The following is a 72,089-nucleotide window of genomic DNA, read 5'->3' on the forward strand; positions in this document are numbered from 1 at the left end:
GTGTCCACATTTGGAGCTTGTCAGCAGACTCGTCAGTTCTCAACAACCGTGGACCAAGAAGACGCAGAAGGATCGATGGGTGATGTTTTTGTCAGATCGTTCACTCATTCAGGGGGAGATCGTGGTTGTGTGTGCTTTGGTTATGTGTTTATGCTTTTCGAAACTTTTTCATTCTCGGATGCATGGTTCATATTTTCACATGTTGGACCATTGTGAACAATCTCGGCTTGTAATGTTTAAGACTGTGTCGAATGTTTAATTAATGCCTCTTGCTAATCTGTGAGAAATATATATATTGTGCGTGTGGTACTTGTGTATGATGATTTTGCAGGTTCATGAATGAGTTGATCGATGCAGACAAAAAGGAGGAGATTGTAAGCTCGAGTGTTTTAAGGAAACAATAGAAGCTGGTGAGATATGCAAAAGATATAGAGGAAAAAATAAAGGAAGTGAAGAATCAATGAGTTGAGAGATATATAAGGAAGTCAGTCCGTAGTGGTTAAGGTTAGGGCTTTAGAAAGAAAAACAGCTAGCCGCAAAAGCACAAGGACGAGAGTTCTGTGATAGCTTGGAGATCAAGAAATGTGTGTGTTGTCTTGATTGCGTTGTAGAAATTGATCAGTCGAGATACACGTGTGTGTGATCTCATAATCCTGATTGAACAAGACTTGTAAAGTTTGTTCAAGCGATTTTTAATAAAGTATATGTTGAAAGTGTTCTAACTTCGAGCTTATCTAAGATCTTGATTCAACAACTACATCGGGTTTCTTTGCTTACTAGAAAAAGAGAGAAACATGAGAGAAATTTTTGTTCTAATAGCAAAGATGAGATGATTCTGATTCGTAAGGTGTTAAAGACTTGTTTTTTTCATTGCGATCGATACAGAAAATTCGGTACTCTTTTAAGTTTTTAATACAATTTTTATTAGTTAACGATGGGGAATTGTGAACTTCAAAACTTCAATTGTAGTTTTTAAAATACTATTGATTTAGAATCATGGTATATTAGAAAATGCAAAAAGGTAATTAAGTCAACAAGTCAATGAGTTTAAAAAGGAAATTGTTGAGAAAAGGAAAACCTAAATTGGCTAATACATTACTAAGGTAACGTCCTATATCCTTATAAATAATAATCGTCCAAGTTCTTCACTTCATACAATTTGTTCTTTGTTTAATAAATTTGAGAGAGAAATATGTCAAACACCAAAACGAGAGAGATCTTCACAAATATGGAAGAAGAGATGAAACTGATTAAGGAAGTTCTAAAAACGTGTGGGTTCATAGCCGTGGATACGGAGTTCCCGGGTTGTTTGAAGGAGACTCCTATAGGCGCTACGGACGAGACTCGATACAAGAATTTGAAGTTCAGTGTCGAACGGACAAAACCTATTCAACTAGGTTTCACTCTGTTTGAACGCGACGGAAGTATCGGGGGTACGTGGGAGGTTAATTTCAAGGATTTTGATGCGAGAACCGATGCTTGTAACGAGAAGTCGATAGAGTTTCTGAAACACCCGTCCCACCCCATTCTCCAACCGGGGTTCCAGGGCGCGGGGTTTAGGACACACATGTCTACTTTTCCGACATCTCCGTGTGTCCCGTTTCTGGTCCCATGAGTTTCAGGTGCATTTCCTTCCTTACCGTCGGCATTTCCACTTATAGTTCTGCAAGAATGGAAGAGGGAAAAGAGGGGTGAGTATTAATACTCAGTGAAGCGATTCTAGACCAGTCTCCCCCATGAGCTTTTATACTGCTCAATGTGAAACGAGAACCGACTAGTCGCTACACACATTTCTTAACCAACTATTAAAGTTCATTTCACAAAAACAAGCAGTGCAATGAACTCAGTCATCGCTCAATTCACACAATTCGGTTTATTATTTAAGACTCCATTCATCCTATAACTCTAGGACCTACACAGCTCAAGCGGACCAACCCTCCCCTTTCTTGCTGCGTTCCTGTGAGGTCGCCTGCCCTGGTACACCCGGCATCCGGTTCCCTTGGATGTAGTCCATACCCCTTGCAGTGTCTTACGACCCCTTCCCGCCAAGACTCGGCGTGACTCAATCTTACCGGCGCCTCTATTCTTACTTGCCGTTTTTGAACGCTACGGCCGCCGCGTTTTCCCATACTCCCCACCAGTCCCTCGGTGGTTCGTATTCCATTTCTATTCATTTCCCATACTCCCCACCAGTCCCTCGGCGGTTCGTATCCATTTCATAACTTTTCCTTTTTCTTATCATTTCCTTTTTTCTTAAACCCTTAGACTCTTTCTTACTTTCCTTTTCTAGACGCCACCCGTTCTCGGTGTCACACTCAATCCATTCAGCAATCATTCATAGGCATCCTATCATTCATCTAACCAGACCGGTTAACAGTTCTCTTATTATCCTACGTTCATTTCTTTCTAACCATCCTAGCTCTCAATCACAACCACGGATCTTCCATCAATCAAACAATCAAACAATCAATCAGTTTATTTAGAATCTTAAATCAGTACGAGAGTTCTAATGCAACATGGTCTATCAACCTAACAACAACCAGGATCTACTCAATCCTAGATCCACATTCAACAATATAAAAGAACATGAAAGAGATCTGGGTAGAACACCTCACCTTAGCCTAGATCTGGATCTGGATCTGAGAATAGAGAGTAAGAGAAACGGGATCTGAAGTCGCTGACACCACGCGGCCACCACCACCACTCGCGGCTGTTCACAGCGAGGAGAGAGAGACGCGGCCGAGAGAAAGAGAAGGAGGCGCGGCGAAGAGAGAGAGAGAGAGGAGAGACGCGGCGAAGAGAGAGAAGGAGGAGAGGCGGCGCAGGGAGAGAAAAGGAAGGAGACGACGGCTAGGGTTTCTGATCTCCGGGACTTCTCTGCAGGGCTTCGCTTCTAAATTTGTGATGGAAGGCTAAGGGTGGAGGCTTGCTTTTATAGGGGAAGCAAGGAACCCTAGGGTTTTTAATCCAAATGGGCCGCAAAGCGGGCCTGTCCACAAAAAGTTTTTGGACTTGGGTTTTGGGGTGTTACAATTCTCCCCCTCTTAATCGGAATTCGCCCCGAATTCCAATCTTCAGGCTTTAAACCTTAACATCCAAAACCCGAGGGGAGTTTTCAAACACAATCAAGGGAAGCACGAAATGACATCCTACTTGCTCAAGATCATTTAAAACCAACAATGAATTTAATAAATGAAATGGAGTAGGACTACAATAAAAAGATAGGTCTCAAGGTATCGCCAAAATCCGCGAATACCCTTATAACAAGAAAGGAAAAAGCTAAAACCAAAGAAGAAAAACCATGTCCTACTCCTACTAGCTGACTCTGGAATCACAGCTAGCCACTTCGAACTGGAGACTTCTGCTCCCCGTCCGGCTTAGGACCAGCCACACGGCCACTCCCCGTCGACGACGCCGGCTCCTCTTCCCATGCTGAGTCCTCCGATGGATCCTCCTCCACCTCTACGTCCTCCTCAGAGCTCGAGATGGCGACGACCCGACGAGCAAGTGTCCGTTCCGCCTCCATTGCCTGACCGGCCATCCGGTTCACCAAGGCGAATTCCCATGGTTCCAACACACCAATCAGCTTGCCCCGAATCTCCTCGCGGAGTCCTGCCGTATACCACCGGCACCAATCCTCCGCTGACTTGGGCTTGCATCTTTTGGCTGACTCCAGGAATTCCTCTGTGTACTCCCGGACTGAGCGCGGTCCTTGCCTGGCCTGCGTCAATGTTCCACACTGACATATTCCGGGTATTCTCCTCAGACTCTCTGCATCAATGCTCGGAATCTTCCTTGGGCGTCCACGCTTCCTCGTTGGTACACTGTCCTCCATCCGGATCGGTCCCGGACCTTCCCTGGTCGGCCCCGTCTTCCTGGGGCGCCCTCGGCCCCTTGTGGGCGGCGTCATGTCCACTTCCGGTGCAAACTGGAAAGTACCCTGACCCTGGTACAATCGCCTGTACTCGGCTGCCCGCTGGAAATGGGGCATCAGAATCCGACGCCTCACGGTCGTCTCCTGGATGGGGGCGTTCGGCGGCTCCACGAACTCCACTTCCTCTTCGTCTGGGAAGAATGCAGGTACCACATCGCCCCAAGCGTCACGGTAGGGCTTGCGGGCGTAAGCCCTTGTCCCCTTTGGTCCATAGCGCATGCGTCTTTCTCCGAGCTCGTGATGCACTGGTGAAGACATCCTGCAGCGTAAAAACAAAGACCTGATCAGAACATAGTAGTAGTCATGCATAGATGGCAGTTTTCAGTCAATTCTCAAACTAGCGCTGCTTAAACAGATAATATTCCCGGTGTGGTTCTTATCATCCCTTTTTCCCTAAGAAGATCTCATATCCTTATTAGCATTCCGCATTCTGTTCCATGATGACTCTCCATCATTCTTTTTACCCCAAGATGATCCTCCATCATCCTTTTTACCCCAGGATGATCCTCCATCGTCCTTTTTACCCCAAGATGATCCTCAACCTAGTCCCCATAATCTGAAATCGGTTTTCTCCCACTGTCTCGTCCGTCCGCCCTTGGTCGCCCTGGTTTGCTCCTTCCGCGTCGGCGGGCCCACGCCCTGGTGGTGGGACCCACGCCCATGTTTCTTTTTTTTTTTTTTTTCTACTGGGAACAAGCTTCACTGTGATATCTGAATGCCAGAAGTCCATTTCTTTGCAGGGTTTAATCCTTCCATGAAGCTGCGCACGCCTCGGCCTTGCATCCGTCTCTCCTTCCCCGGCCTCCCCGGCCCGGTGTGGGGCGGTGTCGTCCGCGAGACGCTTCCCTCCAGCTCGAATGTCCGGCTTTCCATTACCCCTTTGACTTGACGTGCTAGGCGACTAATCCCTCTGTATACTTGCCTTACAACTCCTTGTTACCCATTCTTGAACCTCTAAAACTCCACTACCCGCAGTACGAAGACTTTTTGTTAACCCGATCTCGGCCGGAAACTCGGAGCTGTTCGAAATCTCCTTCCACATTAGCTATGACGATTGAACAGAACCATAAGGAAAATGGGCAACGGTGAGAAATGCTGATCCCTTAAGTTAGTATTAAGGGACCTTAACCTGGCTCTGATACCAATTGAAACACCCGTCCCACCCCATTCTCCAACCGGGGTTCCAGGGCGCGGGGTTTAGGACACACATGTCTACTTTTCCGACATCTCCGTGTGTCCCGTTTCTGGTCCCATGAGTTTCAGGTGCATTTCCTTCCTTACCGTCGGCATTTCCACTTATAGTTCTGCAAGAATGGAAGAGGGAAAAGAGGGGTGAGTATTAATACTCAGTGAAGCGATTCTAGACCAGTCTCCCCCATGAGCTTTTATACTGCTCAATGTGAAACGAGAACCGACTAGTCGCTACACACATTTCTTAACCAACTATTAAAGTTCATTTCACAAAAACAAGCAGTGCAATGAACTCAGTCATCGCTCAATTCACACAATTCGGTTTATTATTTAAGACTCCATTCATCCTATAACTCTAGGACCTACACAGCTCAAGCGGACCAACCCTCCCCTTTCTTGCTGCGTTCCTGTGAGGTCGCCTGCCCTGGTACACCCGGCATCCGGTTCCCTTGGATGTAGTCCATACCCCTTGCAGTGTCTTACGACCCCTTCCCGCCAAGACTCGGCGTGACTCAATCTTACCGGCGCCTCTATTCTTACTTGCCGTTTTTGAACGCTACGGCCGCCGCGTTTTCCCATACTCCCCACCAGTCCCTCGGTGGTTCGTATTCCATTTCTATTCATTTCCCATACTCCCCACCAGTCCCTCGGCGGTTCGTATCCATTTCATAACTTTTCCTTTTTCTTATCATTTCCTTTTTTCTTAAACCCTTAGACTCTTTCTTACTTTCCTTTTCTAGACGCCACCCGTTCTCGGTGTCACACTCAATCCATTCAGCAATCATTCATAGGCATCCTATCATTCATCTAACCAGACCGGTTAACAGTTCTCTTATTATCCTACGTTCATTTCTTTCTAACCATCCTAGCTCTCAATCACAACCACGGATCTTCCATCAATCAAACAATCAAACAATCAATCAGTTTATTTAGAATCTTAAATCAGTACGAGAGTTCTAATGCAACATGGTCTATCAACCTAACAACAACCAGGATCTACTCAATCCTAGATCCACATTCAACAATATAAAAGAACATGAAAGAGATCTGGGTAGAACACCTCACCTTAGCCTAGATCTGGATCTGGATCTGAGAATAGAGAGTAAGAGAAACGGGATCTGAAGTCGCTGACACCACGCGGCCACCACCACCACTCGCGGCTGTTCACGGCGAGGAGAGAGAGACGCGGCCGAGAGAAAGAGAAGGAGGCGCGGCGAAGAGAGAGAGAGAGAGGAGAGACGCGGCGAAGAGAGAGAAGGAGGAGAGGCGGCGCAGGGAGAGAAAAGGAAGGAGACGACGGCTAGGGTTTCTGATCTCCGGGACTTCTCTGCAGGGCTTCGCTTCTAAATTTGTGATGGAAGGCTAAGGGTGGAGGCTTGCTTTTATAGGGGAAGCAAGGAACCCTAGGGTTTTTAATCCAAATGGGCCGCAGAGCGGGCCTGTCCACAAAAAGTTTTTGGACTTGGGTTTTGGGGTGTTACAGTTTCTTAGACGCAACGGTCTCAATTTCAAGAAAATCAGACAAGAGGGAGTGGGGATGGAAGAGTTTTTCAAAGAGTTCGGTCAGATTCTCAAAGACGTGGACAACAAGTTGAAGTGGGTTTCGTTCGACGGTTCGTACGACTTAGCGTATCTGGTTCAAGGCCTGACCGGAAGAAAACCACTGCCCGAGACTTTAGAAGCTTTTAACAAAACCGTTGAGGAAACTCTAGGGCTTACTTTTGATGTCAAGAAGATTGCGGTTGATTGCAAAGGTGTGTCTGCCCGTTACGGTTTGCAGAGAATAGCAGACGATCTTCACATCAAACGTGTGGGTGATGCGCACCATGCCGGTTCCGACAGCGAGCTCACTGCCCGAGTGTTTACTGACTTGATATTCAGCATATCGAAGGAGCAAAAGAGAGAGCTTGAAGAGGAGAAACAGAATGAAGAGCGTGTGAGACGTGCTATGCATATTATGCACGAATCGGAACAAAAGAGAAAGCGTGAAGAGGAGGAAGAGACTGAAGAGCGTATGAAACGCGCTATGCATATTATGCACGAAGCTGAAGAAGCTTTTGTGATGGAAAGACGTGGTTATGTGACGGTACAGCCAAGATGTGGTTACTTACCGGTACTGCATCCACCACCAAGACCGGTTGTGTTCCATCCTTACCCACCACAGTTTGCTGGCTACTTTGTACAGCCACAGCGACACATTCATCCATTGTTTTTACATTAAAGCAACTATGTATATATATTAACATCGTTCCTTAAATACAAATTTTAATTTTCATCTCATCTATGCATTTTGTGTTTTCTCAATTGCGTTATTTCAACTTCGGATACAACCATACTCTTTTAAAAACCACAACTAAGAGTTGAACAACTTGGCTTGCTTTGCTGTTACAATTGGTCTTGTCAGTGTGCTTATGCGATCGAGATTCGGTTTGTCTATCTGGAAATCTGACTACTTTTCAGATTAACTACTATTCAGTAAACTTTATTGGTTTGTGATTGATCAGATAATATACCTTGAAAGTTGGAACACCTGATGGGCCTACTTGTCACACATGCTCAAAGACTTGTTACTACACCTCAGTGTTCAATCAACTAAACAATGATGAGGTGTGCTATACTTTTTTCATCTTTTCTGTGGCAAGAGATGAACTGAAAATTGAAAGGTTCGTTTAAAAGTGAAGTCCCACGCGACAACTTTAGTAAGGCCTTCGGTCACACCCCATTCCTTGCTCTATAAAATAACTTGAAACTTAAGTGAAGGGTTAGTGTTTCCAGAAAGCATTCAGAGAAAGTACAACAAAAGGCAAATAGAGTGGCGGTGAAGAAACTCAGGTTGCTTATCAAGTTGTGTTGCTTGGTCGTTGTTCATTTATCATCTAACTTGGTCAGCTAGTGTGATTAGCTCAGAGTCTCTTTAATTCTCCTCAAAGAAGAAGAGATCATACGTTAGCTTAGAATTACAATGTAAGCTTAGCATATTGTACACTCTTGTTCTTCATACTATTGGATCATTGGGAGGACGGACTCTCCCAGAAGTACCGTTTACAAGTGTTGAATAAGGGCCGTTGAATAATGTATTTGCGATAAATTATTTTTGAAGTTACTCGGAAGTTAGTACCGTTCTACTTTGTATATCATGGAATTTTGTATTGTATCAGATGTTCTATCAGATAATAAGGGTAATAATTTTTTTTTTTTTGAAAACCGTGGGGATCCGAATAGTTTTCTACGCCCAAAAATTATTTTCACGAGGCATTGCATCCAGATATGCAACTAATCCATCTATATGGTAAGGCTAGGTGGCCAAGGTGAATCGAACCTATGGCAGAAATTCCGGCTGGAGCTCTTTTACCATTAGATTAAAGATAATAAATTTATCTTCTGCTAATCGTATTTTCTACCAATAAAAATTCAGTAAATGAAGATTTTATTATTGTTAAACCAGTTATTTTATGGGGGAAAGTGTATTATAAAAAATGTGGTTAATAAAGATGATTTGATTCTAAACCAATCGGTTTATCATGAAAGGTTTCGATAAAAAGATGTGGTCAATCAAAATTAATGTCGTAAACCAACCAGTTGGTCCCAAACGTATTTTATATAAAAAATGATTAACCAACATTAATAATTGTAAACAAGTAGGTAAACAAAATTATAAATAATAAACCAATTGGTTAACTAGATGTTTGGTCCGCACATGCGGGCGTAATCGTTTTACAAATATATATTAGTTTATATTTTATTAATTCAAAAATCAGCATGATAACTTATTATTTATGTTTTCAAAAAAATTAAATCAAACATCAAATTATATATATATTTATATATATATATAAATATATGACGTAAATTTAATTAAAATATATATGTTTATTATTGTGCTGAAATTTTAAAAGAAAACATTCACATATCAAAAATATTTTAGTAAATATATTTATACAAATTTAGTTGATTAATATTTTAATGAATTTTAAAATGTAAATTTATTTTAAATTTTATAACTGAAAAATATGTTTTAAGATAACAACACGATGTAAAAATTATATTTTTGAAAAAAAAAATTATAAATAAAAATTCATTTTTGATTATATAGTTAATCATATATATATATATCTCTATACTATTATTTGCGAAGTAAATTTTTTGAATCGAGCTCTCACGTTAAAAGTTAGAGTGGTTAATAACGTTTATACCCTTAATAAATAAAATGTATAACTAAATTAAAAAAATAAAAACGAAATTTTGATTTATTTGATTAGATAATTGATTAAAATTAATAATAGTAAGAATTATCCAAAATCTGAAAATATAATTTTAAAAATAGATAATTTATGTATATATTGTATTGTTATCTGAAAAAGTCTTTTAGTAAAAAGTTTAAAACATGAATTATATAACTAAATATTAATCAAATAAAATGTATAACTAAATTGAAAAAAAAATTATTTGATTAGGTAATTGATTAAAATTAATAATAGTAAGAATTATCCAAAATCTGAAAATACAATTTAAAAAAGAGATAATTTTTGTATATATTGTATTGTTATCTGAAAAAGTATTTTAGTAAAAACTTTAAAAACTTAAAAAACATGAATTATATAACTAAATATTAATCAAATAAAATTCTTAATTATATAATGAAAAATTAAAAATAGAATATTGAATTATCAAAATCTAAAAATATAATTTTTTAAAAAGATTTCTATATATATATATATATTGTTATCTGAAAAAGTATTTTAGTAAAAAGTTAAAAACATAAATCACATAATTAAATATTAATCAAATAATTTTTTAATTATATATTTAAAATATAATATTAAGTTATTTTAAGATTTATTTAGTGTAATGAATATAGTGTACAAATAACTTTTCAAAAATTATAAAAAATGTTTAAGCCCGCATTGCGGGCAAAACACCTAGTATATATATATTCATTAAGGGTATTATATATATTAACCGCTCTAACTTTTAATGTAAGAGCTCCGTTGCTAAAATTTACTTCGCAAATAATAGTATAGATCTGTAAATAATTCTTTGTTTTTTTAAAAACTATTATTCTTTGTGTTAAGAAAAAAAACTAAACCTAATAAAAAGGACAACCTTCTCCGCCACACACATCGTCTCTTCTCTATCATGGTTTGGCAACATCCTTCATGTAACTAACCATCACCACCGGGGAGCAGAAACGAGCTTCCGAAACTTCAGAGGAGGCGACATCTCGTACATTTTTGGAGCTTGAGATGAGGTGAGCTTTTGGACTTGAGCAGAGGTGGCGAGCTTGAGCCGGAAAACAATGTTGAGACCAGTGAAGAAAAGACAGGTTCAAGCTTGCACCACCAGAAAACAGGAGATGAAGGCTTTCTTTCGGTACTTATGAATCTAAACAACACAAAAAAATTTGAAAATTAATTGAGCTATTTAGCTGTATATACATAGAAAATAAGTTAATTAGGTGACAATACATTATTTTATTGGCTTTGCATACCTTGTAAGGAAACAGAAAGAAAGATGATGTGAATTACAGTCGAGTCCCTTTCGTGTATGTCCAAACATGAGTTACACATTTATATTCTCTTTTTATTATTTGACGAACATTTTAATATTTAACCTTTATTTGATGTGTGATTAACAGAAATGTCATATACTGATGTGACAGCTTCAGCCCTTCTCAAACTACTTATTTAAATGGTCATATAACTTACAAAGGTATTTACTATAGAATGTCATTATACATATTTGTTACAAAACTTGTCGTAGCATATTTAACAAGACATGCGCACTAGTAAAAAACATCGCTACAGCCACGTTAATTTTCGTGGCTATGACCAAGATTTCGTGGCTATACGGAGCAGAAACCACGAAATGCTACGAAACGTAAAACGTACGTATACGAGCGTAGCAAAAAGAGCGCGTATCAAAAATCGTAGCAAAGTGCCACGTTTTGCTATGAAAGTTTTCGTGGCAACGCTTGCCACGATTTCAGTAACTTGCTACGATTTGATACGAAATATAATGTAGCAACAGGCACGGTTTTGCCACGGTTTCTTTCGTAACATATGCTACGTTTTACTGACGAAACATTTCGTGGCTAGTTTAACCAATTATATAAAAAAAATTAAAATCAATTATAAAAAACAAATTTGAAATTTATATAAAAAGCTATATGCGAATAGAAAGTCATAATATCATTGAAACCGAAATATATTACATAAGAGTTGAAGTTTCAAACATTCAAACATTCAAAAGATCCATGAATTTGAACCAAAGTACACAAAATATTATAGCTTAATACATGAACTGATCAAACCTTACATATCAAGTTCTTGGCACCACCTATCTAAATCAGAATGGGTATTGGTCGAGAGATGTTGTGGTGGAGCCGTAGACTGAGCTTGAGGTTGTGGCTGATGATGAGATTGAACTGGAGCTTGGGGCTGAGCTTGAGGCTGAAATGGTTGTGCAGTTGAGGCAGGAGTGGAAGCTTGAGATTGGAGAGTTTGCAGAATAATGTTGAGAGTTGCTTGGCTTGCAGACATCCCCCCTGTGACTTCAGTCTTGAAAGCATTGATCTCTGTCTTCAAAGCAGTGAAATCTTCCTTGACTCCAGCAATGTCTTCCTTGACTTCAGAAATGGTGGTCTCGAAGCCAGACATGCGCATATCCACGTCAAGGTTGTGCTTGAGTGAGACAGGAATTGGCACAGAAGGACTGCTGTTCTTGTACTGAGCACTGCCAAGGCCATAGATTGTGCCCTTCTTTGTCTTTCCTCTCTGCAAAAGGAAAGGAAAAATAATCATAATCAAGCATTTCCAATAACTAAGTAAGACAGTCACAAGCAACATAACTAACTAGGACAGTCACAAGCATTTCCAATAACTAAGTAAGACAGTCACAAGCATTTCCAATAACTAACTAAGACAGTCACAAGCATTTCCAATAATTAAATTAAACAACACAAGCATTTCCTGTAAGCTGAAATAAATAAAATGAGGATGAGAGAAGAGATGACCTTGATGTATTCTTGGTTGAGAAGGTAGCGCTTTGCATTTGAAGCAGCAGTGGAGTCGGTTTGACTGTCGCCATGTGGAGATCCATCTTGTAACATCTCTTCAACGGCTTCCTCAACCTCCAGCACCAGCTCCTCTGTACGTTCGTCTAAGAAGGAGCCGTCTTTACCCGTGTGAGTCTTCCTCGCAAGGGCTGTGTATGAAGGTGGTTCATCCAAACCTTCATCAACCATCTATAAGAAAGGAAACAGATGGAAGTTAGACAACAGTTAAGGCAAAAAAAATTAAGAAAATAAACTCAAGGCAAAACTTACCATATTATACTGAATGTTAAGGAAACAGCGTGGGCCTGCACCGTGCTTGTGCATCTTCTTCCCAACTGGAGCAGACTTACGAGATTTTGCAGCTTTTGCACTCTTCTTTTTCGCTTGCTCAGTGTTGTACTTCTCAACCATTGTTGCCCAGTGAGCGTCTGACATGTAGGAAGGTTGCCGGTTATCTCTCCTTTTCTGGCTGATGCGGCCACAGACGGTAACCTGAGTTTGTTTCTTCCATTTCAAGTAGATTTCATCATGGAATTGGTCCTCCCAGTAGTAGTGTTGCTGCAAAAAAACATAATATAAGTCATTAGAGTTAAACACTGATTGTTACTTATAGCTGAGAAAGGGAAAAAGAGAGGGAAAGAAGCACTTACAATGAACGCATGCCACCACTGATCCTTCTTCTCAGGTGGAACGAAGTTCCAGCTTGCCCACGACCCCCAATAGTTTCCTTGCCATGTTGCTCGGATAAAAGCATGGACTTCAGGATCAATACCAAACCTGAGACAAGACAATGGCAAACATCAAAAAAAAAAATCATATATTAAACTCTACACTTAATCTACTTATACACGGTTCATCATACAATTTTTTTTAACCTGGTCTAATGCTTTTACAAATACCTACAATCTATCAGTAGTAGTTTGCTACCTGTAATGTATAATAAAATCTAAATCATTACTAAGCCTAAGTCTTACTAAGTCTAAGTCTTACCACAATGCTCTAAATCTAAATCAGGATGATTGAAAAAGAACAATAATGTATGTGTTCATTGTTAAATGGCAAACACAATAGTTTAAATTTTAAAATCTAAATGCAAGATAGTCTTACCACAATGCTCCATTGATCTTGTCAGGATGGAGGTGTGGCTGGTTACGTCTAGATGGCGCACGTAGCAGAGCATCTTCTCTTCTCCTGACATAAGGGGCAGGAGCCGCAGGCGCTGCACTTGAAGAGCCGGCAGATGCGTGAGGAACAGCTCCAGGAGGTACAGACATGGGAGGAGAAAAAGATGGGGCCATGGCAGAAGGCTCCGATAATGTCAACTGAGGTCTCCCTTGCCGCATATCTGTTGACAGAAGAAAAAACATGTAAATCGAAACTGGAAAAAATCAAAACTTGAAATCAAAACTTCAAATGGAGACAAAACCGAAAACAAAAATCGAAACATGAAATCAAAACCCACAGTTTTAGATGTAAACCCTAAATAAACATGTAAATCGAAACTGAAAAAAAAAACACACTTTTAGATGTAAAACCTAACTAAATATGTAAATCGAAACTCAAAAAAAAAAAAAAAACTAGATCGAAACCCTAGGAAGTATAATCGAAACCCAATGAACCAAATGAACCAAGAGGAATCGAGACAGAGATGAGGGGCTCACTAACCTGGGAGCTGTAATCCGGTAGAGCGCGGGCGACGACGGGATTCGTTTGGGATTCCGGTCGAAGGAGCCATCGTTGAGAGAGAGGGAGAGGAATCTGTGAGAGAGGGTCGAGAGAGAATGAGAGAGGCGGCGAAGGGTTTGAGAGCGTTTCAGAAGGAGAGACAATCCGTGAGAGAGAGAGAGAGGGAGAGGAATCTGTGAGAGAGGGTCGAGAGAGAATGTGAGAGGCGGCGAAGGGTTTGAGAGAGTTTCAGAAGGAGAGACTCCGTGAGAGAGAGAGACACGTGATAAAATTGTGGAGGGGAAAAAATTTCTTAAGTATAGAAATTGGGCTTTAGTTTAGGAGGGAAATGGGTTTTGGGTTTAGGAGGGAAAATTTTTGGGTTTATTATGTGGTGGGAAATAGATTTAGGGTATAGATAGGGTTTAGGGTTTAGTAAGGTTTTAAAATTTTTTTTTTTGAAATCTCAAAACTATTAATTAGAAATTAAGAATATATTAACATTTTAAAACTAAGAAATCTAGTTATCTTCATATTTCCAAATTTTAAACTTCATAAATTAAAAATTTATTATATATTACAAATTTAAAAAATTCATAAATTTAAAACTTCATAAATTTTAAAACTTCAAAAATTACTTATTTATATTACAAAAATTTTAAACTTCATAAACTACAAATTACCAAGTGATTACTTATTTATATTACAATTTTTAAAAACTTCATAAACAACAAACTTACTAAGAACTTGAATCAGATTCAGAATCCGAATCAGTACAAGCCTCGTCTAATTCATCTTCTGAAATGTATTCGTCATTAGCAGGAACATTTGGCGTGGATTCATAATCTGAATCATCTTCGACAACATACGTCTCAATGCGCACCATCACGCTCCGTGCAACAACTTGGTTGTGTGTATCATCTTGTAACGCAACAAGAGCATCCTCAGACGTTTCTCGAACCCCTCTAGGCATAACTTTTGTACATGCCCACCAATCGTTGGCTGATGTATGTCGTACCCGCGGATAAGGAATAAAACAAACTTGATCACAATTACCAGATAAGATAAATGGATCATATTTCTCATACTGCCAGCGCGGAGACACATCAACGATTCCTGAATTATGTTTTCGAATTCCCCGACCTTCAGTTGTATCAAACCACTTACATTTAAAAACCATGGCCTTCAGTCCAACAGAACCAAAATACTCAACCATCATTATCTCCTCGATCAAACCGTAATAGTCAGTATCTGTGGTTCCACGAACTTGGACACCGTAATGTTGGGTTTTCTTATCTTGTCCATGGCTATGTGTGTGGAAGCAGTAGCCACGTGAATGGTAAATCGGCCAAGATTTATACTTACGTTGCGGACCTTGTACAAAATCCAACATCCACATCGGAAACTCATATGTGTTACTCGCTTGCACAACCTGTTAATTTAATTTATATCTATAATTGATAAGTTTCATTCAAATTATAAATCAAATAATCTCGGAAACTCACATAGTTTTTCACCCATTCGGCAAATTGTTGGTCTTTCAGTATTTGTAGGTCATTACCAGACATATACGGGTTTCTCTCCATCACAAACTCCTCGAACATCCTGTGAATTTTTTTAAGAGATTATAACTTCAGATATTCTAAAACAATAACCAAGAAAAAAAATCAAAGTACCTTTCGTAGGGTTCGAATGTATCACAATTGAGCATCAGAAAAGTCTGGAGGACGGTGTAGTCATCATCGGTTAGCCATTTCTCTTCAGATTTTCCACTAACCCGACCTTCGTGATAAAACAAGTTAGGCACATCTGGATATTGATATGTAAACCGAACTTCTCCGGGAAGTGGAACCTCAGGTACCACTTGTGGATTACCAAAGAAGTTAGCAGAAGCGGTAGATATTTCCTCATTCACATATTGTGCAACGATGGAACCTCCAATGTGTGCCTTATTTTTAACTTTCTTTTTCAGATGGTACATGTATCGCTCAAAAGGATACATCCATCTATATTGCACTGGACCACCTAAAGCAGCTTCGTCTGCTAAATGTACGGTCAGATGTTCCATAACATCGAAGAACGAAGGTGGAAAAATCTTCTCCAAATTGCAAAGCTTCACCGCAATGTTTTCTTTCAAAATGGCAACATCTTCGTGCTTAAGTATCTTCGCAGATATATCACGAAAGAAGAGTGCTATCTCTACAAAAAAATAATAGGAGTTAGAAATCATAACACATATCAAACTAATTATTAAGATTATGTACCTGAAATGGCAATGTGAACACTTTTGGGAAGTAATTCCTTAAACGCGAATGGGAGAAGTCGCTGCATAATGACGTGACAATCATGACTTTTCAGACCTGAAATCTTGCTATTCGTCTCGTCTATACACCTACTAAACTTTGAAGCGTATCCATCTGGAAATTTTATATCATTTTTCAACCATCGCAGAAATTCTTTTTTATCCTCCTTCGACAACCGGAATATCGGGACTGGCATCGTTCCATCATCCTTCATATGTAACTCAGACCGTCTGCATAAATCAGGTAGATCCATCCTCGACTTTGCATTATCTTTTGTCTTCCCGGGAACATTAAGCACCGTGTTGATAAGATTATCGAAGAAATTTTTCTCAACGTGCATGAAGTCCAGGTTATGGCGAAGAAGCAGGTTTTCCCAATACGGCAACTCCCAAAAGATACTTTTCTTCACCCAATTGTGGTCTTTGCCGTAGCCGTTTATAGTGCTTGCAGGTTTCTCGTGTCCATTTCCTCCACAATCGACCGTTTCCTTCAGTCCTTCGATGTTGTTGATTCTTTCGCGAAGAATTTCTTCTCCCGTCAACCATGGTGGAGGATCATCAGTTACCGTCTGCCCCTTTCGAAAAGCTTGGACATTTCTTCTGTAAGGATGCTCCCTAGGCAAGAACATTCTATGGCAGTCAAACCAGCTATGCTTCCTTCCATGTTGCAACCAAAAAGACTTTGTATCATCAAGACAATATGGACAAGCTAAACGGCCATGAGTCATCCATCCGGACATCATGCCGTAAGCGGGAAAGTCATTAATTGTCCACATTAGTGCGGCTCGCATCGTAAAATTTTGCTTCTTCGAGACATCATAGGCTTCGACTCCATCGCTCCACAAACTTTTTAGTTCTTCAATTAACGGCTGCAGATAGATATCAATGCTCTTCTTTGGATGCCTTGGCCCAGGAACTAGTACTGATAAAAAGAAATATTCTCTTTTCATACACATACCAGGAGGTAGGTTATATGGGGTTACGATGACGGGCCAGACCGAGTGGGATTCACCGCTCATACCCACTGGATTAAATCCATCTGTTGCTAATCCTAGATAAACATTTCGACTTTCCGCAGCGAAATCAGGATATACCTTGTTAAAATGCTTCCACGCTGCTGCATCAGAAGGGTGGTGCATTTCTCCTTCTGGCGACTCATGTTCTGCGTGCCATCGCATTTGTGATGCAGTAGCCTCTTGTTGGTAAAGACGCTTCAACCTCTCCGTAATAGGCAAATAGAACATTCTCTGTTTTGGACGCCTTTTCCCTTTTCCATGGTTCTTCTGGTGATATCTATCTTTTCCACAAAACCGACACGCCATCAACTCGCGATCTTCTTTCCAAAATAACATGCAATTATCTTCACAAATATCGATCTTCACGACAGGGAGGCCAAGCGACTTCGTCAGCTTCTTCATCTCATAATATGACTCAGGAGCTATATTTGGTTGTGGCAAAACATCTCTAAAAGTTTGTGATAACTCATCCATACATGACTCCGCCAAATTATGATCAGTTTTTACTTTCATTAAACGAGATGCCAAGTATAGTTGAGAAATACCTTCAACACATCCATCATATAGTGGTTGATTAGCGGCTTCAAAAGCTTCAAACACTCCTTCTTCATATTGCTCTTCGTTGGGTTCCTCCATCAAATTCTCCGGTATTTCAGTTGACCCAAAGTCTCCTCCAGGAATGTTCTCTTCATATGGTCCGCCTACATATCTTGCTTCATCTCCCATAAATTGACCTCCCGTCGAAGATTCTCCAGCGTCATAGTAGGTTTCTCCATGGCTTGACCATACATAATAATTACTTTTGAAGCCGACTCGGTAAAGATGGCGGGATACGGTTCTTACATCACGTTGCTTTCGGTTTCCACAACTTACACAAGGACATAGCATGGTTTTTCGCTCCATAAAAGAATTTTGACTCGAGGCAAATGCGATAAAAACTTCAACACCTTCGCTAAATTCTCTCGAAACATTATTATCAACTGGATCAATGTGTCGATCCATCCACTCTCGATTTTGAAAATAATAAGACATTGAAATTTCTCTCTATTTTTTTTATTTTGGGAAAATGGTTTTTTTTTTAACACAAGGGAAAAATGGTTTGATTTCACGATTGTTGTTATGGTTTGCAATGTGATAGAACTCTCGTAGGTTTGCTTGCTTATATAGAAAATACCTTGCCACGTTTTTGCCATGATTTGCCACGATATTTGCTACATTTTTTGCTACGAATTACCACTAAAATTGCTACGGTTTTGCTACGATTAGTTTCGTGGCAAATATTAGAATCTTTTCTGCACACAACCAGACGGATGTGATTGCACTGAGAAAACTAGTCACGAAATTTACCATGAAACATTTTCGTGGCTTAGTTTTTTGTATTTATCACTGCCTTAAGTGCAGGATTGGATTGATGGGATTTTTTTTCGGTGGGCTAGCCACGGCTTGCTACGAATCTGTTCGTGGCAAGCTTATTTTTTTGTTTTTTTCTGGCCGACTAAGATAAAATATTAATATATAGCGATACCCACGTCAAAGACGTAGCAAAACGTAGGAGAACATTGCCACGAATATATTCGTAGCAATTTCGTAGCAAGCTTTGCTATGTTTTGCAAGAAAAGGGCTACGTTTTCTTTTTCGTAGCATATCGTAACTACATCGTAGCTCTTACGTTTTTGCTACGAAAATCGTGTGGCATGTTCGTGGCTGTAGCGATGTATTTTACTAGTGGCGGAATGACCGAATTATACTCAAACGAATAAATGTATTGACTTTCAGTTTACCAAACGAATTTCCTATATAAACCAGAACATTACGTTATGGTTTAGTATAGATATATCATATATCATTTGATATACCCTTTTATCAATGTTTTTAAACCCGACCCGGACACTGAACCGGACGACTTACCGGGTCGATGGGTCACTGGGTCAACTGCGGATCAACTTTTTTTTTGGTCAGTAACTAACTTCTTAATTAAAAACTTAAAATATAAAACATAATCTAAAAACTAAAAAATGACGTAAAAGTTATTTATTGGGTTAACCGGTGGTTCAACCGGTATTGGATTCCGGGTTTTAGTGGATTTTTTCGGGTTTTTGTGAGTTTTTAAATATTGAATTATTAACAAAACCCAAACCGGATTTTTTCTGGGTCACCGGGTTTACCGGTTCAACCGCGGGTCCGGGTCGGGTTTCAAAACACTGCCTTTTATACAGTGTTCTGAAACCCGACCCGGATCCGTGGTTGAACCGGTAAACCCCGCAATCCAGAAAAAAATTGGTTTGGGTTTTGTGAAAACCAAATATTTAGAAACCCGCAAAACCCACAAAAACCCAATAAAACTCGGAACCCGGTACCGGTTGAACCACTGGTTGAACCAATAAATAACTTTTACTTCTTTTTTTAATTTTTAATTATGTTTTATATTCTAAATTTCTAATTAAGAAGTTATATATTGACAAAAAAAGTTAGATTTTTCATTTTCAGTTTTATATTTGTGTTTTTTAGATTTTAATGAAGATTTCACTATGCCACTTGAAGAAAATAAAGTGAACGATGGTAGAGAGAACCAAAACTAGTTGATGTGATTTGGTGTTAGTTTATTTCCGTTATTGATAATTTATTATAATGATTTTTTACTTTTAGTTTATTTTTGTATTTGAAATTTAATTTATTATTCACATTAAATATTTATAAATTTTATGTCTTGATTTTTTTAGATGTCATAACTCTTACCTTGTTAAACAAAATTATAAATAGTCTAAACGTTTTTTGATATTTTGTATATCAAATGAAAATAAAAATATAGAAATTAAAGTTAAGTATTTTCTAAATGTTATTAAACATAAAAATATACATATCCAAACTATTATATTATGTTTATAAAAACATTTAGAAAATATTAAATTTTAGTTTCTATATTTTTATTTACATAGCTGATATATTATTAAACAATAAAATTAATTCATTTATTAATCCGCGGTTCGTCTGCGGTCGACCCAGTGACCCAGCGATCCGGTAAGTCGTCCGGTTTAGTGTTCGGGTCGGGTTTAAAAACATTGCTTTTATAAGTTTGATATATTTTTTATAAGAACAGAAAATATATTTTAATATTTTAAACGTAATATTTTTTTTGTCAGATTAAAACATGTAGTGAAAATATATGTCTTATATAAAAACCCCGTATACATTTGTATTTTAGTGTAGATATATCATATATCATTTGATATACTCTTTATCTTACCACATTATATATATTTTAATATTTGATCTGACACTAAATAAATATACTAAATGATATACATTTTTATGTTTGGCTTTACCTACCCTTTATATATTTTACATGTTTAATCTGCACAAAATGAGTATATCAAATGGTTCTATTTTAGCTACGCTTAATATATTTTGCATGTTTTAAGCTTAGCACATAATAAACATATGAATTGATATACTTTTAACATTGGTCATGAATCCATATCAATAAAAGAGTTTATTTGTCGCATGGGTAATTGACATACTCTTAGCCATTATAACGATTCCAGTATTGTCAATTTAAATTTAGAATATTCAGAATTAAAAGTAATTTATCTTCCTTCCATCAAGCAAAAGTGATTGGTCTTCTTTCCATATACTAATTGATATACTCTCAGCAATTTGTAATATTTTGTATTATACAGCTAATGTTGTATATCAAGTCAATTTTATGCATACACTTAAATGAAGTGCATTTCTTATATAATATGTATAATATGTACATTTTTAAAATTTTGATTGTGCTTATTCGTTATATTTTGGGTTAAGAAAGAGTTTTAATTTAAATGGAGCGCAAGTTTAAAGAAACATTAATTTTAGTGACTATTTTCTATAATTATTTTGTTACAATTTAATCAGTATCACCCTAAACCCACATAATTTGGTAGAGGAGTTGAAGTCAATTTTATGCATACAATTTAATCAGTATTTTAGCACTATAATTGTAGAGGAGTTGAAGTCAATTTTATGCATACACTTAAAGGAAGTGCATTTATTATATAATATGTATAATATATACATTTTTTTAATTTTATTGTGTTTCTTTGTTATATTTTGTGTTGAGAAAAGGTTTTAATTTAAATTGGAGCGTAAGTTCAAAAGAAACATTAATTTTAGTGACTATTTTCTATAATTACTTCGATACAATGTAATCAGTATCACCCTAAACCCACATAATTTTGTATATATAGGTATGTTTGACCACGTACATCTACTCACCACAACCTTCTTCATAATAAAACTTCATTACAAACTCAAACATAAAATCAAAACACTAATGGCAGGCTTCAACTCCATAGTCGAATTGAAACCATTTAAGATAACGTAGAGAGTAAGGGTGAATATCATCCGATTGTAGAAACAATATTATGCTGCTTGTGACCTAACCATTGAAATGGTTTTAATTAATGCTAACGTAAGTTCCATCATCTCTAAAATGGTTTACTACGTCTTAATATTTATTTTGGGCTTTATTCAATATTTTCGAACATTTAAGAAGATCCCATTTAGGAACGAGAGAACAGAAGTTATCACATTTTCCATTTTATGTTATGTTCTATAAATATATACTAATATTTCCAATATATCTAACACGACGCATAATAATTAAATAATACATTGATATATAATGTAAACAATTTATTAAATAAAATATTGGAAACTATGTGGTAATTTTTTTTGAACTAATATTCCTATAAAAACATGAATATTATAATGTATAATTTTACCCAAAATATAATATATAGTTTCTAATTGTAATCTCACTCCGTGCAGAGCGCGGATTATTACCTAGTTTATATGTTGTTATCATGGTATATCTACTTTATATTTATATGATTTGAAAGCTCTTTCTTAGGGTTATACACGAACAAAGGAGATTTTGCATGTTAGTGACTTTTTCTTTTAGCAACGCATGTTAGTGACTATAGGATTCAGTCATTATTAAAATTCTAAATCCTAACCTTAAATTCTAAACTTTAAAACCTAAATTTTGAACTCTAAATCCACTTATTAAATTCATCAATCTAATATTCGATTCATAACATAATAAATTAACCGGTTACAAAAATTTGTGAACATTATAATATATGATGGTCGTATATGTTCCTAGCAAATTATTCAATCAATTTTGGACTTATAAATTATTTGATTGATTCTTAAGCTGACAAGTAAGGTAAATTGACAATCTAATTAAGTGACATGTCATCAAGTCTCTTTTGTAATTAGTACAAACTATAGGTTATAACTTTTAAATGATTCTCAATTAATATATAGTGAATACTATTGATTTAGAATCAATGGAATATTAGAAAATGCAAAAAAGATAATTAAGTCAACAAGTCACGTCTATTTTAATATGTGGACTGAAAAAGACTACGAAACCGCCACATCAGCAATGATATTTTTGCTAATCACACATCAAGACAATGTTAATTATTAAAAGTGTTTCTCAAATAATAAAAAGGGGATAAGCTTAAGAATCCCTTTTTTATTTACCCCTTTTTATTATTTGAGGAGCATTATAGATAATTAACCTTCAGCTCATGTGTTATTATCAAAATTGTCATTTCCTATGTGGCATCACCACAAGCTCTCTCACATCCTATATTTAAAAATCCTTTGTTCACTAGACTAATTACAAAAATTGTCATTGATCAATCATTAGATTATAACTTGACATAATATACTATAAGCTTTGACTAACAAAACAAAAGAATACGTCAACATTTAATGCGGAGTGCTACGGTTGCGCAAATTAGGCAAATAAGTTAATGCGTAGTAATTATTAGTTCCCTATATTTATCAAAAATATTGACCCATGATATATTTTCGTAATTATTATTAGTATCCTTGCCGCATTTTATATTAACAAGGTTGAAGGATTCATATACTTCCCTTCTACACGAAAGATTCATAAACCCTTATACTCGATGGTCCTTACGTTTTGTGAGTTTTTTCTACATAGCGCAATTTATGAAGACGTTGACCAAGTCATGTAACTATATTCTTATAGTTAAATAGATTGAGACAAAAATATTGTTTTGTTTTTTACAAGTATTCATCATATAACATTTTATATATAGTTAGACATTATATATATATATATATATAAACACAATTTAAGTTGCAACAAATTATGTCAAAAAAAAGTTGCAACAAATTAAATGTCGATTTATAATTTGAGTTTTACAACACAATTTATAGTTAGAAATATCCATGAACCGCATACAGTAAAAATATTCCAGGGCACACATTGCTACAAATTAAATGTCTAACTATAATGTGATAACGATGGTCTTATTAATTTCTAAATCATAACGATGGTCCATCAAATATACTTCAATGGACAATGTATAGTTTAACCATTTAAGATAGATAGATAAATAAAAAATCAGTTATAGCATAACACTAATGTTTATAATCAACAATTATATATATATTAGAGACAACCAATATTTTTCTTGTTTTTTTTTTGACTATACACAATACGCCTATTTAATAATAACAATGTTACATGATTCATTGTTGTGTATGAGACTCCATTTTACTCAATGTTAGCAAAGTTTTATGCAAAACACATTCCATCATATATATTCATATGAGTTAAGGAAACTTTACTTTAAAAATTTAAGAACTTCATTTAAAAATTTATAGACATCTAAGAGCCCATATGAATATTACACTCAGCTTTATCAAATTTGCGGTCATGTACACAACGATTTAGAAATACGGTTCAGACATGCAACTTGCCGGTTTAGACATGCAACTGAATGTTTCGTACTAACCGAAAATTAGGTAAGTGAATGTTTTAGAAATATGTCTAGGTTTGAAATTCTCGATCCTATGAAATTTAAACTGATTGTAATCAGTAATCAAATACAAATTTAATTCTGAGGTAATATTTAATAAACGTGATTGGCAGTGTTTTGAAACCCGACCCGGACCCGTGGTTGAACCGGTAAACCCCGCAATCCAGAAAAAATTTGGTTTGGGTTTTGTGAAAAACCCAATATTTAGAAACCCGCAAAAACCCAGTAAAACCCGGAACCCGGTACCGGTTGAGCCACTGGTTAAACCAATAAATAACTTTTACTTCTTTTTTTAATTTTTAATTATGTTTTTAGATTATGTTTTATATTCTAAATTTCTAATTAAGAAGTTATATATTGACAAAAAAAAGTTAGGTTTTTCATTTTCAGTTTTATATTTGTGTTTTTTAGATTTTAATGAAGATTTCACTATGTCACTTGAAGAAAATAAAGTGAACGATGGTAGAGAAAACCAAAACTAGTTTATGTGATTTGGTGTTAGTTTATTTCCGTTATTGATAATTTATTATAATGATTTTTTACTTTTAGTTTATTTTTGCATTTGAAATTTAATTTATTATTCACATTAAACATTTAAATATTTATAAATTTTATGTCTTGATTTTTTTAGATGTCATAACTCTTACCTTGTTAAACAAAATTATAAATAGTCTAAACGTTTTTTGATATTTTTTATATCAAATGAAAATAAAAATATAGAAATTAAAGTTAAGTATTTTCTAAATGTTATTAAACATAAAAATATACATATCCAAATTATTATATTATGTTTATAAAAACATTTAGAAAATATTAAATTCTAGTTTCTATATTTTTATTTACATAGCTGATATATTATTAAATAATAAAATTAATTCATTTATTAATCCGCGGTTCGTCCGCGGTCGACCCAGTGACCCAGCGATCCGGTAAGTCTTCGGGTCGGGTTTAAAAACATTGGTGATTGGCAAGGACAATTGTACATGGTTGTTAAAAGGAAACTTGTAATAAATTTGACATATTTTTAATTCAAGATTTTGGTAACATTTAATTATTATGTGTTTCCTAAATGAAAATTATTATACAATACCTTAATTATTGGTCAATAATATGCTCAGCCAATAATTTTGATAAATTTTTGGTAATAATAGGGAGTCGATTATGATTTCAAAATTTTATAAATTAGGAACTGATGTATATAAGGAAGTTATATTATGGATTCAGATTGTTTAAATAAATTAATAATCTTACTTTTATTGATTTTTTTCTCAATTTTGTCATATAAAAGGAATTTTGATGATGTTTTCAAATTTAAGGTAAGTTTTAATAAGGGGATTAGAGCGCAAGTTATGTGAAATGAAATAGGTAGTATTTTCTTTAATTACGGTGATTTGATTTTGTGTCATTAATCCTACACCGGTTTGAGTTCTTAATATAAATATATGTTGTCTACAATGCATAAAATCACCACACCCTTCTTCTCGAGATTAATTATGAAAACATTCTCGCAAGCATACTCATGGCTGGATTTAACTCTGTTTCCGATTTGAAACCTTTCAAGACAATGTAGAGAGTGATAGTGAATATTGAACCCAGTGATCCAGAAATTGATGCTTTCAGAAAGAGGTATATCATTTTATTTAGTGAATTTGGTAAGTAAGTACATATGTTTAGTTTGGTAAACTAATCCCCTTATTCTCTTTAAAATTGGAGAAAGCTCTTTTTTTAATATTCAAATGTTATTATGATCATTTGTATTTACAGGTACAAACAAAATGATTTAATTTCAAAATGATTTCCGTAGCCATTTCAAAAATTAGTCAGCGTGTTATTTTTGTGGACACCCTTTATTATGCAACTTGAATTTTTTTTAAAGAAAACTAATTTTTCTTTTTGATTTTAGACAACTATGAAATAAGGCCCAACAAAATTAAATTATTCTATACATTAAAATTCACCAAATATAAACAAACAATTTTAAGAATTAATGTCTATTACATAAAGTCCACTATATTTCATTTCTATAAAATATATGCTTTTAAGTTCTATATAGTTCACTTTATATTATACCAACCATTCAAAATACAGTTTCATAATTTTAATACATCATAAACAAATATATGAACAGTTTAAGTTGAGATGTTTTTCTCAATTATGATTATAAATATTCTCTTTAAAATTGGAAAAAGCTCTTTTTTTAATATTCAAATGTTATTATGATCATTTGTATTTACAGGTACAAACAAAATGATTTAATTTCAAAATGATTTCCGTAGCCATTTCAAAAATTAGTCAGCGTGTTATTTTTGTGGACACCCTTTATTATGCAACTTGAATTTTTTTTAAAGAAAACTAATTTTTCTTTTTGATTTTAGACAACTATGAAATAAGGCCCAACAAAATTAAATTATTCTATACATTAAAATTCACCAAATATAAACAAACAATTTTAAGAATTAATGTCTATTACATAAAGTCCACTATATTTCATTTCTATAAAATATATGCTTTTAAGTTCTATATAGTTCACTTTATATTATACCAACCATTCAAAATACAGTTTCATAATTTTAATACATCATTTTTATAGATCATTTTAATATCAACCTCACTCCGCGCAGGGCGCGGATCCAATCCTAGTTCTTTATTATTTCTCTCTATAGGATTGAAACCAAGAGTTCTAAAGATCCTTTTCGTATCATTTTAGTTTTATCAGTTTTTTATTTGTTTCCTTATAATTTGTTTCTTTCGTATTTTATTTTTCTATTACTTATGTTTCTTTTGATATTATAATGATAATTTTTATTATGAAATCAGTAATTCTAATTCCTATGTTTTGTTTTTTTAATTCATAATAAATTATTATAAATTTTTGCATACTATTATATATTTTTTCATAAAATATATCAAATTTACACCTAATCAACCACACAAGCATTTAAAAAAAAAAAACAAATAAGCTTACATTATATATACATGCACAATTTCGTTTGATATGTACCATTAGATCTAATATTTGTGCATATAACAAGATTTTTAATATGTATAGATTTAAAAGTAATAACTTTAAAACCAATCACACTATTGATAACCAATCACATGCACAAATTCAAATTGATAATATCTTTAAATCTATTCACTCTGCGCAGGGCGCGAGTTATCACCTAGTTCATAGTATTTTTATAACCTTAGCAAATTATTTTACACATGTTTTCTATCTTCATCATTTATTGTTGATAGTTAATTCTCTTGAAAACATGTGTAAAATAATTTGTAAATCATCAATATGATATTTCGAAGAAGTACATGAAAAAGAACAAAAGATTTATATGTTTACGTTAATATTACAGGTCAACTTACTTTGGTTGCCAACGGTCCACCATTTGTTTTGCAAATCAGAAAAAGGAAACTTCCAGAACCAAACAGAAAAAAGGAAATTAGGTCAGCATGTCAACATATTAAAAAAAAAAAGGAAATTGTGAGAAAAAAAAGGAAAACATCAGTTACATTAAGTATATAACACATCAATCATCATCATCACTTACAAAATACAATCTGTTTTGCATAAAGAAATATTACCTAGAGAGAAACAATGAGAGAAATTTTTGGTTCTAAGAATGAAGAAGAGATGGAACTGATTAAGAAAGTTCTAAAAACGTGTGAGTTCATAGCCGTGGATACGGAGTTCCCGGGTTGTTTGAAGGAGACTCCTATAGGCGCTACGGACGAGACTCGATACAAGAATTTGAAGTTCAATGTCGAACGGACAAAACCTATTCAACTAGGTTTCACTCTGTTTGAACGCGACGGAAGTATCGGGGGTACGTGGGAGGTTAATTTCAAGGATTTTGATGCGAGAACCGATGCTTGTAACGAGAAGTCGATAGAGTTTCTTAGACGCAACGGTCTCAATTTCAAGAAAATCAGACAAGAGGGAGTGGGGATGGAAGAGTTTTTCAAAGAGTTCGGTCAGATTCTCAAAGACGTGGACAACAAGTTGAAGTGGGTTTCGTTCGACGGTTCGTACGACTTAGCGTATCTGGTTCAAGGCCTGACCGGAAGAAAACCACTGCCCGAGACTTTAGAAGCTTTTAACAAAACCGTTGAGGAAACTCTAGGGCTTACTTTTGATGTCAAGAAGATTGCGGTTGATTGCAAAGGTGTGTCTGCCCGTTACGGTTTGCAGAGAATAGCAGACGATCTTCACATCAAACGTGTGGGTGATGCGCACCATGCCGGTTCCGACAGCGAGCTCACTGCCCGAGTGTTTACTGACTTGATATTCAGCATATCGAAGGAGCAAAAGAGAGAGCTTGAAGAGGAGAAACAGAATGAAGAGCGTGTGAGACGTGCTATGCATATTATGCACGAATCGGAACAAAAGAGAAAGCGTGAAGAGGAGGAAGAGACTGAAGAGCGTATGAAACGCGCTATGCATATTATGCACGAAGCTGAAGAAGCTTTTGTGATGGAAAGACGTGGTTATGTGACGGTACAGCCAAGATGTGGTTACTTACCGGTACTGCATCCACCACCAAGACCGGTTGTGTTCCATCCTTACCCACCACAGTTTGCTGGCTACTTTGTACAGCCACAGCGACACATTCATCCATTGTTTTTACATTAAAGCAACTATGTATATATATTAACATCGTTCCTTAAATACAAATTTTAATTTTCATCTCATCTATGCATTTTGTGTTTTCTCAATTGCGTTATTTCAACTTCGGATACAACCATACTCTTTTAAAAACCACAACTAAGAGTTGAACAACTTGGCTTGCTTTGCTGTTACAATTGGTCTTGTCAGTGTTTGGCTTTTATTTGGTCTGAAATTTGGCTAGAGATGGTCATGTTCCTACCCTTTGACTATTGGGTTGGGACTGTGATAGAAGATGGAAAAGACGATCTTGTTGCTTATCGTACGAACCGAAACCATACCAAGACGAGAAGGCTATGAACCCCAACGCCAAGGTCCTTCAAATCCAGAGAGAAACCTCTCTTAACTTGCCTCAAATGGAGAGACACTCCTCTAAAGATCCCAATTACAAGGTGATCTAACTGTCAAGGTAAAGAAGTCTATTTGTACTCTCTTAACGGTCTTCTCTGTTCAGGTTGCCAGCTCAGCTTCATTCTAAGAGTCTCCTTGTGCCAGCTCAGCTTCTGTACTCAGCAGACTGTTACATCTCTGGTAAATAAAAGAGAGACAAGGTAAGGCCTTTTGATGGTTTTCATCTTTATGTTTGGATTTCTCTTTCAAGGTGCCCATCGTTTGCTTGGTCATCTAAATAGGTGATGGCACGAGCTACATCTGTGCCCCACAAATAAACAAACTCCCTTGTGACATATCTCTCTGCCTTCCATATCAAATCCGCATTTACTGTTTTGTATTATACTATAAGTAGCTTACATGGTTGAAATCCAATAATTAATTCTCTGCTGCCTTGTATTTGTAGATAACTTGTTGGACAGCATCAAATGGGATGACAAAGAATTAGCTGTGACAATAGCACAAACGTTGACACTGTAGCGGTGTTAATGCCAGGCTTTGCTCTCTCCACAACCATCACTTCTCGGAAATCCAATTTATAGACAAAGGGAGAGACGTCCAATAACTTCATCAATGTGCTTATGCGATCGAGATTCGGTTTGTCTATCTGGAACCACCTGTTATTATAATCTGACTACTATTTAGATTAACTACTATTCAGTAAACTTTATTGGTTTGTGATTGTTCAGATAATATACCTTGAAAGTTGGAACACCTGATGGGCCTACTTGTCACACATGCTCAAAGACTTGTTACTACACCTCAGTGTTCGATCAACTAAACAATGATGAGGTGTGCTATACTTTTTTCATCTTTTCTGTGGCAAGAGATGGATTGAAATTGAAAGGTTCGTTTGAAAGTGAAGGCCCACGCGATAACTTTAGTAAGGCCTTCGGTCACACCCCATTCCTTGCTCTATAAAATAACTTGAAACTCAAGTGTAAGAAACTCAGGTTGCTTATCAGGTTTCCAGAAAGCATTCAGAGCAAGTACAACAAAAGGCAAATAGAGTGGCGGTGAAGAAACTCAGGTTGCTTATCAGGTTGTGTTGCTTGGTCGTTGTTCATTTATCATCTAACGTTGGTCAGCTAGTGTGATTAGCTCAGAGTCTCTTTAATTCTTCTCAAAGAAGAAGAGATCATACATTAGCTTAGAATTACAATGTAAGCTTAGCATATTGTACACTCTTGTTCTTCATACTATTCGATCATTGGGAGGACGGACTCTCCCAGAAGTACCGTTTACAAATGTTGAATAAGGGCCGTTGAATAATGTATTTGCGATAAATTATTTTTGAAGTTACTCGGAAGTTAGTAACGTTCAACTTTGTCTGTCATGGAATTTTGTATTGTATCAGATGTTCAATCAGATAAAAAGGATAATGAATTTTTCTTTTTGAAAACCGTGGATCCCAAAGGTTTTTTAAGCCCAAAAACTATTTTCGCGAGACATTGCATCTGGATATGCAACTAATCCATCAATATGGTACGGTTAGATGGTCAAGGGGAAGCAAATCTATGATAGAAATTTTGGCTAGAGCTCTTTTACCAATAGGCTAAAGATAATGAATTTATCTTCTACTAATCGTATTTTCTACCAATAAAAATTTAGTTAACGAAGATTTTATTATTGTTAAACCAGTTATTTTATCGGGAAAAGTGTATTATAAAAAACTGTGGTTAATAAAGATGATTTGATTCTAAACCACTCGGTTTATCATGAAAGGTTCCCATAAAAAGATGTGATCAACCAAAATTAATGTTGGAAACCAACTAGTTGGTCCCAGACGTATTTTATATTAAAAATGATTAACCAACATTAATAATTGTAAACAAGTAGGTAAACAAAATTATAAATCATAAACCAATTGGTTAATCTGTAAATAGTTCCTGTTCAATTATAAATATATAGTGATAGCTCTGGAAAAAATAAATTTTTGTTTTTTAAAAAACTATTATTATTTGTGTTGCGAAATGGAAATATGAAATTTCTAAAACAAAAATATGAAATTATGTCAACAAGTCAACACATTTTTAAAAAGAAATTGTCGAATAAAAGAAACTCTAAAGATCATTGATATGTCGCTAATGTCTAATATAATAGTAACCAATATTATTAATCGTAAACCAAAATGTTAATCCGAAAATAGGTTCGGTTCAATTAAAAAATATATATTGATACGTTCCGAAAGAATCACTATTTTTTTGAAAAATAATTATTATTTTGCTTTGAGAAATGGAAAAATAAACAAAAGAGAAATTAAGGCAACAAGTCAATGAGTTTATAAAGTTGTCAAGAAAAGTAAAACTTAAATTTGGGTGATACATTACTAACATAACGTCTATAAAAATAATAATAATCATCATCTGACTTCACCTCGTACACTTTCTTCTTGCTAACGAAATTTAAGAGAGAAAGCAGATGTCATACACCAAATACAAAGAAATCTTCTTCGCTAATAAGGTAGAAGAGATGAATTAGATCAAAAAAGTATTAAAGAAAAGATGATCTCTATTATAAAAGTGTTAAAAATGTGGTCAACCAACATTAATAGTTGTAAGAAATTAGGTAACCAGAATTATTTAATCGTAAATGAATATGTAAATCTGAAAATATATTCGGTTCAAATTTAACTATTAAAATAGAAGTCATAATTTTTTCTCATGTGTACTTTTTTTTATTTAGATAATTTATTAAAATTTATTAAATATTTATTTTCTTACCTAGTCATATCCAAAAAATAAATTGATTGATCATGTAAATTATACGCAAATGTATAATAATCCCATTGTATCATATCCATAATCGTGATGTTCGAAGTTATGAACAATTGTTGTACACTTAAATATTCTGTTTTTACCCTTGTTCGAAAACGCGGCATCGGCGGCCGATTACTCGCCGGATAAACGTGACGCAGAGGCAAACCGTGGCGAATTGACCTTATACGGTCAGTTACTCGGGAAAAAAAAAGAAAATGTCACTATTTTGTAGTTTTTCATTCGAAATCACTTTTTAGGTTATAGATCTATTATATGTAGGTGTGGATCCGTAAGATTATCAAGCAAAACTGTGAGATAGTGAAAAAAAAACGGCCGTAAAAAATCTCAGGTTCAACAGGTTGACGATGAGGATATTTCTGTAATTTTGAAGTTCATTAAACCTAACACAAACCTTGCCTCGAACCTGCGACATGTGCCACATTTAGAAAGGAACTAACCAATAGACCAAGCATCTACATCGTAAGAGTTGGACAAAGTTAGTATATAACCCCTAGAAGTATATAAATGCCCTAAAACTAATCTCCGCTTAATCTTCGATTAATCCCCGATTTTTTTTATAAATCGCTAGGCCCAACCCAAGCGCACGGATAGCGCCTAGTGAGTTTCCGAATAGGGGTTTTTACATATGATAATTTTATGTTCTCTACATTTACTTGGAAAATTGATTTTATAGGATAGATATGAAAAAAAAAAACAATTAGCCAGGTTGTAATGATATTCAGTTTAATTATTGATCAAGTTTATTTTTTAGTCTTAGTAGCATATAAGTTTGTTAATAAATTTACTAAATAGAATAAACTGAATATCAACTGCAGTTTATGTTTCCTCAGTTAAGGTATCCCAACTTCGAATACAAAGTGGAACACCATAAACTCTTCTTCGAGTTGTTCTCAAAAAGATGTTTTTATTAAGAGACTATTCACAACTGATCGACTCAACACTCTCTCTATACACAATATCAAGTTCTCTCACATATTTTAAATAGGCTACATATAAAACACAAGGACTGGAACTTCATATAGATGACATAGATATTAGTTGTCTCAGTCTCAGCATAACAGTTATAGCTGGGAGTTAATGAAGTTCAAAAACTTCTTTTCAAAGTTTCTATCTCTGTGAGACGATTGGTAAGATGGTTGGACAATGAACATAATTCATTCGGAGATTCTAAGATTGTGTTAAAAAGCCAGAATCCTTCAACTCGTATGTTATGTCAGCCTTCATCTATAGTGATTTTATGGATATATCAACGAACATGTGCTGAAAAAGTAAATAATCTAAGTAGCGTATTAGAAGGAAAATTTTAACAGAGCTAGGAAACAATGGTTTACAATCAACATTGTCAAGTAGAGGATATGAATATTAATCAATTATATACGGGTAAATTTTAGAAAATACTTTCAAATATTCTAACCTTAAATTTGCAGTAAAAAGTGATGCTCATTACCTCCTTATATGAAAAAAATATACAAAGAAAAGGTGAATATTATAAATAAAGCACCTGCATATTAGCTCCACTCAATGAGAGAGAAAGGTTAAATTGTCTCTCAGATTTTACTTGTGAATAAGATTGGTTAAAATTATCACTAGTGCAGACATGAAGAGTCATAGTAGTGAGCGAAGTCATAGGGGATAATTCAATTGGCCATGAGACCTGCTTTGCATAGCTCACAACAACCAAAAACAACAGATAACACATAAAAGCAGTAGATAGTGAACAGTCAAGAGTTAAAAGCAAACCTACCAGATGATAAGCAACACTGTCAGAAAAATATTATTTCTTCTTGATCAAGGTACAATAAGAGTTTTACTTATAAAAGAGAAAGAATGACGTGCTCTGGTTTTTGTATGGAAAAACAATGTATTACAGAAAAACTTATTTTTATTGAATATAAAAAACGAATTGTATTACACTTGATGATGTTTTTATGAGAAAGACTAGATCTCTATTTATAGAAGGTGAACTAGTGTGTTGAGAAAACACAACTCTTAATGAAAGTTCATGACTCTTTGTGTAATAACTAACTTTTGTAAATATAAATATAAATATAAATATAAATAGAAATATAAATATGATGAGATTTAATTATATTTCAACGCTTCTCCTTAATCATATCTCGACTTCACTCCAAGCTTGTCTTGGAACTCTTTATCTTTACGGCTTCCTCACTTCTTTGAGGTTCTTCACTCATCGTTTGAGAAACTTCACGTGCTTGTTTATCTTGAAACTCGGTTTCGTTTGATGGAAAAAAAATCTTCTTTACTTCTTTCTTTTCCCAATCCCTTCTCTTTTCTTCATGTGCAAGTAATGCATTAGCTTCCGATTTAATCTATCTAAATAGAAAAATTAATCTTTTGCTTCATCTTGATATTCAACATCATTCTTCCTTGAGGATCATCTATGAAACATCGATTGGCTTTACACAACATACCCATTTGGTACCATTTGTGAAACATTTAACATATTCCTTGCTAAGTTCGGCACTAGAAACACCTCTTTGATGACCTTCTCTCCTTGGCTTGATGACATTACTTGGATAATCCATTTCCCTGCGTGATTACGTACTCGTTGACCATTCCCCAATTTGATTGGTAATTTTATACTCTTATCAAGAGTGATGAAGTATGATACTTCTTTGGTCATGTGGTTAGTACATCCGCTGTCAAGTAACCATGCTTCATCATCAACTGTTGATGATGTTTCTTCTTCAACTACACTAAACAACATGTGACTTTCATCTTCTGAGTCATCTTTTGTTTCTTCAATACTTAGATCCGCACTTTCGGTCTTTCTAAGTTTGCAGTTCTTTGCTAGATGTCCCGGTTTGTGTTGGTTTGTTACACACAAAACACCTTCTCTCATTATTTACAATCTTTTGTGAAAAGGCTCCTTGGCTCTTCATTTTCTTCAACCAACATTGACTTTCATTGTGATTGCTTTGTTTGCAAACACCATACCATTTATCGGTCTGCATGTGATGATTATCTTCACTTTTTTTTTCTTCCTTTTGAAACAAACTTTTCCCCGTAGAACGCTCCTTCCGTTGATCGTTTTTCTCGCAATTCTTCACGCTTCTCATGTGCTTTCAATGTACCTATTAGCTCTATAACTGATATTACAGTTAGATCTTTAGTTTGTTCGAGTACAGCCAAAATACTACCGAACCTCTCTGGAAGTGAAATAAGAATCTTTTGCACTATCTGATAATCTGACTTCTCTTCTCCATGAATTCGAAGTTGATTTCCCATATTAATTAATTTCGTACTGAAAGTATTGATGATGTCACTTTCACTCATCTTCAAATTCTCATACTCTCTTCTAAGAAATTGAAGATTAATCATTTTCACTTGACAACTCCCTTGGAAAAATAACATCGGAAACTGCTGTTTGAGTATTTGCATTGCCATCATATCTTTCATAACTTGATCATCTCTCTCTCTGGTTAATGCTGGTGTGTTTTCAGAAGACGAACTCAATGTATCTCTATTTTCTATAAAATCCCAAAGCTTTCTCGTCTTCAGGATCGTCTTCATTTTGATCTTCTAAAAACTATATATATGCTTCTCCATTGAAGATCGGAATCATTTGATGTTTTGTCCCCATATCTCTATCACCAATTTGTTCTCTAATATCATAATTTCTGATTATCAATATCACGATTTTTGAATATCAATATCAAGCTTCTTTATCCTCTCAACAGTAAAGCATGTTAGAAAAATATTGTTTCTTCTTGATCAAGGCACAACAAGAATTTTACTTATAAAAGAGAAAGAATGATGTGCTATGTTTTTTGAAGGGAAAAACAAAATATCTACTGAAACTTGTTTTTATTGATATGAAAAACGAATTGTATTACACTTATGATGTTTTTATGAGACAAACTCGAACTTAACCAGTGTGTTGAGAAAACACAGCTTTTAGTTGTAAAGACACAACTCTTAATGAAAGTTCATGACTCTTTGTATAATAACTAACTTATGTAAATATAACTAACTTATGTAAATATAAGTATGACTAGATCTGATTATAATTCAATAAACACAGATAAAAGAAATGTGAAACATTGATAGAAATTCTACATTCAGAAGTCTTTCGGGAGAAACAAAGAGAAGCTGAGATTAAACAAGACAGGTGAATGTATTTTCCAATCTCCGTAATAAAGTTATTTGTAGCTGAACATTCTTAAACAAAACCAAAACGATTATATGAAAAAGTAAGAGGAACACACACACCTTTAGTTATGTATATGGTTTAAGTATCAACAATGTTTCTGTTGCTTTCTCAGGTCACCCACTTTCCCAAAAAAAGACTCCATTTAGAGAGGATTAAACTGTTCCCAAAAAGAAGTATTTAAAGAAAACATTATTGTAGAGTTTGATGTGGGCAGTATTCGTTGAACTTTCACCCAAGGCAAGGACCATCTTGATCGCCTGCAACTCCCCATCTTGAAAAGAACCATCACCATAATAAGTAAACCAAATTCAACCCGAGCTGAGTTAACGTAGAACCTAAGCTTTTTCGCAAATCAGCTTTAACCGAGTTGAGCTGAACATGTCTTTGCATTCCAGTTTCAACCCACTGTTAGATGTAAGAGATACTCGGTAGAGTTAATAGAGGGACGACCAACACAGAAGAGTAAAACCCCTGCGGGTTGGGATTGAATCGAGGGTTCACAGATCCAGAAGGAGAAGACGAAGATTAGTACCCGGAGGATGCTAGGTTCTTTGGGCTTCGAGCGACACAATCCAGAAGTAGAAGATAGATTGGTCGCTGGGGAAGCTATATAGGCGGCTGCGGCGTAGTCCCCATTCGTTTACCTATCGTGCGAAAGTCGACCTATGGCATGCAACTGGTCACAAATAGCAAATTCCTGTTCGTTTTGTTGTCGCCTAACCTGCGACATGCGATTGGTCGCAGGTTGTTGTTTGTTTTGATGCCGTGCGACTGATCGATTTAAGTTGCTCGAAAAAACAGCAATCAAAAATTAAGAAAATCTTGACCGCGCGACTGATCGTAGGTTGCAAATCGCGCGACACGTAAGTGAATATAATTTTAGTCGCATGTTTAGTCGTGTCGTTCGCTGGCCGCAAATCACGCGACACGTTTAACGAACATAGCGTAAACAGAGGAGATATGCGAACCACTCGGAGTTCTGATTCCGACTCCAATCAGAATTTTATGATTTTCAAAAATCATTTTTCAGAAATTGAGATTTTGAGTATTGGGTCCTTGGCCTCTTCCTCATTTTCCCGCCATATTTTTCTGTTCTGAAAATATACGTTTAGCTTTTGATTTTTGTATAGTTTTAGTTTTTAGAAAAATTGAATGATTATTTTTGTTTGAAGTTAAAATAAAATATTACTTATTATTAAAAACAAATAATACAAAATATTGCCACTTAAAAAATAAATTTATTATTTTAATAAATTTATTTTATAAGAGAAAATAATGCGAACTAGATAGATGAACCACAATTCACATATATATATATATATATGACAGCATAATTAATGCAGTTCAAAGATGAAAATAAATAATTAAAAAGTTAAAAAGGTATTTTTATTTTAAAAATATTTTATAATTCAAATATTATAAATAAAGATATCAATTGCTAGATTATTTAAATATACTAAATAAAATTTAAATGTATTTTTATAAGTTCCGAAAGTGTATAAAATTATAAATATATTTTTAATTCTGAATTATTATCCTTTTGGTTTTTGAAAAATACAATTAATGATTTTTTGGTCTGATATTTTTCTTAAAAAAAAATAACTTTTCTTGTTTCAAAATAATTAATAAAAGAATAAATATCATGAATTTTAAAAAATAATCCCAATAGTAAGCAAATGAATCTTACTAAACCTTTTTTGTTTACAGTAATTATCATTTTTGCTTTTTTCTTATATTAAAGTATAAATAAAATAAAAACAATTTAAAAAAAATTGAATCACATCGTAGGATTAGAAAAAAACTATGAAAATTTAGCTTTTGGTTTTGTGTTAAGAAAAACGTTATTTGCAAAAACTAATTTCCCTACATTTTAGGAAATCTATTCTTTGAAAATCTTGATTGGTCGCAAAATGGATTTTGGAAAAACAAAAACCAAAAATTAATCCAAAAATCACAAACAATCAACTTTTTAATCGCATGTTTAGTCGTGTCGTGCAATACGTAAACGAACGTAATCTTAGGCCGCAAATCGCGCGACGAAGATGGTAAACAGAGGAGATATGCGAACCCCTTGGAGTTCTGAAATCGAGTATTGGGTCCTTGCGCTCTTCCTCATTTTCCCGCAATATTTTTCTGTTCTGAAAATATACGTTTAGCTTTTAAAATGTCATAAACAGAAATTTCAAACTATAATTATTTAATATAATTGTTACATATATATATTAAACTATAATTAAAAAATAATGTATGAATTTATACTAGAGAAGTAAAACATAACCCAAAAAATAAAAATCTTTTAGCTATATCTTGGTAACAAAGAACTCAGATCTCTTTCTTTGTCTCTGTAAACCTCAAAAGAGTACATCTATGATATAATCCCATAGATCTCCGGTTTAACTTTGGTATAGTGTTGTCATCAAGAGGTTTGGTTAGACGAAAACCAAAGCTTTTTCTGGCAAACAAGAATCTTCTCGCTTTCGACTGCATACTCTGTCTCCTCTCTCCGGCAACTCCACCTCATCCCTTTCCCCAACGTCGTGAGTGCGTCCATGAAATAACTCGATTCTCTCATTATTACATACCCACCCGGTCTCAAGATCCGGTCCATCTCCAGCAACACGTACTTCATCTCACACCTGTTTCACATTACCACCAGGTTTACAGACACGTTTATACCACAAGAACCTCTACAGAAAAAAACCAAATCTCAAATTCAATTTTAACCGGTAAATTGAATATTTTCACGGTGTTTAATTTCGGATAAACCAAACCATTTTGATCCGAGCAAACCATTAAATCGATCTGAAAACCGAAACTATTCTTAAATTCGTTGAATTGGTATTTTTATTTGACATACCCGAAAAAACCTAAACTGAATTTGCCAGACCAAAAAACAGAAAACCGAAATTGGTTTGGGAAACAAAAACTACTCTATCCAATTGAGAAATGAAACCAAAACCATACCATATCTAAACCGTACGAATTCGAAATCGAAACCGTACCAAATCATAACCCAAACCGTACCTCTGGCTCTCAAGGGTAAAAAGGCTGTCAAGGTGAAGAAGATCATACGTTCTTGGATACGTCGAGAAAGCTTCGCACCTGCAATATCACTTGCACGTTAATATCACTCAATACACATAATCAAAACCAGACTTTTTACGTGAATAAAGATTCTCCATACCAGTCATGGTACGTCCCGATGAGACCACGATCAAACACAACAGGAAGCGTATTCGCGCTATAAGACGAGACAACGTTCATGACCCAAACAGGATCCTGAACAAGAGCAGCAGCAAAACCTCCATAAACGGTGTTCATATCCATAACATTCCTAATCTTGTCCGTCCCAAGAGCTGGCAACACTTTCTTGTAATGCTTCACTCTGTTCTTCCACTTGCCATCATCATGTTTCAACCCACTCGCGCTTCCTCCGTGAACGTCAGAGATCCTCTCCGGAGCAACGTTCAACCTCTCGGGCCACTTCGGGATCGACCCTAGACCCGACTTCTTGACTTTAAGTGTGGGTGCAACCACGCAGGGACGGAGGGGAGTGTACCAAGCGGAGTCGGGCTCTATGCTGTCGTCGCATTTGGGAGGGTAAGCTTCCATGTTCTTTGCGATCTTGTCGTAGCAGGACTTGTCTGAGAGTTTCTGCCACACTGCTATGTCGTCTTTTTGCGCGTACTTTTTGAAACACATTGAGGTTAGAAGTGACTGAAGCTTGTCGTAGTCTGATTTCTGATCTTCCATTGTTGTGTTCCACCCACGCCACCTTCTCTTGTAGTTCACTGGTGGACCTGAAAGAACCCAGAAACCTCCAGGTCGGACTATACGGTGAACCTCAAGCAAATAGATTCCACCTGCAAGATCATACAATCATTCTTCTTAGTGCCAAAATATTTGATATTAAATGAAATAATAAACCGAATTACAAAAAAAAATCAGAATCAGTTGATGGTGTGTTCAACCCGGATTAACCGAACCGATCCAAACCATACAGAAATAACCGATCTGAGAAGAACCATATGTTAATACCGTATAAATAGATTCATTTTCTATAACCGAAAAACCGAAACCGAACAGGAAAACCGATCTAAAACCAAAATTTCTTCGAGAATTAAGAGTATGTTTTACTAAAACTGAATCCAAACGTAACCATCCATAATAGACTTGGTTTTATCTTGGATATGAATATTTTAATAACCGAAAAATCGGAAAAATTATCCTAAACCGAACCAAAATCCGGATTGAACCACCCCACTTAGATATGGTTCAAGAATTGATTCGGTTAATGCAATCACATTGTAATGTAAACCAAGAAGCAGATGCTTACCGAACTCAGTCCAGGGAATGAGACATCTAGAGCAATGAGCCATATCAAATGAATTTGAAGGGAAAGGGAGACGTTGAGTGGAGATGATCCCGAGAATAGCAGGGATCCCACGTTCAAGCGCGAACTGAACCTGAGCTTCATGGTTATCTCTAGGAGCTAGAGATATTGTTAGTATCCCACGGTCCAAAAGATCACCTCCCCAGCTCGCTACCTACAAAACAAACCAACTCAAAACCTTTATAAACCGGAATCGGTTAGAGAAGTTGGCAAGAGAGAGAGTAAGAGACTAACCCCACAGCCAGTATCAATGGCGGTCCTGACTGTACCGTCTTTCATTTCTGGAATGAGATCTTGCATCTGATCAACGTAGTGACTAACACCACGAGGAAACATGGTACCACCACCAGGGAAATGGAACTTGTCACCTTCTTTCTTAAGCCAATGCTGGTTTGATTTTTGTTTGTTAATCCAATCATAAGGCACGTTCTTGTACCAACACTGGTCTCTGCTCTTAGGCCATCTTATAGGTGGTTTGTAACCATCCGGCGGTGGGATCAAACACTCGCTCTTTTCGTGAACCGGAGGACAGTGACGCTCCAAGAAACTTAGGCGATGGACACCGTACCTCTTCCATCTCTGAGAACAAGCAAACAACACACAACAATAGTTCAAGTTTATGCAATTAGAAGCAAAAGTAACAAAGTGAGAGTGTGATTTTTTTTTTTGAAAACCTTTGGATCGGTGCAGGGGGTGTAATCTTGGAGGTCTGAACCACATTCCGGGAAAGAAACGGATTTGATTTGAAGAGCTGAGACCGTTGGTTCCTTAGGGGAAGCTACAGCCTTTGTAGTGGTACTTGTGACATCCTTGGCTTCGATCTTGTCTCTCTCAGAGCAAAACATCCCACCGAGATAGAATGAGAAACCGCATAGTGCGATGAACAGGACTGTGAGTGAGAAGATCCTAGAAGATCCCTTTTCGGGTTGCTTCCCGTTCTTCATAGTTCTACTACTACACCAAAGTAAGAATTAGATCAAACAAAGTTGTAAACCACTTAGTAAATCAACTAAACAAAAAGTTGTATGAAAGATACAAACATGACTTTGATATGAACCTTTGATCAATAGTATGAATGAGATTTAGATTTAGAACAAATGGGATTGGTGAGATCTGAAATAGACACTTTACAACACAGTGAAACTCCTGTCGCATTTTTAACATATTTTTTTTCTTAAAGACATGATTAAATGGGTCCCCAAAAAACTAAAGGCAACAACAACCCCCTAAAGCATCCCACTAGGGTCAATAAAGTTGAAACTGGAAGACATCAGTCGCAACTACTCCTTTGTTTTGACGCTAAAAATAACTTCTACATCTCTGGATTCATCATTTACCCAAAGATCGAGACTTTTGCAGCAATTTTTTCAATTTGGGGTCTGATTTGGGAACTAAGTTCATAGAAAGATGAGATCTTTAAAGGATTTAGTCGTGCCCATTAACCAATCAAAATAAAATATCAAGATCGATAAAGAAATGGATCTGACGCAAATAAAAAAAAGAGAACAGAGGAATATGAATAGAACTATATATATAACAATTAGTTGAATAAAGAACGAACGATGAATTCGAATTCACTTACTTTGTTTTCTTCGAGAGGAGAATAAGAGTTGAAACTTCTGAGAAAAAAAAAATATCTGGAGAGAGAAGATTTTGAAGTAGAGATTGGGATAAGAAGAAGAGAGGTGTCCTGAGATGAAGGGAAGATCTCTCTCTCTTCACAGATCTCTCTAAATCACTCTCAAGTCTGTATTTTGCAGACAAGAAGTGAAGCTAAACCGAAGGATAGAGAAAGCTTTTTATAAATGTCTTCTTCCTCGTTGGTTCATTTCGCTTTTCTTCGTCCCCATCTCTTACTCTCTCACTAGATTTTTCGGTGTTTTTTGCTATTTTTTATTTGGTATTTTTGTTTCTTTTCTTTTGCTGCAGAGGTAAAAGACATTTCCTTTTTTTATAATTTAGACAAATGGTTCAATCTCTGTTTCCGCTTCTGCTTTCTTCTACTAGAATTGCAAAAAAAAAAAAAATGAACTTTAAATTGTTCAAAAGAAAAGAAAAAAAAATACTTAAAATATTGGAAACCGAAAATGCATATGATGTATATAGAAGTTTAAAAAGTACACTGCAACATTTCATATCGTTATAATAATGGATTAGTGGACTACAAATACGTTTACAAGAAGTTGAATAATCAAGTTCGCAAAAAAAAAGGGGGGAATAATCAGACTCTACTGAAAAAAAAATTTGCAAACAACTCTATTAAAATTTTAGTCATCTTTAAAATCCATTACCAAAATTCAAACAGAACAAAAAGTTTGAGATACTAAATGTGAAAGCTTGAACTTGAGATACTACAATCCAAAACAAAACCACAAGTTTAAGCAGACGGAAACATACACGTTTCCATACCTTTGGGAGGGTATCTGTCAATTTTGAAAGCTTCTAGTCATAAATGAGTAATGTATCTATGAACTTGGAGCTGATACAGTACAGCTACGTTCAACCGCCAAATCTTTCAATACTAAACTGACGTGGGACAATATTGATAAACAACTCCCTCTCTTTGAATCTTATTGTAGCAATTGGCCACTGTAAAATATTAACGATTTGGAACTCTAGAACTTCTGTATATAGCCAGATAATTAATGGCATATGGGTGATAAAACTAAAAACAGTAGTTTTAAATTATTTATTTTGAGATATTTAAACTACAATTAACAACAATAAATGATTTTAATTATTTTAAATGTTGATAATTAATTAAATAATTAAAATGTTAATTTCTTTATTTAATAAACTTGTTTGATATACTCCAGTGATAAAGATGTTCTAAACTGAGAATAAGCAGTTATCAAAATTCTAGCGTCGTTAAATAGCAAAGACGATATCGTATTTATGTGTTAACCCAGCATAAATTATCTTTCGATAGAACGCGTTTCAAAGTTATCTTTCTATAGTGTTTGATAAATTGGTAACAAAATCTCAAAGATGACTACTTTTCCTACCCCTTCTGATAGTACTTGGGATTCTAATTAATATAGCAATGACAATAATAATTAAGGTTTACCACATACGTGAAACTTTATAAAAGTAGCCCATTTCTTCATCATTGATGCTTTAACTGCTTGGAGCCTCCACAACTTGAGGTGTGTGACCAATTAAATTCAGATTTTTTTTTCTCGCCCATCTACAGTGAAACCTCTATAAATTAATAATATTGGGACTACACTAAAACTATAATTATTTATTAATTTATAGAGATATTAATTTATCGATATACTAATTGAACCAAAAACTCGATTTGAGACGATAAAATTATATTATTTTATAGAGATTTTTAGTATATATTAATTTATAAAGTATTAATTTAAAGAGGTCATATTGCATTTTCTAACCTTTTCTAGAAACTGTAAATTGCCGAATTACATTGAGTAAGAGACAAGTGATGTTGATAGAGGTGGTACGAGGTGGGTATTCAAACACCCATTCTGGTTCGGTTCAGATCTATTGGAATTTCAAATTTTAGAGATTAGAAATTTAAGCCCTAGTCGGAAATTAATAATTTTTAGTTGGAATTCAGTTCAAATCTTTGTGGATTCAAATATCCATTTAAATTACTAATTCAAAATTTCTAATATTTTTTCAAATCAAAAAATAAAAATAATATACAATATAATTTGAATTTGTATGTTAAATATCTAAAATTAACATGAAAATATAGTTCGGTTTAGATATTTGGATGGAGAGTCCGTAGGTGTTTAGAGTATTTGCGGTGTTTGAATATTTATGAATATTTGTGAATATTATTTTCGCTATTTTCAGGTATTTTAGGCAATTTTGAGTATTTTAGATATTTATAGGATATTTAGTGTGATTTGGGTATATTGGGATTCTCGAAATATATTGTTTCGAGACAGATTTAGATGTAGTTCTTCATATATCAAAATTTGGGACTCATTTGGATATCTTACAAGTTTTGGCTCGAGTTCAATACAATTTTTTAAATCGGATTTGGTTCGATCGATACTCTGAACTCTAATATTTTTCCCATAATTAAAAGTTACAGTCTCAAAAAATATTATAAAGGAAATCAAGTAAAGTAATGATCTGGAATTTATCATGCTTTACCAAATACTACTATATGGGTTTCCACTAATGCCACAAAAATGATAATATATACAATTTACGAGTCAATAAGAAAATATCAGCAATTTAGAAATATTAAGAGAGAATTCATGGCATAAACAATTCACTAGCAAAAAAAACTATATTACCATAGTATAAGTTGTATCATCTACTCAAAGAAAGACAAAAAAACATTTTGGTGAGTTGCGAGCGACGCATGAAGACACTCAAACATTTTTCTTCTTTGCTCTAGTACGCCGGAGGTCGTCTCCTTTTTTTCTTTTTTGCCCTCTCTTCACCTTCATTTTCACATTTGTTTGGATCAAAAGAGGAAGAAGTTAGATGCCAAGGCAAAACGTGGAGTCTTTATTGGATATACTAATCAATCCAAAGGCTATAGAGTTCTCATCTTAGAGAATGTGAACATTGAAATATCAAGAGATATAGAATTTAAAGAAAACAAGAAGTGGGATTGGAAACGGCAAAAAGAAGTAAAAAAAGACATTAAAATTATCTATGGAAGACTCTTCATTCCCTAAGGAACAAACTGAAGGTACTTTCCAGCCATGTTTTCATTCAAACCAATGATCATGATACTGGTGATGAAGATGGAGAAGCTTTTGAGCCACCAAAGAAGGTCAAGTCCATGACTGAAATCTTGGAAAAGGCACCAATAATAGTGGTTGAAGAGGCGGCTCAAGCAATAGAAGCTTGTCTTCATTCAAATGAAAAACCACATACTTATGATGAAGCATGTGGTAACAAGGAATAAATAGAGGCCATAAATGAGGAAATAAACATGATTGGAAAAACAAGACATGAAAACTGGTGGACAAGCCTGAGAAGAAGAATGTGATAAGTGTGAAGTGGATCTACAAGATCAAAACCAATGCAAGCAAAAATCACATCAAACATAAGGTGTGGCTAGTTGTAAGAGGATTCTCTCAAGAATATGGTGTTGACTATCTTGAGAAGCTTTCCCATGTCTCAAAAAATGATACAATAAAAACCATACTTGCATATATATGTGGCTCAAATGAAGTGGTGCTTGTATCAGATGGATGTAAAGTCAGCATTTCTCAACGGGGAACTAAAGGAAGAATGTATGTTACACAACCACTTGGGTATGTGATGCAAGGAAATGAACATAAGGTGTTAAGGATACACAAGACCTTATATGGTTTAAAGCAAGCCCTACGGACATGGCATGGAAGGATAGACTCATACTTCATTCAAAACGATTTTGAGAGAAGTATGAATGATGCAGTGTTATATGTCATGAAACAAGGATGAGATGTGTTGATCAAGAGTATACATGTGGATGATATAATCATCATAGGAAGCAATGTTCAGATAATCAACACTTTCAAAGAGACTATGAAGAAAGAATTTGAGATGATGGATCTTGGATTGTTGAACTACTTCCTTAGAATGGAAGTAATCCAAGACAATGGAGGCATATTTTTCACACGAAAATATGCAAACAAACTTGTTGATAAGTTTGGGATGTGAGACAGCAAGAGTGTAAGCACTCCACTTACACCACATGGAAAAGGAGTTGATGATGACAAAGAGTATGGAGATCCGACTAATTAAGTATAGAAGCATTGTTGGATGGCTTTTATACTTGTGTGAATCAAGTATACATGTCATCACCTCGCATGAAGCACTACCAATAAGCCAAAAGGGTGTTAAGATATATCAAATGAACATCAAGCTTTGGAGTGTTCTTTACAAGTGTGAAAGAACCAAGACTCATAGGCTACTCGGACAGCAATTGGGGTGGTTCTAAGCAAGACAAGAAAATCACTTTAGGTTATGTGTTTACTCTTGGTTCAGCCATGTTTTGTTGGCAGTCAAGCAAGAAACAAAAAGTGATACAATCAACAGATGAGGTGGAATACATAGATGTGTGTGTAGCCGCAAATCGAGTTGTGTGGCTACAAAGACTATTTGAAGATTTTGGTCAGAAGTTTGAAGGAGGAATTCCAATCTTATGTGAAAACAAATCAGCAATAACAATTGAGAAGAATCTAGTGCAACATAGAAGGACAAAGCACATAGAGATCAAGTACCATTTCATGAGAGAAGTTGAGCAAAAAGGAATCATTAAACTAGAGTATTGTAAAGGGGACTATCAACTCGCAAACATTCTCACAAAGGCATTGGGCGGTTCAAGGTTTGAGTATGTCATGAAACAGCTTGGAGCGAAGTCGAGATATGATTAAGGAGGAGTATTAAATTATATAATCTAATCTCTCCTTAATACATTCACATAAGTTAGGTATTACGTACACAAAGAGTTGTAACTCTTTATGTTGTATCTTTTAGTATAAAGATTTGTGTTTCTTATATAATGATTTGATATATATATAAAGGTCAATCATAAGTTATTCTGGATAATTAATTACAGTATCAAATATAACAGAAAAATTTCTTCTTATTCTCTCTCATATTTGTGTGTAACACACTGTGATCATGGTGTAACACAGGCGGTTGAAGAAATATTAACACTAGTCACGTGGCATCGGAAAATACATCTCCCATCATGGATGAACCTTCGACCAAGGCGGTGGGCTCTTTCGATGATGGGTTGAGACAGTTCGTGGGAGTCACCCATGAACTTGCTTTTGTTTTCGTCATATGATCTATATTAGAGCTAATGTCATGAGGTATAGAGGGTCGGTTTTGTTGTGGTGAAGCATGAGATTATGCATTATAAAGCATGGTTTAAGTTGTGTTGCTTCGGTTTATGGAGTTATTTGGTTCGATATGCGAAGTTGCGGTGGAGCTGTTGTTAGTTCCATTATTGGGAGGTCCAAGCTTATTCGGATAGTGGGATCAGTAATGTGTTTGGTGCCAGACTGGAGATCAAGAATCTTTTGATAGAGCGTTTAGCCACATGGGACGGTGCAGGTGCTTTTGTTGATGACATTGCTTATCTTTTGACATATCTTGTTCTGTTTCTTATCTTCACCTAGAGAGATTTGGATTGTGTTCGGATTCTCTGTAAGTCCAGTAGCTCTTGATCCCGCTTCGACTTTCACTTTGTGTTGGCACTTTTATAGCAACATTTCTTCTTGTCGTTGATTAGCATTTTGATTTGGTTTCTAAGTCCTCACTATAGCGACCGTGGAAAAGCGTTCAATGGATTAACAGTTTTTAGTTTCTTCCTTCTTGCTTATGGTTGCATAGTTTGTTATTTATGCAAATATCAACATTATGAAGAGTTTGTCTATTTAATGTCTGTCTTTTCAAATATTATGGTTATGTTTTGGTTCGGTTTTGGTGTCTTGTTTCTTTATTTTACTAAATAATTTAGTTATCTTATTTTGGTTGTTGAATTCATAGTTGGTTTTTATGATGTGTGTATTAGGTTTCTCTCTTTGTGATGTGAATTATGAAGATATTTTTGTGTTATGTCGATTTAAGTGCATGTGTTAGAGTTATTCTAAAAATCTGTTGTTATATTATAATTCTACTTTGCAGAAAAAAAGTTGTATCATCTAATCTAAAGGATATAATCAAAATCACAGTGCCCAAAACTTTAATAATTGATGTGTATTTGTTGTATATATATTCTCTCAATTAACTGACGATGCGATTAATTATGGTATTTATCTAATGTATGAATAACATTATGGTCAGTGCAGCTTCAACGATTTTCCCTTTTCATTACCCCAGTGCAGTTTTAAGATCAATATGATTACGAAACTAATTGGAGAAGCTTCATTTTGGTCTTCAATTGGAGAAGCTACCAAATCTGGTCATAAGCACATGAAGGGGACAATGATGTTTCCAGAGAAAATTATCTCTAAACTTCCGGTTGAAAAAATTCCTCCCCCTGTACTTAAAGATGACGGAAGTCTTCGATTTCCTTCCTTGGGCTGCCCGTATGAATCAGTCCGCGAGAAATCTCTTCCGAGCTGCTGAGCCTACTTACCGACTGGATGGCACTCCTCAGGTGACAATCTCCTCTAAGGTTCTTCGCTTAGGTCCTGCGAATAAAGAAGAATATATCATTGGTCAGTTCCATAGGTGTTCAAGCCCTCCCGGTGGTCTTATTCATGCTGTCTTGAATAGGCTATGAGGGCGAGAATGTAGGAAGCCTGTAAGAAGCTGGGGGACTCTTCATTTTTACTCCATATTCCTCATGAAAACACATGCAAGTGGGTTATTCAACGAGGAGTTTGGCATGTTGATGATTGTCTCCTTTTCGTCGCCCCTTGGAGTCCTGTAAACTCTCTCAAAATTCCTGAAATCTCTACTTTACCGGTATGGGTGAACCTGAAGAATATCCCAGACTCTTGTTTCTCTAGATTAGGAATTAGTCATATAGCATCTGGGTTGGGAGAGCCAATGCTTACGCACAGACCTCGTTTAGACCCAACAATTATGGGAGAAGCCAAGATATTAGTTGAGGTTGAGTTGGATAAACCTTTTCCGAAACGAATTGCTCTAGATGATAAACAAGGGAATATCTATCTGGTGGATGTCGAGTATACTTGGATCCCAAGTGCTTGTGAGAGATGTGGAGCGCTTGGTCATAAGGAGAAGAGGTGTCTTCTGCCCCATAAACCACATGATTCCGCTCCTGCGAAAGCTAATGTTTCAAATGAAGAGATCCCTTTGGTGGCGATAGATATGTTGCTACCAAACTCATCCACATTGGTGAGTGCTGTGGAGACTGACTCGCACTTGACTCCTGGCCATCAAGCACACAAGATTACTACAAATTCTGCTCTCACTACACCTCTTGAGGTCCCTGATCCTACTACATTCACCCATTCACATGAGGTACAATCTACTTCTTGCTCAAAGATTGAAAACAATTTTATCTATGTTAGCAGTTGAAGAAACTGCTCATCCTCAGTCACATGTTATGGAAAAAATTCCATCAAAATAAATCATTTTGGAGACTCCTCAAGCTCCTGAAAATGAGCAATCAATTGGTCATTACTCTCCTATCGCCAACAATCTTCAGCAATTTCATATGGAGCGGGATTTTTCTCCGCTAACACATGGGAGAGATGATGGTTTAGGTGAGGTTGGAGAGACTTCTGGTTATAACATAACTAGAGGAGGAAGACTGATTAAACCGACTCAAAAAATTCAAGATATGGAATGGACAAATATTAGAGGAAAAGGTAAACGAGGTCGTCGCAGCCGAGAGAACCATGTTCACTAGCGATTGTCTTTTTCTTTATCTTTCTCTCTTAAGATTCACTTGTTGATCTTTCTCTAGAGTGTTCTCTCACTCTCTATTTGATGCTCTCTTTTTCAAACTTATGGGTGAGAAAATTCCTTCGTACCTTGTATCTTTACTTATGCATTTTAATATGAAAACCTTGTTACAAAAAAAACTAATTGTTCTTCTTTTTTTACTGGGAAAAGGTTGATAATATATTTTTTTTTTGTCAAGGGAAAAGGTTGATATATAATTCCAAAATTAAGTAACAAAAAGCGGATACGTGCATGGGAATGTGATGGGTATGGTACTCCATATATTAAGCCAACTAGCCAAGCAACCAATCATTAATAAGAACACGTACCCCAACCTAAAAGTCTGATACACTTTAGCGACCACCAATACGCATTTTCACGAGAAATGCAATTTGTACTCTTGAATTACTCCTCCGATATATATTTTCAACGCTTGAGAAAAAAAAAAGAATTGAAGAAAAATAGCTCATCCTAGAATTAATAAAATAAACAGAATCAAATATTTAATAATTTCAGCTGAGGAACAAAAGTTCACCGACAGAAGAAATGGATCTGCCTTTACTCTTTGGAATTCCAAACAATACTTTTGTCTTCTCTCTTTTTCTAACAATATACTTTCTCTATTTCAAAATACATACAATTTTAAGACGAGATGTAAATATTAAGAATCTTATTTTTATCTAAAAATATCATTAAAATATAAATTAAAAATTATTCAACCAATCATATAGACTATAAAATATTTTAAGTTACCCAATTTTTGATACAATTAAGAAAAACATTAAAATACTAAAATATCATCTATTTTAAAACATCAAAACTTTTTAAGTGTGAAATTGTAGTTGAGTTGAATTGAAACATAAAGAGTATTGAACTAGTTGGGAAATGACAAGTTGTGGTTGAGTTGAAATATATATATATATATATATATATATATATATATATATATATATTAAGCTAATCTCTCTGTAGAATTTATCTTAACGTAATATATTATTATTCTAATTTTTTGATCATATATCAGTTTACTGCTTGGAAATAACTATAAACTAAGTTAAGATCCGTGCTTTGCACGGAATGAACATTATATATATAAATTATTTTATATATTATATGTCTATAACATATTATAAAATAATAAATATATATTGAATAACTAAAAAGTTATTATCAATTACTTATATAATTAAATTGGTGCGAACATATAAATAAATTTTATAAATCGAAAAATTATTTTTTCTATTGATATGATATATAATTAAATTTAAATGATAGTAACATATATATGGTATATTTTAAAATTAATATATATTAGATGATGTTTTTTGTTCATATTTTTTTATCATTTGTTTCTGTTATAGCAAAAAATCTAAATTAGTGATAACAAAATTTTCACTGTGGGATTAATGGTTTAAGTAATTTATAATATTTTAAAAAATTAAGTTGTCAATATTTTTTTCAAATTTTTTATCAAAAACATGTTCAAAGTAAATTTCAAAATTAAGATATTTATACATATTTATAGGGTATATAGTTTAATTTAAAATGATACATATATTTATACATCTTTTATTTTTGATACTTATTAAATGAGACTTTCTACTTATATTATTTTTTTAATTATTTGTATCATGTCATAACAAAAGTTTTAAAACATTGATCACAAAATTTGAATATGAAACTTTTAACAGTTTTAGTAATTTATACTCGTTTTTAAAAATTCAAAATACAATATATATATAAATAATTTTTTTAATTTTTATTATATGGTTACTCTGATTGTTTAATTTATTTTAATAGCTTAAAGTTAAACAAATATAATTATAATACACATTTATTTTTATCAAATCTTTATTATTCAAAATAATTAATTGTCATATATACTTTAGCCACATTAGGTAATTCCGTAATCTTATTGAAGGAAATAATGAAGCACATTAATAATGTATTTATTGTGATTTAATAAAAATCTTATTATATATTTAGATGAACCAACCTATTTCTCTAAGCATTCTAAGAATCATTTTAGTGATGACACGTTGGTGCAAAAAAATGTTGCAATGCTTCTCAAATAATATATAGGGGATATATGCAATAATTATCTTTGGAAAAGAATCATTATTTTGTTTTAGTTGAGTTGTCATGTGATATGTTGAATCATGATGAGAAGGTAGTCCAAACGTAGATATCAACATAATAACGGGAGACAATGAAATATGGGTTCTGTAGCATTATGAAACAAAAGAGCAACATTTTAGTATGATAAGATTTATAAAAACATAGCCAAAAAGTTTGATGCGGACATATATTCCACTCAAACAGCTACAATGAGTCAATGGCATGTGTTTATTGATGAACTAGGGTCGGCCCGCCCTACGGGCGGGATATACTTTATTTGTGATTTCGATTTTTATTCCTTTGTATGATTTTGTGGTTTGTGTTTTAGATTTGCATTTGCATTTGTAAGTGATGTGTGTAATAATGATATTTCTCTATTAGAAAATTTTAAGTGATGAGGGATATTATATTCATTTTAGTTAACGTTGGATGTTGTTTATTTTTCTAACTTGTTTATGTTTTTTTTATTTGTTTTCAAATACATTTTCTGACATTGTACTATTTTATTATTATCTTTCTTTTTTGTTATGTTTTTTTATAATGAACACACATTTTTATATCATCTTCACATATGTCTAACTAAACTCTTTTATTTTTTATTTTTTTATTAGTGTTATTAGAGATTATAAGTTTGTATTAGCATGACATGATGTTCCTGATAGAAATGGTATTATAGTTTTCTTAAATGTTTGCTCAACTTTTCTTATATATAGTAAGTAGATTTCAGTTTTTATTGTTGTGGTTAGGTTTAATACTCAAAATATTGATTATTTTATTTAGTTTTTCAACATTGTACGTGGGTTTTGTATTTTTTTTATTCTTATTAAAATATTTTTATATTTATGTATTAACATATTAACATGATTATTTATTTTAAAATTCAAAATAAACCAATCTACATCTTTTTGCTAATAATATATAAATAGTTAATTTTTTATTTATTGGTTCAGTAATTTCACATTTATTAGAATACTTTACTTAATTATAACTAATATTTAAAAGAAATAATTGGATAGACAACATATCAAATTTAGAATCTAGCAATTACTTTGTATGTTATAACTATATAAATTTTATGCATTTTACAATTTTTTTAAAAGTATTTTATTCTGCTAATATGAAATCTAATTAAAGATTGAGAGTGAGTGCCGTATCCATGATGTTTACTCATGGCCGTAACCAAAAAAAAAACATTAAGCCCATTATTGGACAAATACACAACAAACGAAAGCCCAATATGATTTCCAATTAAATGAATCACAGCGTTTAACACAGGGGACACGTGCCAGCCCCTCAAAAAGTGAGTTTCCAACTGGATAGCCTAGGAGTGAAACAAACAATTTTATATATATATAAATTTTTTTGATCGATAGCTTAATGATATTTTCAAATTACAAAAAATATATGAAAAAATTAATCAATATTTATTTATTTTCCTTTTTTTCATAACTGAAACTGGCTTTTCTTTTTCTTTTGACTGTGATTGAAACCAGATAGATATGATGAGTTAATTGATTAAATGTTTTTTTAACCCAAATCTATACTATTAAAGCAGGATCCTATTGTCATAATTACCTTAGGGGCATGTTTCCTTCACTAACATTGCATATTTCATTAAGGGCAATTAAGTAATATTAATAACAAATCCATATTGGATCATTATTTTTGGATCCAACCCAAATCAAATCTCTCTTGGGCCATTTGGGCCTATTAAAAAATCAGATTTAATTCTCAATTTTTTTTTTCCTTTGCGCCATTGAGTCCAAGTTCAAATAATTTTTTTTCAACTATTCTTAATTATTATTTTTTTTTTCTTAATATAATTTAAGCATTCATAAAAATAATTGAATTTTTTTATTGAAAAGTATAAATCTTTATTAAAAGTATATAATTTTTTAATTAAAATATTAACCCCATAATAAAATTAATTTATCAGAGTTATACCAACTTAATTCATTAAAAAAATAAAGTTTAATTTTTTTAACATAAATAGTCATTTAAAATGAAATACGATAAATAAAGATAAAAATTTTAAGTCTTTTATAAAATAAAGTACAAATATATGAAAATGTGATATTTACAAAATATTTGTCAATTGAAAAAAAAACAAAAATAAACCCGCGCTTTGAAAGCGCGGATCAAAATCTAGTTTTCATATTAAAAGGCGAGAAACAAAATGGTGAAAGCTAGATGCTTAAGTTAATTAAATGGTAAAGGCCCAGTAATTAAGCAGCCCAAATACAGAAAACTTTGCATGCGAGTCGGAGGAACCGGATTCAGGACCGGACCTGACCGGAGTTACCAAGAGACAATTAGTTCAGAGGAGCAGACGATCAAAGAAAGATGAGGACTGTGAGGAATAGATGATCAATGAAAGATAAGTGAATGTTCTATCTTTTATATCAAGATTCACTTTTTCGTTTAACCTTTGTTTGTTTCTTCTTTAAGTCGGCAAGATTCTTATATATCTGAAAGTATCAGACTAATCCACGGGTTGAGAATTGAGAAGTACATTGACTATTTTCCCTAAAGAATACCAAAAAATATTTTTATTTAAAATTAAAAAAAACTTTTAAAATTGAACAATAGGTGAGGATACGACATCGTTTAACAATGGTACATGTTTTCCTGAGTTTAATAACCTAAATCTTTTTCCATCTTCGTGAGTACGGCGAGTTTAGAATCGTCTTTCTCCTTTTTGTGTTATCTTTTTTCTCTAGAATAGCTCGTTTCTTCGTCTCCAATCAAGCTTGATTTATCGCTAGCCTCCAGTCTTTTTTCACGCTATCAATCGCTGGCGGTTTCAGCATCTTCATGTTATTCACCAGCACAACCGTTGATTTCACCTTCTTGAGCCACCGGCGAACTTCTTTACCGTCTGAACCACAACACAGCTTATATCGCCGCGTTAACCACCTTCAGATTGGTAAGGTATTGGCTCTTTGACTTTGTTTTGTTTTTGGATTTCGATAATTTTGGTAGCTCCATTAATACATTCTTCTCTCTATCCTCTTCACAATCATCAATGAATTTCTTCATATCCTTTATCGCCTTGATCCTCCTCTCTCATCCGTCACTAACGCTTTCTTCCTCCTGCTGTAGCGTACTTGTTTCCAACGATTGTCTTTCTTTGGGAAGTCTTGGGCTTCCTCTCATATGCGAGAGCTCTGTTTACCATTGTGCTCTGGAAAGTTTGGGAATAAAATGGTGAGGTTTACAGAATCAAAGCTCACCTATTTATATATGTAGATTTACCGACTTAAAGCAAGATGAGAATATTGAATGAGAAATTGTGGAAAGAGTGGGGGAGATGGGGTTAAGAAGAACTTTAATGCAATTGATTGAATCCGGTTGAGTTACGTAACGTTTCTAATTTTAATTGCTTGCAATTGCAGGGGAAGAAATCTAATCGGTTGGACACAACAACAACTTACACCGGAGACTGGCCGGAAATAGTCGTCCTCCGTAATTTAACTCGGGCTCTATTGTCAGTTCAAAAACACAGAGTTCAAGAATGGCTGCAGCCTTAGGCATGTTTAGTCACGGTCCAGAAAATGATGATAAAAGATGGTGGGCTTAGATCATGTAAGTTGCAGCCCAAGTGACTAAACTATCTAAGACCGCATCAAATTCATTAAATCGTTAATGAAACGCAGAGTTTCGAGATGGTAGGACAGGTGTCGCACTCACAATCAATGACTTTTTGACCTGGCGCTGACGTGGATGCACAGGAGTGAAGCAAACATTTTTTTATATATATAGATATTAATTGCGATTGTTTATTATAACGGCAAATAAATTATGTGTTTGAGATAAATGTGTATTTATAATTTCAAATAATTATATACTAGATGGTAGTCCGAGAATTATCGGATATAAATATTGTGAATATATATATATATATCATAAATTTTGAATAATAATTAAAAATATAATTTTAACTCTTAATAGTTTGAAAATCAATCGTAAAATTTCTATAAATGTGATGTAAAAATAACTAATAAATATTTAGTAATAACAAAAACTTGTGGAATTATATATATAATTATCACATTAACTTCTCCAATAGATATTGTGCATCTTCTTCTGCCTCTTCTTATTTTTTCATTATCATTTTGTTTTTTAATTAAATATTTACTAATGTTTTCTTAATTTTTTACATATATATGTATTTCTCTCTCAAAATAGTAATACAAAATATACAATCAATGAACCAAAAATCCATCTTATAATGCTTTTCAATCATACCATTACCTTATTCACTATATTATTTGACTTAAATGCAAAACATTTATAAATCAAAGTTCTCACATGTTCTATTAAATATAATAATAATTATAGATACGACTATATTTTATATATATGAATATGAAATCATTCTATCGATTTCTATAAATTGTTTTATATTCATTATTTTATGTAGTATGTAAATATAAAAAGAGTTGATAAAAATTATTACACTTTCTATATTTTTGAAAATTAGATACCATTAATTATTTTTTGTAATTATCATTTAGGTTATTTGGCAAGTGATAGTAATTAGTTTTAGACTTACCTTTTTATTTTACATGATTTTAATTCAATCATTATATTATGTAGTTTAGAAATCTAAAAAAAAATGATCAAACAGTAATATTCTTTATATAATTTCAGTAATTAGTTACCATAAACCATTATTTTGAATATAATTTATAGTATTTGGCACGTGATATTAACTGGCTCTAGATTTATTTTTTATTTTAAATCTAAATTAAAATAAATTAAATTAAAAATTATCGCCCAAGCAAATTATAACAATTTTCTTAAGACTACACATATGATCGATATGTAAGCAAAAGTCACTTAAGTGACGTCTAGTTTAATATATAGGAAATTTTTTTATTTTTTATAAATGATTTATAATCTCATATGAATCATCTAAAATTAAGATAAAATAATTTTGTAAGCCATGATAGATAATTTTATAAATGTTATATTTTTTTATAAATGACTCGTAAGACATATGTGGACATTATAAGATATTAATAAGTATAATAATTCATTATATACGAATGAAATGTTTTATGTAAGAATATGAAATCATTATATCGATTTATATAAATTTTTCTAATAGTTATTTTATGTAGTATATAAATATAAAAAGAATTAATCAAACATTGGTACAATTTCTATAATTTTGACAATTAGTTACCATAATTATTTGTAATATCATTTATACTATTTAGTAAGTGATATTAATTAGTTATAAACTTAGATTTTACTATAGATCTAATTAAAATAATTAAAAATTAAATATCTTCCAACCAATCAACTTATAACATTTTTTTAAAAACTCTCTTTATGATTGACACCATAACAAAAGTCACTCAAGTGAATTCTTATTTAATATATAGGAGGATACTGATTAAATATAAACATAATCAAGCATGGTATGTTAATTAATATATATCAATTTTAAAACAATATATGTATACTTTAATAAATACATATATACAATTTACTACTTGATGGTCCTTATATATACATAACAATTTTTAATTTTAATATTTATTTTTATAAAAAATTAAATTATTAAATTAGATACAAATTTTAAATTAAAATTATAAATTATAAAACTTCAATATTCATATTGGTTATCAATGTATTATTGTTTCATAGTTTTATTTATAGGATGTAGATGTTGGATCAAAATCTTTTTTATAGTGATAATCAAATTAAGAAATTTTGATTTAATTAAAAGCTTATTTTCTTAAATATACTTATTGTATTTGTGGACCAAAAAGATATCTAGTGAAAGAACGTGATTATAAACAATCACATCACATAAAACATCAACAAAATCACAATAGCCAATAAACATTATATATTCTCTATAATTTAGATTTTAAAACAGTGAGACAAAAAAACAAAATAATGAATTACAAAATATTATCTATGTATACTCTTAGATTATAATGCGTTTGCAAATATGACTCAAAACTCAAGGTTAAACGTAAAACTAACCCATGAATTTTTTGGAACTTTCATATGTCCTTTCACCCCAAAAATTTAGATTATTCACGAAAATACCATTTTTTGTATTTATTTTTATTTTTTTGAGAATGAATATTTTACTATATCATCCTCATCTTCATCAAATATTTACAATATTTTCATTGCCATGAATACAAAACCACCATGAACAACCAATTTGAAGTTTTTAATGCACTTAAAAATTGATTTTCACTCCTCATATCTCATTTCTTATGCCCTAAAACAACATCTCTTTCACTTTCTCTCTATATTCATCCAAAAAACCCAAGATTTTGATTCTAAACTTTTTAAGGTTCATAAAGCCATTAAAGCTCATTATTCTTGGTCATTAACAAGTGGATCGCTTTGGTGATGAAGTTTGTGTAGTTGGAGAATCTAATCAAGTTATCTCACTGGTTAAAGAAGCTATGAAATCATTTTTTCGGATCTGTCCGTCAGAAGACTTACACGGAAATCATCTGGTCAATGCATAGGTTAGTTTTACAATTGACTTTTTATCTGTTTTTTAGAGATGACTTCTCTAGAAGTTTTTCAGCTTTTCTGGGTTTACAAAAAATCAAGAAAATACCAGAGAAGACTTCCTGGTAAATAATCTAGGATAAACATGTTAGTTTTACAATTGACCGGATTATGTGAGAAATTTGACTTTCTCTAGACGACTTACAGGAAATTCGTCCACCAGAAGATTTCCATGTAATTCTTCTGAACTCTCGGTGAAAATTATCTCACTGTCGGTGAAAGTCGCCTCACTGTCGGTGAAAATCCTCTCAGATTAATTTTACAGTTGAAAAATAAAACTTAAATATTTAATTTTAATTAGACGATTTCCATGTAAGTCTTCCGAGAGACTACTTAAACGGAAAAGTCTTCTAGAATTTTGTTCCGAAATTCTAGTCAAACCTTGTTTATCACAGAAGACATTCGTGTAAGTCGTCTGCTAGGAGACTTACATGGAAGTCATCTAATTAAAATTAAATATTTAAGTTTTGTTTTTCTGGCAGAAGACTTCTTTGTAAGTCTTCAAGAAAAGTCAAATTTCTAACACAATCAGGTCAATTGAAAAACTAACATGTTTATCCTAGACGATTTACCGGGAAGTCGTCTCTGGTATATTGATTTTTTTTTTTTAAACAATAGTAAGGCCATATTTACAAAGGAGGACTTACAAAGAAATCTGCAGTAGAGTAGACTTCTCTGGAAGTTTTCCTTTGTAAATTTTCAATTGCAAAAAATGATTTAATGGAAGATTTCTTAGAATCGTCTGGTGGACGACTTTCGTGGAAGTCTTGTACGTCAATGTTTAATAAACTTTCATTTTCTCTAAAATATTAAGATTGTTTAACATTTTCTTGTTAATTCATGTATATTACTCAATATTGATGCTACTGAATGATTTTGATAACTTAACTGATGATAATTATGTGGTTAGCAACATTCATGTTTATTAAATTTTCTAGTTAATAAGAGACGACTAGCCTTTGATCCGCGCACCTGTGCAGGTTTTTTTCTTCATAATATATGTTTTTAATTTTTGACAATGCCATAAATTTAACTGTATAAATTCTTGTTATCCATTTATAGGTTATTAAGTTTTGACATTGGTGTGTCTTGTTCAATGTGTTTAATCTCCATCTATAAACTATGAGAATATTTTTTTTCATTGTGCTTATATTCATTTTATTTGGTAAAATAAACATTAAAGTGTCAAATATTAGAGTTTTAATTATACTTGTGAGTTTTTATTTAATTATATTATAAATATTCTGATGTAAAGTTGAATACAAAGTTCAAATTTGAAATAGAGATTTTTGAAAAACAAATACAATATTTAGACAGAAACATAAATAAAATAGTAAAAAGTTTTATTTTTCATAATTATATGTTTTTTAACAATACCATAAACTTAATTGTTTAAATTCTTGTTATATATTCATAGATTATTAAGTTTTGACGTTGGAGTGTCTTGTTCAATGTGTTTAACCTCCATTTATAAACTATGAGATTGTTTTTTATTGTGCTCATATTCATTTTATTTGGTAAAATAAACATTAAAGTGTCAAATATTAGAGTTTTATTTATACTTGTGAGTTTTTATGTAATTATACTATAAATATTTTGATGTAAAGTTGAATATAAAGTTCAAATTTGAAATATAGAATTTTTAAAATCAAATACATTACTTAGACAGAAACATAAATAAAATAGTAAAAAGCATGTTACCAAAAAAAAATTCAAAAATAAGTGCAACTTGTTGAAAATTTAATTTAGCAAGTCTAATTTAATTAAGTGACTTGTTATGATTAAAATTTTGGTACATCATAATTTACAATTACTTTGTGGATCGTTATATAATAGACCCAAGCCCATATATTGTTTTTTCCTGAAAAAAAAAACAGAAACATATTTCCTTTTTATTGATTCACTTAAAAGTGTTGTGGAGGAGAATGACGTGATTTTGGATTTCTCTTTTTGTTTTTTTTACCGGCAATAGAGGTTTTATTAATGTGTTGGGCCAATTATACCACAACTGGACCAAGGCCCAAAACAAAAACACAAATACATTCATGTCTTCATGAGGAAGCAAGTTGGACACATCACCTACCGCTTCGGATAGTCTTCGACTCCGACGATCACCACCGTCAAATGTTCGCCGTTCAAATCTCATGCATCTAAATCTTGACCCGAAACTGCGGCCGTTTCACCGTTGTCGCCTTAATCTTCCTCTTCCTCGGTTATGCTCAGCTGCTAGAGAAGCATAACTCCTCTTCATCGGAAAACAACCAAAAGAGTTTTCAAAAGGTAAGTACTGTAAGCAATAAGATGTTACCAAATTAAAAAAAAAAGATTTATAGATCTACCTTTAAAAGAGTGGAAGATGAGAACTATGTAATGAAAAACCTGCAAAAACAAAATAAATCAGTGAGAAAGATATGAGATAAAAACGAAAATTGATATAAAGTTTGGTGTTTTTAAATTCAAAAAGATTAGAGAGAGGTTGGAGAGTTTTAGAATGAGAAATATTACATTTCTGTTGCAGCCATTTGAGAAGAAGAAAAAAAATGTATAAATTTTCTTTATATAAGACTTATTTGAAAGTCTCCTAGACCCTAAATTTACTATTCGCTCAGAAGACTTCTTCTAATACATTATTTGTTAGAAGACTTAACTCACCTAAACCCTAAACTCAAAATAACTAACCAACTAGAAACAAACACTTAAAAACAACTTTAAAAGTGTTTAATATACACAAAACTAAACACATATAAGTCAAAGTTTAATTTTTCAAAAAAAATATTAAGCTTTCAAATCTAACCCTAAAAATACATACAACACTACAACACTACAAAAATACCATGACACACTACATTCATTCATCTATTTTGAAAACAATTCAATTTTACTAGATCTTACAAATGTTTAAAGTTACATGATTTCAATTCCCCCCCCCCCCCATCAAATTCTTTTTATCAAATTTATAAAATATTTTTAAGATCAACTATACGAGAAGACTTCATGAATGTCTTCCAGAAGATTTATAGAACCTCAGAAGACTTACAAAACTTCAAAAGACTTACAAAACTTCAAAAGACTTTACGGGGTTACATTCGTAAAAATGAGTTTTTGTTTTTTATTTGGTCATAAGGGGCTAGTTGTAATTTTACTAGCATTTTGGATTACTTTTGCATTTGATTGAAGTTGGGGTATACTTTTGGGGTTAAAATCAAGTTTTGAGTCATATTTGGCAATTTCCCCTAGATTATATTTATATTATGTTTATTATTTGTCAAATTTTTAGTGTTATTTAATACTTACATCCTAAATTTTCATGCTTCTATAATTTTTTTAAAAAAATTGTAAGTTAACTTTCATTTTGAAGTTTATATAATATTTAGTATTTTGGTCACAATATATTATTTTGATATCATTTGTGATTTTGAGGATACATTCATTATTAACATAAATATATTTGTGATTTTGATGTTCGTTATGTATAAATACAAATTAATTTATTTTAGGTTAGGAATACGATTGTTTAATACTAGATATACATAAAATATTTAGCATAAGTAAATAAACTATATATTTACTACATATTTTCATTGATGCTTTGCCTTTAATCTTAATTTTAATAATGTAATAATTATGTGGATCATATTTTCAATAAGAATAAGAGAAACAGGTTATACCATTAGTCATTAAAATCATAAACTAAATATAAGATAAACATAATTATGATATTATCGGTAGATACTGTTAATATCAATTTTTAATAACAATTATTAATTAAATTTCTTAAATATCATGATAAGAATATATTTATATATATTAAATATATATTTAAAGTATTAGTATATACATATCGGTTGAATAGGTTAATATTTACTAATTATCTTAAGTATATTGATATATATATATATATATATATATATATATATATATATATATATATATATATATATATATATATATATATATATATATATATATATATATATATATGTATATATATAGATAAATATTAAATAAAATTTTAAATATAATATTAATTAAAATTATTAAAATAAAATTTCAAATAATAGTATAGATTAAACTAATGACTTATTCTAAAATCATGGAGAAGATGACAAGTTAAAAAAATCACTTCTTAAATAATAGTATGGATATATATTCTGTAGCAAAATAGAGAACCAAATAACTGTTTTGATATTAGCGAATAGTCGAATACACAACACAAGACACAAAACATTAAATAACATCATACAATACATACAATAAATAAAAGGGGAATACCAGCAATAGATAGACTGTCTACGTAGGACTCAAAAATCAGCCAATAATTTTTTTTCTTTTGGCCATGTCACAGACCATTTTCGTGTTGGGCTTATAATAATTTTATCGATCTGTTAATTTTTCTTTTGGCCATGTCACAGACCATTTTCGTGTTGGGCTTCTAATAATTTTTTCGATCTGTTAATTTGATTTGTTTGGCCTGTTTTATTTGTCTATAAAATTTATATATTTTAAATGTTAAATATAAATAACAAATTTTAATTCAATTAATTTTATTTTTGTGTTATACTATATCATTTATTTGTTTTGATATAATATTTGACAAATGAGAATGAGCATGAATTTAAAAAGGATAGTTAGGAGTACTAATCAGTAAAATTTAAACTTATACAAAATGCTCAACACAGAGTAAACAAAAATAATAGTAAATAACAATGTGATCAACAAAGAGTTAATCTAAAATTTATGAAATAATTATATTTTTCTGAATTTTAAAATGTCATCAATGGTAATAGTAAAAATATTTCTTATGTGCCTAAGTCTATGACAGATGTTATAGTTGCCTACAAGTCATTGAAAAACTAAAATATTTGTAAGATTTCAAGATATCATAAGCACTAATTCCAAAATATATAAATTTCACAATAATTAACAATATACAATATTTTTTTTAAACTAATCAAAATAAAGCAATAAAATTTGTAATGGCCATAACACCATTAGGAAGATTTTAATACAATAAATATAGAGAAATCACTGTACACTAGAAATATTTTAATACAAAAAATAGAGAAAAATCATTGAAAATTTCAAATGAAAGGAAAAAAAAAAAAAAAACAAAATATTGTATCATACCATATATGAAGTTAGGAGAGGTAACGATTTAAAATACTAATCAGTAAAATTTAAACTTATACAAAATGCTCAACACATAGTAATAGGGCTGTTCAATATGGTAAAACCGAACCGTACCGAACCGAACCGAACCGAAATAGACAATATGGTTTTGTTTTGGTATATACCATATAAACCGAATGGATATAATTTTATAAAAACCGTAGGATTTGGATATGGTTTGGTATATAACCGATTAAACCGAATAAACCGAACAAAACCGATTAAAAGTAGAAACATGTAAATATGTATCTATTTTAAAACAATACATGAAAATCTATTTGTTACATAAGTTAAATTTGTGTTAATAACTATTACCATAATTTTATAGTAATAAAAAAACTTTAATTTGTAAAACACTTGAACTATAACTAAATAACAATACATCACAATTCATACATTTTATTTTCTAAGTTTTTTTTTGATCTTTTTGATTTATTTTAGTCTTCACTTAATTAATATGAAGATTATAAATTTGATGGACAATAATTAATGGAAATTTTTCAATTGAAAAAGCATGACTTTAATGAACACTAAATATGGAAGAGTGGAAAAACTTTTCTTTTATGTTTCTGTTTTGTTTTATATTTTTATTTTCAAAATTTCAAGCTTTGATTTTAGTTATAGAATTGATTATTTTATTTGATGGTAGAAGCATTTTTACTTTTTTGTTCACATATTTGAACATGTAATATATTTTTAATAAATGAATGTGTTGACAATATGACTCTAAAATTCATACAATATGATCTCAAACAAAATAATTATGTTTTATGGTATAAAACCGAATAAACCGAAAACCGACGGTATATAAACCGAACCGAACCGAAGTAAATATGGATTTAGAATGGTAGTTATATTTTACTAACCGAAATACCGAAAACCGAAAAAAACCGAACCGAAACGATATCCGGATTGAACACCCCTACATAGTAAACAAAACAATAGTAAATAACAATGTGATCAACGAAGTACTAATCAGTAAAATTTAAACTTATACAAAATGCTCAACGCAGAGTAAACAAAAATAATAGTAAATAACAATGTGATCAAAGAAGTACTAATCAGTAAAATTTAAACTGATACAAAATGCTTAACGCAGAGTAAAGGAAAATAATAGTAAATAACAATGTGATCAACGAAGAGTTAATCTAAAATTTATGAAATACTTATATTTTTTCTGAATTTTAAAATGTCATCAATGGTAATAGTAAAAATATTTCCTTGTGTGCCTGAGTCTATGACAGATGTTATAGTTGCCTAAAAGTCATTGAAAAATTAAAATATTTGTAAGATTTCAAGATATCATAAACACTAATTCCAAAATATATAAATTTCACAATAATTAACAATATACAATATTTTTTTAAACTAATAAAATAATGCAATGAAATTAGTAATGGTCATAACACCATTAGGAAGATTTTAATGCAATAAATATAGAGAAACCACTGGACTTGAGGAAGATTTTAATACAACAAATATAGAAAATTCATTGGAAGTTTCGAATGAAAAGAAAACAAAAAAATAAAAAATTGTATCATACCATATATGAAGTTAGGAGAGGTAACTATTTAAAATACAATAACAACAAACTATATACTCATCTTTAGTTTGTTAGTTATCAATCTCAATTTTTGGTTTCAGTAAACCTATTTTATAATATCAACAGATGGTATATAGTAAAAAATTAATCTTTTAAATTTATTTGAAAACTAAATAAAATAAAATAGAATTGTTTATTTAAAATTTATTAATTATAAATAATCAGTAAATATTAATGTAAAATAAGTACAAGCTCAAACAAAACAAGTTCGACATTTAAATTGATCGTTTAACAAATTTAAATTAACAAACGTGCGTAGCGCGGTAAAAATCCTAGTAACTTATAATTTTATAATATAATTTTTTATGTCCAATTTAATTTATATGCTCAATTTATTTGATCGTTGTTACTAGTAAAATCGGTTTTGAAATAAACCCATTTATCACAATACAAATTCATTTAACCAAAACATTTATTAGAATAAGTTATATGAATAAATATACTTTCTTTTGATGATTTTAATAAAAAAAACAAAAGAAAAGAAACATAATTGAAAACTAGTCTCACTCTGTTGAGTAAAATCTGGTACATAAATATCCCGCAAATTGCCAGTAATTGGCTTAATAAACTGGCTAGAGAGTTGTGGACCCTGCGGTTGTTATCAATCGATCATCGTAGGGTAACATGGCAATGTGCATAGTATTTCAAACTTCCACACGTCAGTGTGTTAGGATTGTCACCATTTGACCTTCGCACATAGATTAGTCGTTACTGGCCAGACTCTATTATGTTTGACTAAAAACGAATATAAATATAGAGTTGATTTCACTATGGGACATATTTTTTTCTTTTTTGACAGTTTAAGACACAATGTGCTGGAGGCACACTTTCACGGTGTACGAGACATCTTTTTGACTCATATGCCCTTTGCTCAACGACAGAAAAGAGTGATATAATTGTTTTAGCTAAGCATCTGAAAAGTCAATTTGTTATCTAGTTAGAAAAAGTAACTTGCAGATGTACTCAAGTACGTGTATATAAGAAAGTGTCCACCATTTTATTTTTTATTTTATGCTATCGTTGTTTCTTTTATTTCACTTTTGTTTTCTTTTACTCTTATCTCAAAAATTAAAATATATAAAATAAATATAATTAACATAATAAATTATACATAAGATTATTTATCTTTCAACATCCATTTCATATATATATATAAACATTTATATAAAAATGTGTGGACATGGATATATAAACATTTATATAAAAAATGTATGGACATGGACACGAACTTAAATTTTTTAAAAGCAGACGTTCTCGATCATAAAAAAATAAATTTGTGGATAAAGAATGGTGGACAAAGATCTCAATAAATATGATAAATGTAGGATATATAATATGTTGTATAGAACGACGAATTCAAAAATTGTAAACATAATAATTTATTGTTGTGGACAGAGAGACGTGACTAAATCTGTGGATATGGACATGGATTAAATTTGTGGACATCGACGGAATCTGTTGATAAAAATTTGTAGACGAAAACGTTTTCATTGCTTAAGAGGACAAAATATGAAGGACAAACACCACTAGGTGTCAGCATCAACTCTCGAGCTTTATGACCTCTTAGACTCTCCTCAAGGATACTGTCATGTAGCCAACAAAAACTTTCAGAAGTTATACGACTGGTAACATTGTTGGTAGGTGACACTGTCTGCAATTTCTTTGCCACACCACACATACATGATACCACAAACGAAACACAAAACACACAAACACAGTAAAATACAGTGACATAGAAACACAAAGACGATGACATATACAAAGACGAAACAACAACCGAACATCAAATTAGACAAAACAAAAACAAAGAAATCAACCACGCGTGTTTCAATACCAAACAATACAATACAATGATATCAACCAAAAGATAGTTCATATTTTTATGGAGAAAATGCACACAACACATCAAACAAACTAAACTCAAACCCGTTTTCCTCAATCTTTCAGAACATCAATTTCTCAGAACAAAAAATCACGAGTGAAGAAAACAAAAAAGAATCTTACCTCGATTTCGAGAAACAGAGACAATCAACGAACTCAGTCCACCTTTTGTTTGTCTCGAAATCTCAAATCCTTCTTGATTTCCTTCCCACTTCTCAACTTCCTCATGATTTCATCTCAAACTTTTCGTTTATGGTTTGTGTTATTGAACAAATTTTCCAAAACAAAACAAAACAAAACAACTCAATTTGGGAGTGTATTTGAGGAGAGAACTTCGATAATTACGCGCCGTATATCAGATTAATGTTTACCTTTGCTATGGAGATTGGTTTCATCAGTAGGAACTAAGCTGAGTCCAATCAAGACACATCACAATAAAGAGATTCGTCCAAAGGAGAACCACAGAACCAGACTGTCGTACTATATATTTCGGTGGAGGATTCTCGAGAGTTCCCAAGTCGTGTAGATGAGATTACACGATCAAACTCGCGGCAGACCTCTGGTTTTATGGTGTTCTATGGAGAAATTGAAGATGAAGAAGAAGAGGGTTCAGGAATTAGGGTTAGTAAACGAAGGGACCGTCAAATTGGGAAAAGTAAATCTGAATCTGAAAAAGTAAAGTTGGAGAGAGAATATAGATTGGTTTTTGAAAACTCAAAAATCAGAAACTGATCAATCGTTTTTTTTTAAGAAGGGAAAGTGAGAGCTTAGTTAAGAAGGGTTGTGATTAGGAGAGAGTGTAGTTAGATTGAGGACATATAGGACATTGCACAAAGAGAAAGTGTGCCTCCAGCAACAAGTGACCTATTGTGTAATTTGAAAGACAAAAAGTGTCTTAAAGAGTAAAAAAAATCATAAATATATTTCCATCTTTTATTCTCTTTCTGCTTCACATGGACACCATCTGATTCCTCTGCGAACGAGATATGTAGTTTAAAGAGCTTACCAGTGACTCACCCGACAAACCCATTTCGTGGCTGTTTACTTTTGAGCAGAGAGACAATGAACCGTAATGGGAAAACAGCCAATTTCAACATCTAACACTACTGCGGTCCCAATCCGGACATGTAGTAATCACCTGTGCTATAACATAAATTAACTCAAAAAATATTTGAATTTCATACATCAACTCGTAGAAATCAGTTTTTGTATGCATTGACTAATGTTGACTCAAAATCTGTAATTTGAGAGTGTATTAACGATGAAGTGGCAGTGACATGTCATATGAATCAACTTAAAATTTTACGTCATTTTGTTAAGTATATACAAATTTTAAAATAAAGAAAACTTGGGATTGAGTGGAGTCAAATTGGTTTAGGTGGAAATGAATTTAAACCATGCACCATTGTGCTACATCATTTTTTGGTACTTAAGTTTCCTTACAATAATATATCACCTAAAGCTTTATTAGATACATAAGTTTCTCCTTAATCTCTGGTCATATTCTCGAAGTAGCGAAGGAGTAGACATGGAAAACGGCGAGATTCTCCGCCATATGGGTTGTCAGATTGCAATTCAGATCAGTTACGAGGCTGTTTTGATGGGTTGGATGCTAAGCTAATCCAATGAAGACAGCTAGAATGAAGAGAGTCGAAACTGAGATAAAACTTAAGAGGTTTGAGATTCTAGAGATGTAGCATTTTTAGAAGAAAAAGAGGGTAAAACTATGGTCGAGGTCTTAATAAAGCGTTAGGTGATATTAATGTATTAGAAATAAATTGCCAAAAGATGATTTAGCACAATGACGCCTTGATTAAAACAACACTCCCCCAACCATGGTTCTACTCCAGTCAATAATAATGATTTCTTTCTTTTAAATATTTAACAATAGTTTCACGAACAATAACCCTCACTAAGTCTCTTGATTCGGAGAGTGTGGTGTGTTTTCTTCGGATAGGGATTAATGATTCTCATCCCCCATCGTTCCTAATACGTTTGTGCTATGGCTTCATATAAAGAGACTGGCTAGTCAAAGTTTCTCATATGTATAAAGAGGCTAATCATCTTGCCGATGGATTAGCTAACTATGTGTTTTCTTTACCATTTGGATTACATTATTTTGAGGCTGTTCCGGAGTCTGTTGTTTCTGTTTTGTTGGAGGACTGGAATGGGGTTTCTAGACCTCATCATGTTTACTTGTAATTTGTTTTGAGTTTGAATAAAGAGTAGGGGACATATCCCCTGCAACCTACCAAAAAAAAACAATGACACCTTTTAATTTTTTTATATATTTAACAATAGTTTGATAAAAAAAATAACAATAGTTTCACAAATAATTTAAGTTGATTCATATGACATGTCAATGCCATGTCCCTGTCAATACACGGTTAAGTTATGAATTTTGGATCAATGTATGAAGAAAACCGATTTCTACGAGTTGATGTATCAAATGCAAATATATTTTTGAGTAATGTATATTTTAACACAAGAGATCAGTACATATCCGGGACATCATAATAGTGTTGATGTTGGAATTGGCCGTTTCCCAACCGTAATAACTGATGGTAAAGAAACTCCTAAGAAAACACAACCCATATGATATTTAAACCAAGTGGTGAGATATCTGTAAGAGTTTTTATGAATCCTTGAAAAATTAAACAAGTATCCCTTATATAAACAAAGCCATGATTTTCGTAAATAGATCAGTATAGAGTATGAACTATATCGATAAAGTGCAAACTCATGTATCCGTTTTAAGCGAGCTCATTGCAAATTTGAACAGATTGATCGATAATGGAATATGCTGTGTTAAGAGTTTAGCTAATGAGCTTCTTTTTTTTTTTTAAATAAGCTATAATTTGTTTTCTGAATTCGTATAAAATGCAACCCGATTGATCTTAATTGACCCGACTTAACCCGAACGATCGTAACAAAGAATATGGGATTTCGTAGATCGGCCCATCTGAGAATTTAAATGAAGCGACTCCCTCTCCATCGTAAAACCCTATTCTTTCATAGTTTCGTATCAGCCGCCGTGCAAGGACCCGGTATCTGAACCCGACCCGACTAAAAAAATCAATGGGCTTTGGTTCCGGCCCAGCAAACTGATGGAAATACGTTGCTTTATTTAACGGACCAGACGACACCGTCACTCGAAAACCCTAGTTCTTCGCTCTTGTATCAAATGCCGTTTTTTGTAAAATCTTCGGCGCCGCTTTAGCGTCAGAGTTTCTATTCAATAAATATATATATGCTTTCCTATGTGTGTTCTACTCTAATCTTGGATACTGAAGCTAAGCTTTATGTTTTTTTTTTCCTATGTAGTTTTGCACTCTGTCTCGATGGCTATGTCAAACTGAGTGGCATAGTCATTGAGCAACAGTGCATAAACGAATAGCTGTTAGATCAGCAAGCGGCCAGACAACCGTTGGGATAGATCCACAGGTGAAGCGGATTTTTCCTCTGCTTTCAGCTACTAAATCTATCCTACAATCAATCGTGTTCACATGAATTTTATTTTTTTTTGTTTGTTTTGTGTGTTGCATTTGAGATTAGTTGCACCTTGTATCGAATGTTATGCCTCGTCCTGGTGGCATGGCTATTTTTCGAGGATGCAGAAAATAATAGCTGTTGAATCAGCAAGCGGCCAGACAACCGTTGGGATAGATCCACAGTTGATTCAGATTTAATCTGTTTTCAGCTACTAAATCTATCCTACAATCTGTTTTCTTATGAATCCGAATTAGAGCAAAGCTTGATGTTTTTAAGTTAGGCATGGGATTGGTTCGACGATTGGTTTTCGATATGTTATAGTTATCTGGTTTTTGCAAGTCATTACACGGTGCTTTCACTTGTTAGCTGCTGCTGGTTCTTGTTTTTTGTTTTTATTAGGAGTAAATCTTATTGGAATCATAGTTTGATTGTTCCTCTGCACCCCTGAGGATTAAGGAATCCTTAACAAATACTTTGAAACTACAGACAGCGAGTATTTCAGAACTTAAGAGAACATGAAGTCTCGTTGAATGGTATAAATATGTTAAATACACTTATTTGCAGTAATTATATTAGATACAAAATTCCAGATTTAAATTGATATTGTCGATAAGTTTTATGGCGTTTGGTTTACAAACAAAAATTATAATTAAGTATCCACACTAACAAAATTAATACGAAAATTAAAAAATGAAGAGAATATGTCTTTTTCCATCAACAAAAAAATGTCTTCAAATCCCTTATATATTAATTGAGAAACATTTCAAAAGATGTAACTTCAATTTTGTATTAATTAAAAGAGGCCCCAATGCATAGGTGGCACTCAATTAGGTAGTCAATTACATTCAATTGAAAAATAAGTAGGTCCACATTCGATTTTTATGTGTTGTTAAATACATAAGTTGGTCAAACTATATGATATAATGATATGATATGATATTTTCTTTCCGTAAATAAAACCTACGGAATTACTATAAATGACTAATATATATATATGACAATTAATGAGTTTAATAATAAAGATTTGATAACAATGTATATCTCTTCCATCATTTTTTGTTTAATTTTATATTATTAAAATAAATTAAACAATCAAATTAGCTATAAAAATAAAATTTAGATTATTTCGTATATGTTATATTTTGAATTTTTAAAAACGACAATAAATGACTAAAACTATTAAAATTATTATATTAAAAATTAATGATCAATGGTTTAACATTTTTATTATAAGAAGATGCACATGATTTTAAAACCATATGAGTAAAAAATATCTTTTAATAATAAAATAAATAAATATATATATATATATATTAAACACTATATACCATAATATTACATAAATATTTTAATATTAAAACTTTCAATGAATTTTCAAGAACATTTATAAATTATAAACTTATTAAAGATTTCAGATTGAAAATTTTGTTATCGATGATTTAAATCTTTTGTTATAAAACGATATGAACGATCATAGAACCGTATGATTATAAATTCTTATTTAATAAATAACTATACAAAATAT

At 32.9% G+C, this 72,089-nt stretch overlaps 6 protein-coding genes, 2 long non-coding RNA genes and 2 other non-coding genes across 13 annotated transcripts; 7 read left to right on the top strand and 3 right to left on the bottom strand.

Moving 5' to 3' along the window:
* The first annotated feature begins 1,228 nt into the window (after window positions 1-1,228).
* On the top strand, window positions 1,229-1,615 carry LOC125578157 (putative CCR4-associated factor 1 homolog 8). Its single transcript, XM_048740475.1, has one exon. It carries the CDS (start codon window positions 1,229-1,231, stop codon window positions 1,613-1,615), a length of 387 nt encoding a protein of 128 aa, XP_048596432.1.
* Window positions 1,616-6,662: 5,047 nt separating this feature from the next.
* On the top strand, window positions 6,663-7,346 carry LOC106363165 (putative CCR4-associated factor 1 homolog 4). Its single transcript, XM_048740476.1, has one exon. It carries the CDS (start codon window positions 6,663-6,665, stop codon window positions 7,344-7,346), a length of 684 nt encoding a protein of 227 aa, XP_048596433.1.
* Window positions 7,347-11,292: 3,946 nt separating this feature from the next.
* LOC125577597 lies at window positions 11,293-14,122 on the bottom strand. The gene is made up of 6 exons (XM_048739056.1): window positions 13,845-14,122; window positions 13,287-13,524; window positions 12,830-12,956; window positions 12,450-12,737; window positions 12,138-12,368; window positions 11,293-11,898 (listed from the first exon to the last, which is right to left on the bottom strand). Exons 1-6 carry the CDS (start codon window positions 13,912-13,914, stop codon window positions 11,437-11,439), a joined length of 1,416 nt encoding a protein of 471 aa, XP_048595013.1. The 5' UTR covers window positions 13,915-14,122; the 3' UTR covers window positions 11,293-11,436.
* Window positions 14,123-14,583: 461 nt separating this feature from the next.
* On the bottom strand, window positions 14,584-18,164 carry LOC106412867. Its single transcript, XM_048740477.1, has 4 exons — window positions 16,109-18,164; window positions 15,521-16,043; window positions 15,350-15,449; window positions 14,584-15,276 (listed from the first exon to the last, which is right to left on the bottom strand). Exons 1-4 carry the CDS (start codon window positions 18,162-18,164, stop codon window positions 14,584-14,586), a joined length of 3,372 nt encoding a protein of 1,123 aa, XP_048596434.1.
* A 7,532-nt stretch (window positions 18,165-25,696) lies between these two features.
* Window positions 25,697-32,931, top strand: LOC125577598 (probable CCR4-associated factor 1 homolog 5). The gene has a single exon (XM_048739057.1). It carries the CDS (start codon window positions 27,597-27,599, stop codon window positions 28,629-28,631), a length of 1,035 nt encoding a protein of 344 aa, XP_048595014.1. The 5' UTR covers window positions 25,697-27,596; the 3' UTR covers window positions 28,632-32,931.
* A 5,242-nt stretch (window positions 32,932-38,173) lies between these two features.
* On the bottom strand, window positions 38,174-42,323 carry LOC106367163 (probable methyltransferase PMT20). Of its 4 annotated transcripts, none has more exons than XM_013806880.3 (7): window positions 41,984-42,323; window positions 41,076-41,352; window positions 40,636-40,980; window positions 40,345-40,555; window positions 39,193-39,871; window positions 39,033-39,110; window positions 38,174-38,644 (listed from the first exon to the last, which is right to left on the bottom strand). In XM_013806880.3, the coding sequence occupies exons 2-7, from the start codon at window positions 41,343-41,345 to the stop codon at window positions 38,425-38,427; spliced, it is 1,803 nt and encodes a 600-aa protein (XP_013662334.2). In that variant the 5' UTR covers window positions 41,346-41,352; window positions 41,984-42,323; the 3' UTR covers window positions 38,174-38,424. The 4 variants fall into 4 exon arrangements, with proteins under 4 accessions (XP_013662334.2, XP_013662333.2, XP_048595016.1 ...); XM_013806879.3 differs by having other exon boundaries at window positions 41,076-41,355; XM_048739059.1 differs by lacking the exon at window positions 41,984-42,323 and adding an exon at window positions 41,459-41,571.
* Window positions 42,324-53,956: 11,633 nt separating this feature from the next.
* LOC106351198 lies at window positions 53,957-57,995 on the top strand. The gene is made up of 3 exons (XR_001271215.3): window positions 53,957-54,798; window positions 54,970-55,074; window positions 55,263-57,995. It is a non-coding gene; the product is annotated as an uncharacterized LOC106351198 (long non-coding RNA).
* An 11,753-nt stretch (window positions 57,996-69,748) lies between these two features.
* LOC125577599 lies at window positions 69,749-71,005 on the top strand. The gene is made up of 2 exons (XR_007316010.1): window positions 69,749-70,516; window positions 70,628-71,005. It is a non-coding gene; the product is annotated as an uncharacterized LOC125577599 (long non-coding RNA).
* On the top strand, window positions 70,399-70,566 carry LOC111200568. Its single transcript, XR_007316935.1, has one exon. It is a non-coding gene; the product is annotated as a small nucleolar RNA snoR143 (small nucleolar RNA).
* LOC125578855 lies at window positions 70,628-70,794 on the top strand. The gene has a single exon (XR_007316936.1). It is a non-coding gene; the product is annotated as a small nucleolar RNA snoR143 (small nucleolar RNA).
* Window positions 71,006-72,089: the final 1,084 nt, after the last annotated feature.

This window comes from Brassica napus, chromosome A9 (genome assembly GCF_020379485.1).
Source record: "Brassica napus cultivar Da-Ae chromosome A9, Da-Ae, whole genome shotgun sequence".
NCBI lineage: Eukaryota > Viridiplantae > Streptophyta > Magnoliopsida > Brassicales > Brassicaceae > Brassica > Brassica napus.

Coding starts and splice junctions, on each gene's coding strand:
- LOC125578157 (XM_048740475.1), top strand. CDS start 1,229: ATGGAAGAAGAGATGAAACTGATTAAGGAAGTTCTAAAAACGTGTGGG.
- LOC106363165 (XM_048740476.1), top strand. CDS start 6,663: ATGGAAGAGTTTTTCAAAGAGTTCGGTCAGATTCTCAAAGACGTGGAC.
- LOC125577597 (XM_048739056.1), bottom strand. CDS start 13,914: ATGGCTCCTTCGACCGGAATCCCAAACGAATCCCGTCGTCGCCCGCGC. Junction 12,957..13,286: donor AAGATCAATGGAGCATTGTG/GTAAGACTATCT, acceptor GTCTTGTCTCAG/GTTTGGTATTGATCCTGAAG. Junction 12,369..12,449: donor TTAACATTCAGTATAATATG/GTAAGTTTTGCC, acceptor CCTTTCTTATAG/ATGGTTGATGAAGGTTTGGA.
- LOC106412867 (XM_048740477.1), bottom strand. CDS start 18,164: ATGGATCGACACATTGATCCAGTTGATAATAATGTTTCGAGAGAATTT. Junction 16,044..16,108: donor TGTTCACATTGCCATTTCAG/GTACATAATCTT, acceptor ATTTTTTTGTAG/AGATAGCACTCTTCTTTCGT. Junction 15,277..15,349: donor CCGAATGGGTGAAAAACTAT/GTGAGTTTCCGA, acceptor TTAAATTAACAG/GTTGTGCAAGCGAGTAACAC.
- LOC125577598 (XM_048739057.1), top strand. CDS start 27,597: ATGAGAGAAATTTTTGGTTCTAAGAATGAAGAAGAGATGGAACTGATT.
- LOC106367163 (XM_048739058.1), bottom strand. CDS start 41,565: ATGTTAAAAATGCGACAGGAGTTTCACTGTGTTGTAAAGTGTCTATTT. Junction 40,556..40,635: donor CCATTGATACTGGCTGTGGG/GTTAGTCTCTTA, acceptor TTTGTTTTGTAG/GTAGCGAGCTGGGGAGGTGA. Junction 39,872..40,344: donor CATTCCCTGGACTGAGTTCG/GTAAGCATCTGC, acceptor ATGATCTTGCAG/GTGGAATCTATTTGCTTGAG.